The 70,337-nt window shown below is 49.5% G+C and overlaps 3 protein-coding genes across 5 annotated transcripts in view; all 3 read left to right on the top strand.

Moving 5' to 3' along the window:
- The window catches only part of F11R (F11 receptor), a 40,309-nt gene extending 28,919 nt beyond the window's left edge, over window positions 1-11,390 (top strand). The window contains exons 6-9 of one of the 2 annotated variants that reach the window (XM_083374273.1): window positions 2,518-2,620; window positions 6,637-6,744; window positions 7,745-8,596; window positions 10,593-11,390. In XM_083374273.1, the coding sequence (XP_083230399.1) occupies window positions 2,518-2,620; window positions 6,637-6,744; window positions 7,745-7,758 (225 nt within the window). In that variant the 3' untranslated portion in view covers window positions 7,759-8,596; window positions 10,593-11,390. Of the gene's footprint in view, window positions 1-2,517; window positions 2,621-4,880; window positions 5,316-6,636; window positions 6,745-7,744; window positions 8,597-10,592 lie in introns of those variants that run through there. The other variant, XM_083374274.1, reaches the window with a different exon arrangement.
- A 19,158-nt stretch (window positions 11,391-30,548) lies between these two features.
- On the top strand, window positions 30,549-31,800 carry LOC310647466 (interferon-inducible GTPase 5-like; the record flags this gene model as incomplete). Its single annotated transcript, XM_083374772.1, has 1 exon — window positions 30,549-31,800. One exon carries the CDS (start codon window positions 30,549-30,551, stop codon window positions 31,785-31,787), a length of 1,239 nt encoding a protein of 412 aa, XP_083230898.1. The 3' UTR covers window positions 31,788-31,800.
- A 2,980-nt stretch (window positions 31,801-34,780) lies between these two features.
- On the top strand, window positions 34,781-69,584 carry ITLN1 (intelectin 1). Of its 2 annotated transcripts, XM_083374262.1 has the most exons (8): window positions 34,781-34,876; window positions 38,716-38,789; window positions 40,297-40,452; window positions 42,843-43,090; window positions 44,287-44,445; window positions 45,479-45,599; window positions 48,974-49,077; window positions 69,263-69,584. In XM_083374262.1, the coding sequence occupies exons 2-8, from the start codon at window positions 38,729-38,731 to the stop codon at window positions 69,413-69,415; spliced, it is 1,002 nt and encodes a 333-aa protein (XP_083230388.1). In that variant the 5' UTR covers window positions 34,781-34,876; window positions 38,716-38,728; the 3' UTR covers window positions 69,416-69,584. The 2 variants fall into 2 exon arrangements, with proteins under 2 accessions (XP_083230388.1, XP_083230389.1); XM_083374263.1 differs by lacking the exon at window positions 34,781-34,876 and having other exon boundaries at window positions 38,100-38,789.
- Window positions 69,585-70,337: the final 753 nt, after the last annotated feature.

The raw sequence follows: 70,337 nt of genomic DNA, 5'->3' as shown, positions 1-70,337 counted from the left end.
CAGGTTTTTAAGTCCCGGCGAAAAGAGCGAAGGTCGGGGCCAGTCCGAAGCTCCATCGGCAGTTCGTTCCAAAGGGCGGGCGCACCCACTGAGAAGGCCCTCCCCCTGGGAATCACCCGCCGGCAATCTCTAACCGGCGGAACCCTGAGGAGGCCCTCCCTGTGGGAGCGCACAGGACGATGGGAAGCTGATGCTGGTAGCAGGTGCTCCCTTAGATAGTCCGGACCCAAGCCATTTAGGGCTTTATAGGTCATCACCAGCACCTTGAATCTCACCCGGAGGGCAACCGGGAGCCAATGCAGCTCGCGGAGAAGAGGTGTTACATGAGAGTATCGGGACACTCCCATTACTACTCGCGCAGCTGCATTCTGCACCAGTTGAAGCCTCCGAGTGGTCCTCAAGGGCAGCCCCATGTAGAGAGCATTGCAGTAGTCTAACCGGGAGGTCACGAGCGCATGAGTGACTGTGCGTAGGGCATCTCAGTCCAGATAGGGCCGTAACTGGTGCACCAGGCGAACCTGGGCAAAAGCCCTCCTGGTCACGGCTCCTATATGATCTTCAAAACTGAACCGTGAATCCAGGAGGACGCCCAAGTTACAAGCCCAGAACAGAGATTGCAGGGAGGGCGGAGGACTTCTGCATGTCTCCGGAGGTTGGATCCAGCCCTCGGAGGGGTCCTCCAAGCCTTTTGTGCCCAGAACAGAGATTGCGGGGGGGGGGGACTTTTGCATGTCTCCGGAGGTTGGATCCAGCCCTTGGAGGACTGCTCCAAGCTGCTGCCGCCCAGAACAGAGCTTCCAAGGCCTGGATCCAACCGCCGGAGGCATGTAGAAGCCCCCCCCCCATTTCCATTCTGGGTGCAAATGGCTTGGAGTGCCCCTCCAACTTCCGGGAGCTCTTTTCCAGGAGGCAGCAACTTGGAGCAGTCCTCCAAGGGCTGGATCCAACCTCCAGAGGCATGCAGAAGCCTCTCCCGACCTCCGTTCCGGATGGCTTGGAGGAGGCCTCCAAGGCTCCGGGGACAACGGGGTCATTTTCTCCCCCAGTGCGGCGAGCTCTGGCGAGGTAGATGTGGGTGCGAGGGGCCTGGCCTTCTCCCTCAGTTGAAGGCTTCCGGTCTGCCCTCAGGCAGAAAGGAGTTGTGGGGCAGGAGCAGGAGACAGGCACCTTTCGCATGGAGAAGGGAAGTTTCTGGGGTCTGTGATTTGGCGCAACACTTACGCGAGATCACGGACTCCAGAAACTTCCATTCTCGGCGCGAAAAGCATTTCCAAGTCGGCTCTCCTCTCGCTCAAAGGCAGAGAGGATTTTTGCAAGATAAGTGGGTTCAGCGCGGCAGGAAGGGAGGGGGAAGCAGTTGTGAGGAGTGTGTGGCGGGGGAAATAGGGTGAACGTTGCAGTTGCCTCCCACTCAAGTCACTCTCGTAAGGGCGAACGACTGCTGTGGTGCTGCAATAGTTGTAATTTTGGGACTTGCTCGTAAACACCAGGGGGCGCTGATCACGTAATTTCGAATGGGCGTTAAGTTGGACACTCGTAACTCGGGGATTACCTGTGATGGAGAGTTTGCCGATTTCCTGGCTGCAACAAATGAAGTAAAAAAAAAATTATATTTGCAACTGAGATGCGTTTGTAATCATCCTGTAAGATTTCAGATTTTACATTCTGTGTTTTGTATTTTACTCCTGCATTGCTGAAGTTTGATGTGATTGTGCCATACGACAAATCAATAAATATCCAAGGGGGACGGGTTTTTTCCCCTTGTGCCCTCACTCTGCTGAACACCTAATCATCAAAGTATTCTCTTAGGTCCAAGGACATTTACCCAAGTGGTAGGGCTGTAGTATTATTGTCCTTCCCATCTTCTTTACTTCCCCCTCTTATTGGTATCATTATGAAGATGATGATGATGATGATTAATCTGTTGCTTTGCATGTACACTGAGAGCTTCTGCGCCAGAGAAAATTTCCTTGTGTGTCCAATCACACTTGGTCAATAAAGTGTTCTATTCTATTCAATTCGATTTGATTTAATTTAATTCTTAATTTCATTATTCTATTCCATTCCATTCTATTCTGTTTTTTCTATTCTATTCTTCTATTCTACAGTCTATTCTATTCTACTCCTTATTTCTATTCTATTCCTTATTTCTATTCTATTCTGATTTCTATTCTATTCTAATTTCTATTCTATTCTACATTCTATTCTATTCTATTCTTCATTCCATTATTCTATTCTATTCTATTCTATTCTATTCTATTCTATTCTATTCTATTCTATTCTATTCTATTCTATTCTATTCTATTCTATTCTATTCTATTCTATTCTGATGGTCTTAACCCGAGGACTGCTTGTATTCGAGCAGTGCCATTGTGGTTTTTCTTCCACACACCCTTTGCAGAATAGGAATGTTTGCAGAATAGGAATCCCAGAGAGATTTTGGATGACTACTGGCTCAACCTGTTGAGACTGATGTGTTCTTGGTCGAGAATTGAGGTCCTTTTCTCTTTCCTCCAGGCGTTTGAGCCCGCCACGGCCCTGGACGCAGGCGACTATTCCTGTGAAGCCGAGAACAAGGTGGGCCCGCCCCAGAGATCGGAGGTGATTCACATGGAAACCAGTAAGTACGCTGCTTGGCATCTGTCCTGTGGGCACCAGCTCTTTGGGGTGGCATGCTCTGCCATCTCTTTGACCCTTGGTGTCCAATTGTGTTTTGCAATGCAATGCAAAGGGGTTGGTGGAAATTCCTAATTTTACAGAGTAGTAATATGGTCCAAAGTGAACCAGTTGAATTTGAATTCCATTGTTGTTGTGCAACAGATGTGAAATTCCAACAGAACAAATGCGTAACGTGTGGTGTTTGTGAACTTTAGCAGCTTTTAAATGTCAGAACTCCAACTCCCAGAATTCCCCAATCAGCAGAGCTGGCTAGGGAATTCTAGGAGTTGGGCATCCAGACATCTTAAACTTGCTAAGGGTGAGAAACATTGCGTGAATGCTGCTAACATCGGATGTTCTTGCTTGACGACATAGGGAGATGTAGCCTTCCTTTAGCTCATATATTATTTTTAGAGCTAGAATTAGTGGACGCTGGCAGGAGTAGGGAGAATGTATCTCAAGACTGTTTCTAATAGGAGAAGATAAGAATTTGGCCTGTTGTTAAAAAGGCAGTGAAACTTGCATGTTAAACTAATTGGAGGATGTGATTTATGACGTGCAATTAAGGGAGGGAATTGTGTTTGATAGCATGTGTTCAGGGGAGGAGAATTCAGTTCTTGGCTTCTAATATGTATGTATATAAATCAAATAAATAAATAAATAAATATAAATATAATAAAAGATTCTTTAAGGTAAACAATGCCTTGAAGTTCTTTGAAGCTCTGCATTTAAAGCAGAGGTTCCCAACATGTTGGGTGCCAGGGACCGGTTCTGCGGAAAAAGGTTATTTTGCGGATCGGAGAGTGCATGGTTTTGTGTGCTGCCTCCATCCCACAGATGTGCGGACCGGTTGCGGGCATGCCGTGGTCCAGTACTGGTCCACGGACCGGGGGTTGGGGACCCCTGCTTTAAAGTATCTCTGAATAAACAGGTTTTATTTATTTTATTTTTAAATTCCATTTATATCCCGCCCTTCTCCGAAGACTCAGGGCGGCTTACAAGCTTAGCAATAGCCTTCATTCTATGTATATGCCTGCTTATTAGGGCTTTTGCCCCCCCCCCAAGTGGCATTATTACAAAGTCAGCTTAATTGCCCCCAACAATCTGGGTCCTCATTTTACCTACCTCAGAAGGATGGAAGGCTGAGTCAACCTTGAGCCTGGTGGGACTCAAACCTGCACTAATTGCAGGCAGCTGGTGTTACTTAAGGAGGCATTAGCCCACTGCGCCACCAAGGCTCCTTATTAGTTGATAGATTTTTATTGATATATACTGGTAGTCCTCAGCTTAACAGCAGTTCATGTAATGACTGCTCGAAGTTACAGCGGCACTGAAAAAAAAGTGACCTCTGACCATTTTTCACCCTTACGGCTGTTGCAGCATCCCTAGAGTCACATGATCAAAATTCAAGCCAGACTCTTCTCCAAAATGGCTGCTGAAAAGGCGAGAGGCTTTTTTCCTCTTACGATCTCTTTCTCTTGCTGCCAGACTTGGTTCTTTTGCAGTTTTGCCCCCCTGGATTTGAATGAATGGGGGGGGCAGTTAGGAGTGACCCAGGACAACTTTTGGATGGTTGCAGACCCACCTGGGAGGGGGAATTTTGAAGATTGCAGCTCCCGAGGGGAGCAGCTGGAAAATCAAAGGGTGTTTACATCTTTTCCTACCGGCGGAACATTTTTTGTAAGCATGCCTGCGTGTTTTTTTTAAGTTCACTTTTTGTTTTTGTTTTTATCTTTAAAGGTTAATTGGCTGGCTGAAAGCTGATTTATTTCAACCCCTGATGGATTCTTTCTGTTTTCTGTTTTTGCTTTTTTTGCTTTTTTTTTTTATTTTATTTGACTGCTCTTATGGAAGCACATAGGGACACAGTGGCTCAGTGGGTTAGGACGCTGAGCTTGTCGATCAGAAGGTCAGCAGTTTGGCGGGTCGAATCCCGAGTGCCGCGTAGCAGAGTGAGTGCCTGTTACTCGTCCCAGCTTCTGCCAACCTAGCAGTTCGAAAGCACGTAAAAATGCAAGTAGAAAAATAGGGACCGCTACGGTGGGAAGGTAACAGCGTTCCGTGCGCCTTTGGCGTCTAGTCATGCCAGCCACATGACCACGGAGACGTCCTCGGACAAGCGCTGGCTCTTCGGCTTTGAAACAGAGATGAGCCCCTAGAGTTGGAAACGACTAGCACGCACGTGCGGGGGAACCTTTACCTTTACTTTACCTTTATGGAAGCAAAGCACATGCCTCTGGATTTGTATTTGATTAACCTGCAAAAGCTTTTTGGATCAAAATAGTCAGAAAATATCTTCTTTTTTTCTTTGCTTGCTCCCTGATTTGAGCAACCACATATTGGATTACATGGAAAGAAGTAGGAGCCTGACTTCATGCGGGAAAGCAAAGCCTGGCTAGCTACATGCAATCTTTAGCCGAATTTTTTTCTAAAAGATTTGATGAACTAATAAAGGCCGTGGAAAACATTGTGAAGAATCAGACACTAAATACTTTAAACCCACAAGAAGAGCTTGTTCTCAGAGTAGCAGATTCATTGGGAAGAAACATAGTCATAAAGCAACATTGTGGAAAATATTGAGAAGAAATGTGATTTCCCAGCTGTAAATTGGCCGGAAAGAAATATAGACTCAGAAATATTAGCATCGACTCAATAAACGCCTTGCCCCATTTATCACTTTTTTTTGCCACAGGGGTTAAGTGAAACACTACAGTTGTTTACTTAGTAAACAAAGGTTGTTATGTGAATCTGGCTTCCCCATTTGATTTTGCTTGTCAGAAGATCACAAAAGGGGATCACGTGATCCCGGGACACTTCAACCATCATAAATATGAGTCCAGTTGCTAAGCATCTGAATTTTATTGAAATTTTACTTTATTCGAAGGAGGTAAAAATACTAAATGCCACAATATTTACCAAAGGGCAAAAGAATTAAAAAAACAACAACAAAGATATGAAAAAAGTGTCTAAAAAAGAAAAGAAAAAGAAAAAAGACTAACAGATATGCAGCTAACATCCTCCATAGTTTAATGCTGATTAATATAGCACAGCAATGTTAGTTTCCCACTCCTTGAGAAATAGGCCCAAAGAATTTAAAACTATTAAACTACTAAACCTATTTGCAAATTGTTAGCCTGTCATCTATAAACTATATTAATAACAAAATAGTTAATAGGAAAAACAACAATAATAAACATATTATTTATTTATTTATTTTATTGGATTTATATACCGCCCTTTCCCGAAGTAATAAAAATTGTGAACAATAATAAGAGAAAGACAAGATTCCAAAACCCTGTTAAAACACATTTAAGAAAATTTACCACGGTTTCAATCCCAAATCATGCCTCCTTAAGTAACACCAGCTGCCTGCAATTAGTGCAGGTTCGAGTCCCACCAGGCTCAAGGTTGACTCAGCCTTCCATCCTTCCGAGGTAGGTAAAATGAGGACCCAGATTGTTGGGGGCAATAAGCTGACTTTGTAAAAATGCCGCTTGGGGGGGCCGAAAGCCCTAATAAGCAGGCATATACATAGAATGAAGGCTATTGCTAAGCACATTGGTTTGTGCTTCTTAGATTGTAAGCCGCCCTGAGTCTTCGGAGAAGGGCGGGATATAAATGGGATTTTAAAAAAAAAAACTTCACTGAACAACTGTCTTGCTTAGGGACAGAAATTGTGAACTCAATTGTGGTGGTAAGTCAAGGACCACCTGTGTTTCTTTTCTTTAAGTCTACTTCTGCTTTAAGTGGGATTCTATCTGGAATGCTCAAAGATAAACGCACAAAAGGGAGTGGGACATAAAAAGGATGCTCCTAAGGGTTAATTTTATTCAAGTTGATTGGCCATAGTTGGGCCAAGACTGGATGAACACTGATCAACAGCCTTGCTGGCGGTTTTCTGCTTTGTAAGTTCTGGCGGTCTTGAGAGTTGCGCCTTCGATCTTTCTAACGGTTGATCCATTTTTATTGCTCTTGCAGGTGAACTGAACGTGGGTGGGATCGTGGCGGCCGTGGTGGTTCTCCTCATCATTCTGGGACTGGTCATTTTTGGGATTTGGTTTGCTTACCATCGAGGCTATTTCAGCAGTAAGTGGCCAACGGCATCTTTCTTGTTTTCACAAAACAAGCAGGAAAAATGTAATTTTTTGTTGTGTTTTGTGGTCCTGTTTCTTTAACCCCAGCCCTCTGAGGCTGAGCGGGTGTCAGAGGAGAAAGAAGACCGGAAAGCAGATTTGCTAAGATTTGGGAACTTGACGGAGTTTAGTAGCCATCAAGATCATCTTAGCAAGCCTGCAGATAGCTCACAAAACCCGATATTGAGTCGTGCTGGTCGTCCTCGGCGTACGACCACATCTGGGAGCAGAATTTCCACTGCTAAGCAGGGCGGTTGTTAAGTAAGTGGCACCCAATTTTAGGACCTCTTTTGCCACGGTTGTTGAGTGTATCGCTGCAGTTGTTAAGTGCATCACACCGTCATTAAGCGAATCTGGCTTCCCTCATTCACTTTGCTTATCAGCAGAGAAAGTTGCTTAGCAACTGTGGCCAGAAAGGTCATAAAACGGGGCAAAATTCACCTAACAACCGTCTCACTTAGCAAAGGAAGTAGTCCTCAACTTATGACTTCATGGTCGTAAGTTGAGGACTACCTGTACTCCTTTGAAGCTATTCAGGCTGGGGAGTTCTGGGAGCTGAAGTCTACTCTTCATAAACATATCAAATTTGCTGGAAAATGTGGGGTCCCTGGAGGGCTGATCCAGTTTGAGAGAAAGCGAACAGAACTGAATTTTGGTGCTTGGATTCATGGACTTTGATCCTTTCTAACCCTGCAAGAGAGACGTGATCACCTCCTCTCTTAGCTTACGCAAGGGTCCCCAACCCCTGGTCCATGGACCAGTACCGGAATGCGGTGTGCCAGCAACCAGCCCACACAAACAAGCAAAGCCCCATCCGTGGGATGCAGGCAGTACACAAAACCACACACCCTCCGGTCCACGGAAAAACCTCTCTCCATGACGCCGGTCCCTGGTGCCCGAAAGGTCGGGGACCTCTGGGCTAACAGATTATTTGTCTTTTTCTTCTTTTTCAGAAAGAACAACGTGAGTAGCCATTTCTTCCTTCTTTGCCGCGTAACCGCCGGTCGTCCTGCTGTCCACTGGTGAAAAGTGGGAGACACAAATTCATAAGAAGAGCAAAGTACAGGGTAGTCCTCAAGTCACGACTGTTTGCTTAGTGACTGTTTGAAGCTGTGCCTGGTTCTCGCACTTAACAAGCGTCGTAGCCTCCCCACGGGCACTTGATCAACATTTGGGGGACTAGATTTATGACGGTCCTGTGATCACCATTTGCGACCTTCCCAGCCAGCTTGTGACCAGTGAAGTCAACGGAGAAGCGGGCACGGAAGGTCGCGCATTGGAGTACCTGATGTCTCGCTTAACGAGTCTCCTGCTTAGGGACCAATTTTCCAGGCCTTATTGTAGTTGTAACTCTAGGACTACCTGTAAGTGAAAAGTCGGGAAACAAAAATAATCAAAATCAATGTTCAAACAATAAGTCAGTGTTCCCCAGCTTTAAGCCCCCTGGGAATTATGGATGTAAATTCCCAGAATCCTCCAATCCTCCATTTCCAGCATGTCATTGAACTCCCAAGTTGGAGAAGACATTTGGGAGTTGATGTCCACCACCACCGCCTTAAAGCATGCTGGCCAGGGAATTCTGGGAGTTGCAGAACACCTATTTTAAAGCATGCTGGCTGGGGAACTGTGGGAGTTGAAGTCCACCCGTCTTAAAGCATACTGGCTGGGGAATTCTGGGGGTTGAAGTCCACTTGTCTTAAAGTTGCCAAGGTTGAGAAACTCGCTCCTAATCTTCCCCTTCTCTGACCTTTTCCAGCAGTGGCAGTAAGAAGGTCATTTACAGCCAGCCTTCCAATCGAAGCGATGTAAGTAGAAGCAAAAACTCACCAGGTCCCCTCTCCAGGAATCTGGGTCACCAAAGTCTGATTTTGGACTTCTGGTTTTAATGGGATGGTGATTTAACGGGTGGTGGAGAAAGCCTTTTGCAGCCTCAGAGGGCTTATAATAATATTTGGCTTTGCATTCCCAGTTTTTAGACAAATGAGAGTCAAACTCAGGGGGTTGGACTAGCTGACCTCCAAGGTCCCTTCCATCATCATCATCATCATCATCATCATTATTATTATTATTATTATTATTATCATCATCATCATCATCATATTTATTTATTTATTTATTTATTTATTTATTTATTTATTTATTTATTTATTTAAATTCCATTTATATCCCGCCCTTCTCCGAAGACTCAGGGCGGCTTACAAGCTTAGTTTTAGAACTTAGATAATTTGTGTTTTTAAAGTGTCTGTCGATATCTGAATTGGAGCCAGAAATTCTACTTAAGGCAGAATTTTAGAGAAATACTATTCTGGACAATGGAAATTCATGTGGTCCTCGATTTAACGACCACAAATTGGGATCAGGATTTCAGTCACCAAGTGATGCACGGTGGGCGGCCTATGAATTTAATAAATAAATAAACGTGATCCTGAAGCCAGCCATCTCATGACCATTTGCAATCATTTTGTCCTGCACTCATTAGGCAAATCACGTGGTTGTTAGTTGAATCATGTGGTCATTAAATGAATCCAGCTTCTTGAATTTAACTTTGTCTGTCAGAAGCCAGCTGGGAAGATGACAAGCCGTGATCACATGGCGCTGCCAGCTGCTTACCAAATGCCCAAATCATGATTTTATAATGTAGTGTGACAGTCGTAACTTCTAGAACAGGACATGAGTCATTTTTTTGACACCATCATAATTTTGAACTGCTGCTAAATGAATAGTCGTAAGCCGAGGACTGCCTGTAATGCTTTAGGCCTTGAACAAAATCATATAAAAGGTAGGCTTTGAACATCTGGGGAGAACCAAGCTATTTATTTTTAGAATTAAATATGACTCAGGCTGTGCAGTTGTGATCGTGGTAATTTGGTCATCTTTGAGAGATGCTATTTGGAGCGTAGACAAACATCTGAGATATATTTGTTTTCTTAGTATAAATTTTTATTTGTTTATAATATAGTCTACAAAGAAAATACAAAAATAAATATCACTGAGGCTGTGCAGTTGTGATCGTGGTAATTTGGTCATCTTTGACAGATGCCATTTGGAGCGTAGACAAACATCTGAGATATATTTGTTTTCTTAGTATAAATTTTTATTAGTTTATAATATAGCATACAAAGAAAAAAGAAAAATAAATAGTAGGGAAATTAGGAAAGAGAAAAGTAGGGAAAATCAAGGGGGGAAAGGAAAAATAAGGCATTGACTTCCAGTTAACTCCCTTTGGTGCAGTAGAATAAAACATTAACATCAAACCTCAAGTTTTCACTTTTGCATAATAGTATAAACTAGTCATTTCAATAACAACAGATCTCTCTCTAATCAGTAAAGCCCCAAATCAAAGTTTCATTTTTTTCCACTTCAAGCACGAAGTCCAGAAGCAGTTTCCACGTAGAAATAAAAGTATTTGTGTGTTTTTTCTTTAATCAAAATGGTCAATTTAGCCATCTCTGCCAACTCCATCAGCTTCTGGGAATCAAAACATCCTCCCATTTTTGTGCGTAAAGCAGTCTTGCTGCCGTCAACATATATAATATCAAATTTCCAATTTTTTTCCAGGTCTTTGTCCATTAACCTCAAGAGAAAAGTCTCTAGTTTTCTTTCTATGTTCACTTTAAGAATTTTCTGTATTGAGATCTGACTATATAAGATCTCCAATATTTCTTTGCTTTATCACATGTCCACCATAAATGATTTTAAAAAGTCCCTTCTTTGCTTTTACATTTACAACATTCATTTTCTATCTTTATTATTCTCTGGTATATCAAAGCATATTTTTTTCTCCTCTTGATTTTTTTTCAGGGTGACTTTAAACAGACATCTTCCTTCTTGGTCTGATCGTGGCTTACAGGATTCGTGTTTTAAAGTCTTCCCCGCTCAGGATTGCTGTAAATGTTCCAGATGGATCTTTGTAATTAAGTGTGATTTTTTTTTAATGGTTGTTTTTTTTTAAAAAAAATATAAATATATATATGTACAAAAAAATAGTTTGCCTTTACATATTTTTTTAAACAGGAGCTATTTAAAAATGCTGTGCTTCCAGCCTTCTTTCAAGTTATTCATTGTTTAGGAACTTGACCACTGTGTTCTTGTAAAAAAAACAACACCCAACTGAATTCCATAGTGTGCCTAATTATTATTTTTTAGCTAATATGTCACTCAAATTAAGTTTGAGTTAGTTATGAATTTAAGGCCAGAGATTAGGAAGTTGATCCAGTTGCATTTCTGTCCTCCAAAAACAATCATTTGCAACCTTGGCAACTTTAAGATGTGCAAGGCTGGCTGGGGAATTCTGGGGGTTGAAGTCCACACATCTTAAAGTTGCCAAGGTTGTAAAACACGGAATCTAGAATCCTTCACATGAGGCCGAATTTGAACAAGAAATCAAGTCCTGCATTTTGCATTTAATTGGGTAGCAAATAAAATAGCCACAATGCACTCCATCAAGGAAGCGTGCTGAAGGAGAGAGTTAGATGTGCTAAAGTTACTCAGCAAGGCCTTTACCTTACTAACATTTGACTTTATTAATGTTACGATATCCTTACACAGGTGTTTTTTTTAAAATGTTGGACACTGAACTGGAAATAAAACTTTTGATTCAATGAATTCGCTGTGTCAGAATTTATCTTAACCTTAGCTGTGTGCAAAGTACAGGTAATTCTCAAGTTGCAACAATTCCTTTAGTGACCATTGTTGAAAAAAGGTGACTTAGGACCATTTTTCACACTTCTGTTGCAGCACCCCCGTGGTCACGTGATTTACGTTCGGATGCTTGACCGCTGACTCACATTTATGACGGTACCAGTTTCCAGGGGTCACGTGATCCCCTTTTGCAACCATCTGGCAAGCAAAGTCAATGGAGAAACCAGATTCAATCAATTAATCGGAATGGAGCTGGAAGGGACCTCGGAGGTCTTCTAGTCTAACCCCCTGGACAAGTGGGAGACCTAGACTATTCCAGACAAGTGGCTGTCCAATCTTTTAAGAAGGCTCCAGTGATGGAGCGCCCACAACGTCTGGAGGCAACTTCCCTTCCACTGGTTCTGGTTCTGGTTAATTGTTCTCCGTTAGGAAACTTCTCCTTAGTTCTAGTCCCAAAAGGCAACGGGACTTTGTTTCCTGAAGGAATTTCTTGAAGGAGAAGTGAAATGTTCTCGTCAAGGAAAGCCAAAGAAAGTCCAGTTGGCTCCTGAAAAAGCAGCTTTGGGACAATCATGATCTGAATGACAGAACCTCCATGGATCCTTATCTCTAGGTTTATTTTATTTTTATTTTATTTTAATTCCATTTATATCCCGCCCTTCTCCGAAGACTCAGGGCGGCTTACAAGCTTAGCAGTAGCCTTCATTCTATGTATACGCCTGCTTATTAGGGCTTTCACACACACACCCCAAGCGGCATTATTACAAAGTCAGCTTAATTGCCCCCAACAATCTGGGTCCTCATTTTACCTACCTCGGAAGGATGGAAGGCTGAGTCAACCTTGAGCCTGGCGGGACTCGAACCTGCACTAATTGCAGGCAGCTGGTGTTACTTAAGGAGGCATCCGCCCACTGCTCCACCAAGGCTCTTGGTGGAGGTTGATTCTCACCTTGACTAGTTTCCATCCATTGGTATTTTTCCACCTTTTTTATTATAATAATCGTTATTAATTATCTATAGTAAGAATAACAACAGAATAATACATAGGGAAAAGGGACAAGGGGTTTAAAGACACAAACCATATACAATCACGTAACACAAACCGTGGAAAACAAACAAAACAGACCGAGAGTTATATCTACTTCCCTATTAACAAAAAATATATCATCCCAGCTAAACTTTCCAATACATAAAATATCCTTTTCCACCTTTTTGATGCTTTGGAGAATAGGTTGACCTCCATCTTCTTTATGGCAGCCCCTCAAATACTGGAAGACTGCTATCATGTCACTCCTAGTCTTTCTTTTCACTAGACTAGCCATGCCCAGTTCCTGCAACCATTCTTCATCTGTTTTAGCCTCCAGTCCTGTAATCATCCTCGTTGCCCTTCTTGAGGATTTTAAAAAGAGAGTGGGCAGCCACTTGTCTGAAGAGGGTCTGCTACTTGAGCGGGGGGGGGGGGGCTGGACTAGAAGACCTCCAAGGTCCCTTCCAGCTCGATTCTGATTCTGCACTCTTTCCAGTGGATCAGCACTCTCCATGCCCCTCCGTCTTGCACTGCCTCCTTCAGATCCGCCATAGTCATCCCAGTGTCATAGTGTCCAGCCAACAGATGCTAGAATGGCCCTTTCTCCATTTTCCACTGGTCACTCCTGGCGTGATTGACTTTTCAAGAGAGTTAGCTCGCATGACATGGCCAAAGTGTTGAGTTTCTGACGAACGGGCTTTTCAAGTGACTCTGTTTGCATTGTTTACCTTGAAAGGCCTTTATTCAGCCTAATGCTTGCTCGAAGGAAGCTGGAATCTGAAATCTCCGCCCTGTCAAAGCTCGTCCTGCAGCAAGCAGGGCAGAGTGCCGAACACAGGAACGAGAGACCTCCGCTGCGATCTGAAAGCACTTTATTCTCCAAGGCAACAGCCGCAACAAGAAACAAAGCCAGCGTTGGCCGCTACCTGCAGCCAACGCTGTTATATACACACCCAAAACACCCACCCATACTCCACCCAAACACGCCCACGCCCTCCCATTCCCTATAACTTTCCCACCCCGCCCCTACAAGCCCCTTCGCCCGTCGCCCAACCAGGTAAGCCTCCCCCCGCGCGCTGCCGCCACCGTGCTCCACCCCCTCACCCCCTCCCTGCCGCGCCCAACTCCGAAACCCCCTATGGTCGTTCACACCCGAGGCTCCCAGCCACCCAGGCACTGCGGCGGGAAGGGACCCGTCCCCCAACGGACCCGCCGGCTCCCAGGCCATACAACCCTGCACCCGACTGTCCAGTGCCTCGGCCTGCCTTGCCAAACGTAGTCCCGGTAGCCAAAGCCGGGGAAGGGCCGGCGTCGCGCTGCGGGCTCCCGAAACGGCGGTCCCGCTATCAGCCGTAGCTCGTGTACCCTTCCTGGCCGCCGTGAGTGGGACCGAGTCTCCACTGGTCAGCTGTGGCACGGAAGAAAACAACCGAAGCGGCGGCACGGCCTCCTGAGCCTTCCGGGCCGCCGACGCGCCGCCAGGCGAAACCAGCTGCTGCGCCGCGGGGGAAGACGGCCGAAGCGGCGGCGCGGCCTCCTGAGCCTTCCGGGCCACCGACGCGCCGCCAGGCAAAAACAGCTGCTGCGCCGCGGAGGAAGACGGCCGAAGCGGCGGCGCGGCCTCCTGAGCCTTCCGAGCTGCTGACGCGCCACCAGGCAAAAACAGCTGCTGCGCCGCGGAGGAAGACGGCCGAAGCGGCGGCATGGCCCCCGGAGCCTTCTGGGCCGCTATGGAGCCGGTCACGTCCGGCGCGACCTCAGGAGCCTCGCGGACCGCTGGGGAGGCAGGCAAGTCTGGCGGCCGGCAGGTGGGGGGTGCTGGGGAGGTGGAGGAGCCCCCCCGCGAGTGTCGGGCTCCCGAGGCCCGACATGCTGCCCCTCTACCAGGGGCCCACCTGGAATGCAAGGAGAGAAGGGTGAGTGCTCCGTTACGTGACCTGCAGTCTCCCCCTGGGTCCCTCCCGGCTTCTCTGGATGTTTTCGGTGGAATGCGCGGAGAAGGCATGGTGCGCACACATCCCCATCCCGCACCCAGGTGGCCTCCTCCATGGGGTATCCCTTCCAGAGCACCAAGTATTGCACCCGCCCCCTCCGTTTTCGGGAGTCCAGGATCTCCTGTACCTCATAGTGGTTACTGTGTACAGGCCCTGGGCCGCCCTCCCCCACTGCTGCAGAGGCAGTTGTAGCAGGCTTCAGCAGGCTACTGTGGAAGATGGGGTGTATCTTCCCAAGGAGGGGGGGTAGCCGAAGCCTGACGGCAACAGGGTTTACCACCTGTATAACCCGGAACGGCCCGAGATACTTGGGTCCTAACTTCTTACAGGGCACCTGAAGCCGCAGGTACTTCGTGGAGAGGTATACAAGATCACCTACTTTAGGAAGTGCAAATGGTCGTCTCTTTCTGTCTGCCTGTTCTTTGTATGTCCCTGCAGCCCGCTCTAACGCCTTCTTTACCATCCCCCATACTTCCTCCAACTGGTGCATCCACTCCCCAGGAGTGCAGGATGCAGGGGCACCCTGATCACAACCTGCGATGGGGACGAATTCATAACCTGAGACTACTTTAAAGGGGGAGAACCCAGTGCTGCTATGCACTGCGTTGTTGTAGGCTACTTCCGCAAAGGCTAGCAGATCCACCCATTCAGACTGCTGGTATGAGACGTAGCAACGCAGGTATCGCTCCACTGCCGCGTTTGCACGTTCCGCAGCCCCATTTGTGCTTGGGTGGTACGCCGAGCTCAGGCCCTGTGTTGCTCCGATGTAACGCACAAAGTCCTTCCAGAACCGGGCCGTGAACTGCACCCCTCGGTCCGAGATGATACGTCGTGGCACCCCGTGGAGACGGTAAATGTGTTGGACAAACAGCCAGGCTAACCGACGGGCCGAAGGCAACCCCTTGCAGGGAATAAAATGGGCCTGTTTTGAGAATAAGTCTACTACTGTCCACAAAACGTTGTACCCCTTGCTTTCCGGTAGTTCGACCACAAAGTCCATGGCAATGTCCTGCCAAGGCCGTATAGGGTCCGCCACCCGTTGCAGAAGGCCTGCCGGTTTGTTGGTGGAGGGCTTGGTGGTTGCACAAACGCGGCATCTCCGCACGTAGCTCTCGATGTCTCGCCTCATGGTTGGCCACCAGAACTGGCGGCGAGCCAAATGTAGGGTTTTTATGAATCCGTAATGGCCTGCCTGCCTAGCGTCATGGCACTGATAGAGCGCTCGATCCCGTACCGCCGCAGGCACATACAGTCTGACCCCGTGCCAAGCTAAGCCATCCCGCATCGTGAGTGTACCGGGGTGCGCCTGCATCCACTCATCAGTTGCCAGTGCCCCCTCGCAGGCCTGCAGGAAGTTGTCTGTTAAGGCGTTGGCCTTGTGCTCCGCCCCCTCCACCGGGCGGGGTGGTGGTACCAGTGCCTGCACCACCTTCTCTTTCCGGCAATCATATTGAGGTAGCCGTGACAAGGCGTCTGCCAGGAAGTTCCTACCCCCGGGCACATACTTGAGCCGGAACCAGAAGCGCCGAAAGTACTGGGCCCACCGCACGTGCTTCGGGGACAGTCGGCGAGGCGTTTGTAAGGCTTCCAGATTTTTATGGTCCGTCCATACCTCGAACTCTAGGCTAGCCCCTTCAAGCAGATGTCTCCACGTCCCCAAGGCCCAGCGGACCGCGAAAGCCTCTTTCTCCCAGATAGTCCAAGCCCTCTCCGCGGTGGTCAGTTTCTTGGAAGCAAAAGCACAGGGCCACAGCTCCCCCGTCGCATGCCGCTGCAGTAGGACAGCTCCAACAGCCACGTCACTCACATCGGCCTGCACTACGTAGGGCAGGTCAGGGTTCGGGTGTCGTAGGACGGGCTCCTTAGCAAATTGTGCCTTGAGCATCTCAAAAGCCTGCTGGCACGCAGTGGTCCACGCCAGCTTTTGCCCTGGCCGTGGCGGTGTTGCTGAGTGCTTTGTCCGCAGCAGATCTGTGAGCGGCAAGGCGATGGAAGCAAAGTTTGGGATGAGCTGGCGGTAAAAATTAGTGAAACCCAGGAAACTCTGCAACTGTTTCCGGGTTCGTGGGGCCTGCCATTGTTGGATGGCTTCCACCTTCCCTGGGTCCATCTCCACCCCGTTTGAGGACACCCGATATCCCAAATAGTCCAGCCGGGACTTGTGAAACTCACATTTAGAGAGTTTCACATATAATTGGGCGTCCCTCAGTTTGGTTAGTACACACCGAACCAGGGCAACATGCTCCTCCAGCGTTGACGTGTATATGAGGATGTCATCAAGGTAGACCAGGACCCCCCAGTACAAATGGTCATGCAGGACTTGGTTAATCAATTGCATGAAGACCGCGGGGGCTCCCTGCAGACCAAACGGCATTACCCTGAACTGGAAGCTCCCCAATGGGCAATTGAAAGCCGTCTTCCATTCGTCGCCGGCTTTGATCCGGACACGGTAGTACGCCTCCCTGAGGTCTAATTTGGTGAACACCCGGCCCGTAGCCAAATGGGCCAAAAGGTCCTTCACCAGAGGGAGGGGGTACAAGTGCTCCACACATACCGCGTTAACCCCCCGGTAATCCACGCACAGTCTTAGGGTCCCGTCCTTCTTCTCCCTGAATAGGACAGGGGCCACCATCTTGGACCGGGCAGGCTGGATGAACCCCCTCCGCAGGTTCTTATCTATGTATTGTCGAAGCTCCTGCATCTCCCGGGGTGCCATTGCGTACATGCGGGGTTTCGGCAGTTTCGCCCCTGGCTCCAGTTCAATGGCACAGTCCGTGGGGCGGTGGGGCGGCAGGGCATCACATTCTTTCTCGTCAAAGACATCTGCTAGATCGCTGTACTCCCGTGGCACCTGTATCTCACGCCCAGCTCCCACCCCCGCGGCCCTCTCAGGCCCACTGGCCCCCTCCGGACCCATGAAGGTATGCCTTGCAGGGGGCTGGGACCCCGTCCCTAGACGAAGGTGTCGGCACCCCCCCTCCCACCAGACCGTGGGACCCCATCTGTCCAACCATGTGAGCCCCAGGATGACCGCCTCCATCATGGACGGCACCACGACAAACCGTAGGGTCTCCCAGTGTGTACCTAACTCCATCCTCACCGGTGCTGTCACATGCGTGATGGGTGCCCCGCCCAGAAGGGACCCGTCCACCTGCTGGAACCGTAGAGGTTTGGGGAGCCGCTGAAGGGGAATGCCGGCCTCCCTTGCCGTTACCAGGCTGATAAGGCAGCGCGTGCTACCTGTATCAATCAAAGCTTTACATTCCCTCCTTTCGCCTGTTTGTGGGCTTATCAACGTCACAGGCAACACAAAAGGGCACACTGGAGCACTTACCATCGGGTCCTCCTCGTACTCATGGTCCTCAGACCCATCGGATGTATTGGTCCGCCCATCCGCCGGCCCCTCTGGGCACATCGGGGTTGACGTTCGGGGTGTCTTGTCGGCCACCTGGTACACCGTTCTGGAGCGCTCTGCGGTTCTCCCGGGAGTTGAGACCCGTGCCACCGGAGGGTTGGGCCCTGGCCGGGGTGGCGGTAACGGGCAGTCCACTGCCTGGTGGCCCGGTTGGTCACATCGGAAGCAGCGAAACGTTGGACGGGGCACCGGTAGGGGGGCAGGTTGTGACACCGCCGGCCCGGGCTTCCGGCTCTCAGCTTCCGGCTCTCCCGCGGCCCTCCATGCTCCAGGGCCCGCTTCAGGCCTGCCCCGGGTGTCCTGCAACCCAATATCTAGCTCCACCGCCACCCTGAACCAGTCCTGAAGCCGTGCCGGGACCCCCCGCACCACACATGCCCGCCGGAGAGCTCCATCAACGCCGGCCCGAAAATGGTGCACCAAGTGATCAGGCCACGAGCGCAACCTGCCCGCAACCCTGCGGAACTCGTGCACGTACTCCTCCGCTGGCCGTCCTCGCTGCCTGATGGTTAAGACCTCGGCCTCCGCACAGTGCATACGGGAAACATCTTTGAACCGGACGCGCAGGGCATCTAGGAATAGCCCTAGGTCGCTGAGTTCACGAGCGTGGTCACTGTAAAGATCCGCTGCCCAGGTCGCAGCCTCTCCCTGAAGGCATGAGGTGACCGCCACCACCATCGCCCACTGTGATGTGTAGGCCTGGGCATACCCATCCAGATGGTTAATCACCTGACCCAGGAACATAGCCAGGCGGTCGGGGTGGCCATCGTAGGTTGCGGTGAGCGGTGGGGGTCCCCATACCACACCTGGACCCCAATGCCCAACAGATGAAGGGGCTTGGGCCTGGGACGCCCCCGCCGACCTGGGTGCCGGACGACCAGGGGCCCGGTCAGGTGTTGGCCATGCTTCTCGCCCCCCTTGTGCTCGTGTGGATGAGGGCCGAACGCCACCCTCCCTGGGCACCTTGAACTTCGGGCTGGCCAGTCGGAAACGAGATGTCGCTGGCTGACTGGGTGCCCCCCCCAAGAGACCACTGGCCTGTGTCTCCTTTAGGGCCCATGGCCACCCAGGAACCGCTGTCACATGCCCCGACCTCTCCGAACCTATCCCGTAGTACGTCCATAGTCTGGCTACCCGGGGTGGTTGAATAGCTCCATTCCTCGCCGTTGTCATCGGTCAGCCGGCGCTCCCTCCAACCCAGTGGAGCCCCACTGGGCCGGCCCGTTCACCCTTGCTCGTGTCCCGTACGGCCCAGGACCGAGCTCAGCCACCACTCCCCCCCCAGGGTCTGGCTGCTAGCACCCTGGGACTCCGCCGCGGGGTCTGCTGGTGGTGCTTCCTGCACCTTAGGCCGCACGGTTGGCTGGGCGTCCTCCACTTCCCTTTCCTCGGGTGGTGTTGCCTCCGCCCCGGCCATGCCGGCCTCCTCCAATCCAGTCTCCAAGGCGGCTCCTTGCAAACCCTCTGCCATGGCACACAAAGCGAAACACAGCAGAAAGGCAGAAAGGCCGCAATGCTATGTTGAACGCTGGCTTTCTGTCAAAGCTCGTCCTGCAGCAAGCAGGGCAGAGTGCCGAACACAGGAACGAGAGACCTCCGCTGCGATCTGAAAGCACTTTATTCTCCAAGGCAACAGCCGCAACAAGAAACAAAGCCAGCGTTGGCCGCTACCTGCAGCCAACTCTGTTATATACACACCCAAAACACCCACCCATACTCCACCCAAACACGCCCACACCCTCCCATTCCCTATAACTTTCCCACCCCGCCCCTACAAGCCCCTTCGCCCGTCGCCCAACCAGGTAAGCCTCCCCCCGCACGCTGCCGCCACCGTGCTCCACCCCCTCACCACCTCCCTGCCGCGCCCAACTCCGAAACCCCCTGTGGTCGTTCACACCCGAGGCTCCCAGCCACCCAGGCACCGCGGCGGGAAGGGACCCGTCCCCCAATGGACCCGCCGGCTCCCAGGCCATACAACCCTGCGCCCGACTGTCCAGTGCCTCGGCCTGCCTTGCCAAACGTAGTCCCGGTAGCCAAAGCCGGGGAAGGGCCGGCGTTGCGCTGCGGGCTCCCGAAACGGTGGTCCCACTATCAGCCGTAGCTCGTGTACCCTTCCTGGCTGCCGTGAGTGGGCCCGAGTCTCCGCCAGTCAGCTGTGGCGCGGAAGAAAACAACCTAAGCGGCGGCGCGGCCTCCTGAGCCTTCCGGGCCACCGACGCGCCACCAGGCGAAACCAGCTGCTGCGCCACGGGGGAAGACGGCCGAAGCGGCGGCGCGGCCTCCTGAGCCTTCCGGGCTGCCGACGCGCCGCCAGGCGAAAACAGCTGCTGCACCGCGGAGGAAGACGGCCGAAGCGGCGGCGCAGCCCCCGGAGCCTTCCGGGCCGTTACGGAGCCAGTCACGTCCGGCGCGACCTCAGGAGCCTCACGGACCGCTGGGGAGGCAGGCAAGTCCGGCAGCCGGCAGGTGGGGGGTGCTGGGGAGGTGGAGGAGCCCCCCCGCGAGTGTCGGGCTCCCGAGGCCCGACACGCCCCTTGCACAATATATTAAAACACAATTCTCCACCTTTCTAATTTTTTCATTAATCATATTCTCCAATTAATTTAAAGAATCAGTTTCTCTTCCATTAGAAAAGGCCTTATCTTCTTTAGTGAGAGAGATGGCCTTGAAAGTGCATCCCTACTCATCCCTCCTCCCAATCTTAAACTAATCTTTTAAAGCAATACACAAGTTTAACATATGAAACGGCTACTTCTTCATCTCTTGTCAAGCAAGAACATTCGATGTTAGCAGCATTGACACAAAGTATGATAGCCTTTGTTTGGTGATCTTGTCTTCCAGGGACATTTTTGGTGAGGTTTGGTCTTTGTTTGGGATGTGTAAGAGCTGCCTCCAGCACCACAGTTCAAAGGCATCCATTCTTCTCCTATCGGCCTTTTTCAGAGTCCACCTTTCCCAGCCCTAAGTAACCATTGGAAAAATTATGGCAAAGGGGAACCAGAGGTCTGAAAAAGAGCTGATGTGGTTCTGATCTACAAAAAGGAGGGGAAAATGGATCCAGGATAATATAGATCAAGCAGCTTGACATGAAGATCTGGGAAAACCCTGGAAAAGATAAATAAGCAGAGGATTTATCAGCACCTCAGTGGGTTAGGATGCCAAGCTTGTCAATCAGAAGGTCGGCAGTTTGGCGGGTTGAATCCCGAGTGCCGCGTAGCAGAGTGAGCACCTGTTACTCGTCCCAGCTTCTGCCAACCTAGCAGTTCGAAACCACGTTAAAAAAAATGCAAGTAGAAAAATAGGGACCACTCCGGTGGGAAGGTAACAGCGTTCCGTGCGCCTTTGGCGTCTAGTCATGCCGGCCACATGACCACGGAGACGTCCTTGGACAAGCGCTGTGAAACAGAGATGAGCACCGGCCCCTAGAGTCGGAAATGACTAGCATGCATGTGCAGGTGAACCTTTACCTTTACCTTTAGAAACGCACAAAGGGATTAATAGAAGCCAGCATGGATTTGTTAAAAAGAGAACATGCCAGACAGAAATTATTGCCTTTTTTGATGAAGTGGGTAATTAGTGGACTAGGGATCATGCTGTGGACATAAGTAAGACATTTGGCAAAGTAGACCACAACCTCTTTCTTGATAAGATCAAGAGCCGGCATAGTCATACTCCACTTTGTATCAAGGCTGCAACCGTGGAGGTGGTCAAAAGTATTAAATACCTGGGTGGTGCAGATAACTAACAATCTGAATTAGTCTCTCCACACATCGTCCTTAGTGAAGCATGCAAACTAGCGTCTGATGACGTGAGCACATCTCTCTCCTTCTGTCCTAGCCACTTTTTACAGAGGCATGATGGAGAGCATCTTAACAAATTCCATCACTGTCTGGTTTGGTGGCAAGAATGCCTCAGGCAGAAGGTCCATGCAGAGATTGGTAAGAACAGCCGAGAAGATCATAGGAAGTTCGCTTCCTGTTATTCAGGATGCTGCTTATATTTGCTTAGAGCTCGGAGCCTTGTTAGCGATCCTACTTCAGAGTCTGTTTCTGTTGCTCCACTCTGGGAGGAGGTTTCGAAGTATTTATAGCAGGACTACCCGATTCTGTAATAGCTTTATTCCCTATGCCATCTGTCTGGGAAAGTTGCAAGATTCGTTTTTTTTTCACTGTGCACATGTATACATAATCCAAACTAGTCTGTTTTCTTTCTCTGTGTCATAGAATATATGTGGGTATATATGTAGTGTATATTGGAGGTGGTGACCTTTTGAGAGCTGAATGCAATGAAATTTCATTTTAATGTTTGCCGATTAGTGTACATGCAAAGTGATCATAAAGTTATTATTCCATTCTATTAAATACTGTGGGGCAGAGAGTATCCCCACCAGATGGATTCAGAGTTGGCTGACCTACCGCATCCAGCATGTAGTCCTTAGTGGAGCTACAGCCCCATGGAGAGATGGGGCACCTCAAGGTTTCTGTCATGGCCACGACATTTTTCAACATCTTCATAAATGATCTAGAGGAGGGGATAGAAGTGAACTCATCAGATTTGCACGTCAAGCTAGAGGGAACAGCCAACATTTTAGAAGATAGACGTAAGATCCAGAAGGATCTTGACAGACTTGAACATTGGGCCCTATCCAGCCAGATGCAATTCAGAGGTGAAAAAAAGGGAAGTCCGGCACTTAGGCAGGAAAAATCAAATCCGCAGGTCAGAGTAGGTGGCACCTGGTGCAGCAGGAGTAACTAGAAAGATCCAGCTAGTGGACAGCCCCTGAAGTATGAGCCAGCCATATGCTTGTTGTTAGTTGCGAAGTCGTGTCCGACCCATCGTGACCCCATGGACAATGTTCCTCCAGGCCTTCCTGTCCTCTACTATCTTCTGGAGTCCATTTAGGCTCACACCTCCCGCTTCAGTGACTCCATACAGCCACCTCATTCTCTGTCGTCCCTTTTTTCTCTTGCCCTCAATCTTTCCCAGCATGAGGCTCTTCTCCAGTGAGTCCTTCCTTCTCATTAGGTGGCCAAAGTCTTTCCACTTCAGGATCTGGCCTTCTAAAGAGCAGTCAGGGTTGATCTCCTCTAGGACTGACCGGTTTGATGGCCTTGCAGTCCAAGGGACTCGCAGGAGTCTTCTCCAGCACCAGAGTTCAAAGGCCACCATTCTTTGGCGCTCAGCCTTTCTTATGGTCCAACTTTCCCAGCCATACATTGCAACTGTGGAGACCATAGCCTTCACTATACATACTTTTGTTGACAGGGTGACATCTCTGCTTTTTAGTGTGCTGTCTAGATTTGCCATGGCTTTCCTCCCCAGCCGTATGGATCAGGCACCAAAAAAGCCAACGCAATCCTAGGCTGCCTCAATAGAGGGATAAAATCAAGATAGGGCTTCGATAGGGCTCGCAACTTGGGCGTCCTCCTGGATTCACGGCTCAATTTCGAAGACCATATAGGAGCCGTGACCAGGGGGGCTTTTGCTCAGGTTCGCCTGGTGCGCCAGTTGCGTCCCTATCTGGACCGAGACGCCCTACGCACAGTTACTCATGCGCTTGTGACCTCCCGTTTGGATTACTGTAACGCTCTCTACATGGGGCTGCCCTTGAAGACCACTCGGAGGCTTCAACTGGTGCAGAATGCGGCCGCGCGAGTTGTAATGGGGGTTTCCCGATACTCCCATGTAACACCTCTACTCTGTGAGCTGCATTGGCTTCCGGTTGCCCTCCGGGTGAAATTCAAGGTGCTGGTTATCACCTATAAAGCCCTACATGGCCTGGGTCCGGGATATCTGAGGGAACACCTGCTGCCAGCATCAAACGCCCTTCGCCCAGTGCGCTCCCACAGGGAGGGTCTGCTCAGGGTCCCGCCGGTAAGAGATTGCCGGCGGGTGACACCCAGGGATAGGGCCTTCTCGGTGGGAGCGCCTGCCCTCTGGAACCAGCTGCCGGTGGAGCTGAGAACTGCCCCCCGACCTCCGATCATTCCGCCGGAGCCTGAAGACCTGGCTCTTCGAGCTCTCGGGCCCAGACTGAGGAGAAATTTTTAATTTGGGGTTCTTTTTAATTGAGTACAGGGTCAACTTAATATTTTTTAATTTGGTTCTTAATTTTTGTATTTTGGATTTTTAATTCCCTGTAAACCGCCCTGAGTCCTCAGGGAATAGGGCGGTATATAAATAAAAATAATAAAATAAATAAATAAATAATAAATAAGATCACATGAAGAGTTAATACCACTTTATAGTGCCTCAATAAGGCCACACTTGGAATAATACATGCAGTTTTGGTCACCACAATGTAAAAAAGATGCTGAGACTCCAGAAAGAGTGCAGAGAAGAGCCACAAACATGATTAGCGGACTGGAGGTTAAAACATGAAGAACGGTTGCAGGAACTGGGTAGGTAGAGAAGGACCAGGGGTGACATGATAAAGTATTCCAGTGTTTGAGGGGCTGCTACAAAGAAAGGGCGGGGGTGTCAACTTATTTTCCAAAGCACCTGAAGGCAGGACAAGAAACAATGGATGGAAACTAATCAAGGAGAGAAGCAACCTGGAATTAAGGAGAAACTTCCTAACAGAACAATCAACCCATGGGACAATTTCCCTCCAGAAGTTGTAGGTGCTCCATCACTGGAGGTTTTCAAGAAGAGACTGGACAATCACCTACGTATAATATGAATTGGTATTTCCTGCTTGAGCATGGGGTTCGACTAGAAGACCTTTGAGGTCCCTTCCAGCCCCAGGACTCTATATTTTATCCTTATACTAGTCGGAAACGACTAGCACACATGTGCAGGGGAACCTTTACCTTTTTACTGTTGCATAGTTATCTTCCGAGAGCCTGTTTGGAAACAGCAATCAAATGGAAGTGCAATGCTGGGAACATGCCTTTCCCTCCAAGTATTCAGACATTGGGGGTTTGTTGTTGCTGTTGGGGGTTTGTTGTTGCTGCAGACAGTGCCACAAAGTGCACCGGGAGAGGTCACACTAAAGCACCCAAGTTCCCCAAGGTTGTGACTGCTGGTTAACCCTTCTCGTTTTTGTGTGCCTTGCTGCAGTCCTGAGCAGCTGCATAAACCAGATTGATCTGTGGTTTGTCGGTTTCTCAAGCAGAGGATGGGTGGAATGAAGGGTGGGGACCCCCAGAGGTTGCTCAGATTGTTAATAGAAATTGTGCAAAGGAACACACACACACTTCTCCTTTGCCCCAAAGGAGAAAGTCATTATTTTTTCATTGCTCTGAATAAGATCAGTGCAGACCATAAGAGAAAGTTGGACCATAAGAAAGGCCGCGCGCCAAAGAATCGAGGCCTTTGAACTATGGTGCTGGAGAAGACTTCTGCGAGTCCCTTGGACTGCAAGGCGATCCAACCGGTCAGTCCTAGAGGACATCAACCCTGACTGCTCTTTAGAAGGCCAGATCCTGAAGTGGAAACTCCAATACTTTGGCCACCTCAGGAGAAGGAAGGACTCACTGGAGAAGAGCCTCATGCTGGGAAAGGTTGAGGGCAAGAGAAGAAGAAGGGGACGACAGAGGAGGAGGTGGCTGGATGGAGTCACTAAAGCAGTAGGCGTGAGCTTAAATAGACTCCAGAAGATGGTAGAGGACAGGAAGGCCTGGAGGAACGTGGTCCATGGGGTCGTGATGGGTCGGACACTAACAACAACGGAACAAGGAAGTTATTCCAGTCTGATAGTAAGGAATTGGTAGGAGGCAAGGGCTACTCCCAAGAAAATAAGAAGATATGAATTTCTGAAGCAAAGCAAAACTGCAAGGCGATCAAACTGGTCAGTCCTAGAGGAGATCCACCCTGACTGCTCTTTAGAAGGCCAGATCCTGAAGCTAAAACTCAAATCCTTTGGCCACCTAATGAGAAGGAAGGACTCACTGGAGAAGAGCCTAATGCTGGGAAAGGTGGAGGGCAAGAGAAGAAGGGGACGACAGAGAATAAGGTGCCTGGATGGAGTCACTGAAGCAGGAGGCGTGAGCTTAAAGGGACTCCAGAAGATGGTAGAGGACAGGAAAGCCTGGAGGAACGTGGTCCATGGGGTCACAAGGGGTCGGACACGAATTCACAACTAACAACAACAAGACCATAAGAACTTCTTTGCTAGTTTTCTCCTGAACATGCTTTAACATAGAATAACAGAGATGGAAGAAACTTCAGAGGTCATCTAGTCCAACCCCCTGGGCGAGCAGGAGAAGCCTATAGAGGTAGTTCTCGAGTTACGAGGACTGCAATTGAGCCAAAAATTTCTGTTGCTAAGTGAAACATTTGTTAAGTGAGTTTTGCCCCATTTCACGACTTTTTCTTGCCAGTCGTTAAGTGAATCATTGCATTGGTCAAGTTAGTCACACGGTTGTTAAGTGAATTGTCTTTGCTGGTCAGAAGGTTGCAAAAGCAGATCACCTGACCCCAGGACGCTGCAACCGTCATAACTATGAACCACTTGCCAAGCGTCTGAATTTTGACCACGTGACCATGGAGAGGCTGAAATGGTCTTAAGTGTGAAAAACGGCCGTGTTCTTTTTTTTCCCCAGTGCCGTTGTAACTTTGAATGGTCACTTAATGAACTGTTGTAAGTTGAGGACTGCGTGCACGTTTTCAGACAAATGACTGTCTTTTGGGATCCTACTTCTTTGTTTGTTATTTAACTTTGGGCATGGTGAGAAACATTCCGTGCCCCTCTGTTCTTTTATTTATTTTTTATTTTTTTTCAAAATATGGTTTTATGATGTTACAACATGTCTCTGGAGGTTCTCAGCCATGCAGTTCCTGGTTGTCCCAAAGGTGCTTTTTTTCCCCACGAGGTAACTGGACTTTCTTGTTTTTCTTTGAAGACGTTTCTTTGAGACTAAAACATACAAAGAACGGCTGCAGCACTTGGGTTTGGCTAGTCTAAAGAAAAGAAGAAACAGGGGTGACAGGATAGCAAAGTTCCAGTATCTGAGGGGCTGCCACAAGGCAGAGGGGGCCAGGTTGTTCACCAAAGCACCGGAGGGAAGGACGAGAAACAACGGTTGGAAACTGACCAAAGAGAGAAGCAACCTGGAATTAAGGAGAAACTTCCTGACAGTGAGGACAATCAATCAGTGGAACAGCTTGCCACCAGAAATCCTGGGCGCTCCATCACTGGAGGTTTTTAAGAAGTGACTGGACAGCAATTTGTCTGAGATGGTATAGGTCCATCTCAGATGCCCAGTCCTAGGCCTTCAGCTGGGTTTTATAAAACTTTTTGGCTTTAGGCATCCACTGCCGTGTGCAAAAAAAAAAAGAAAGGGTTCAATCAATCAATTTCAACTTCTCGCAGGAAAAAAAAGATCTCGCAAAGTTGGAATTGATTGATTGAACTTTTTAGTCCCACCCAGTCTGCTGTTACCGCTGCAGCCACGCCCACCCAATGGGCCACACCCACCCAATGGGCCACGCCCACCCGGCACCCAACGATACCTAAGTGGCTTTTGGGTTGCAGTTTGGGCACTCGGTCTCTCAAAGGTTCGCCATCACTGGTCTAGGTTCTCCTGGACTAGAAGACCTCCAAGGTCCCTTCTACTGTAGCTCTATTCTATTCTAGTTCACCTTTGGCTTCACATCAGCTGAAGAAGCTTCTTGGATAAGAAGCGAAACGTCTTCAAAGAAAAGCAAGAAAGTCCAGTTGCCTCGTGGAAAAAAAACCAACCCCACCTTTGAGAGATAAGTAATACATAGAATTTGAACTCGGAGCACACCTATAAACAGGTGGCTTTGTTTTCCTTCCAGATGCCTGCTGTGCTTCTTGGTTGTAAAATGTTCTGTGCCAGCCTGCTACCGGCCCTGCAGCAAAAGCAGGGACGTCCCCTTTACAAACGGCAAGAGGCTGGAATAAAGCCTGCCAAATTTATTCACACAAAACAAGAGCAAGACAAGACACCAACCATAAAACACGAGCTAAGAAGCAGGAACAATCCAAGCGGTTGCCTTCAGCAAACCAGCCCTCCCACGCATTCCCCTTAAATACAGTTCAGGGCGTGGCCTCTCTCTGCCTCCTTCCGAGGTGCCCCATTGCCTTCCTCTGTTTACTCCTGATTGACTGCCTCCTGCGTCGGGCGTCCTTGAACAGGGCCAGCTGTGGGTCATCTTCATCCACGCTGTCAGGCTCACACCGCTGGGTCTGCATCGTGACCAGGTGGGAGGGGCCTGGCTGAGGGCTCTCATCAAGCTGTCCAATCCCCTCAGCAAGCTCTCCAACACCCCCCTCCTCCTCCTCTGAGTCGTCCGACCCAACTGCCGAACCCACAGGCTGACCCTGAATCCCAACAGTAAAATATGCAAATCTTTCCCATGACTTCAGCTGACTTTGTTTTTTTTCCTGCTTGGGATTCCATTGCTGACCTCACACTGGGATGGCCAGCCCGGCCAGCCGGCACTCGGTGTCTACAGCAGCTGCTTAGCTGCCACCAGCCAACACTCACTTGGGTCAAAGGAAATTGCTGAAGAGACAGTTGAACGTGGCAGGACTTCACAAGCACGGGGGCCACCTGGCACCCCACTCACCGACTCTTGGGGTCCCGGGCCAGGTGCCCTCCGGAAAGACTGTGAGAAAAGATGGGGGTCCCTGCAGCGAAAGGCGGGGGGAAAGGAAAGCAAATACAGGGGATCCTCAATTGACAACCACAGCTGAGCCCCCCAATTTTTTATTTTTTATTTTGGTAAGCGAGACAGTTGTTAAGGGGGTTTTGCCCCATTTTACGACTTTCCTTCCCACGTTTGTTAAGTGAAATCACTGCAGTTGTTAAATTTGTCACACGGTTGTTAAGTGAATCTGGCTTCTCCGCTGATTGCTTGCAAGAAGGTCGCAAAAGGGGGATCACGCGACCACCACCCCCCCGGGACGCTGCGACCGTCGTAAATACCAGTCAGTTGCCAAGCATCTCAATTTTAATCACGTGACCGTATGGATGCTGCAATGGTCATAAGTGTGAACAACGGTCGTGAGTCACTTTTTTTCAGCACCGTTGTAACTTTGGAGGGTCACTAAAGGAACTGTTGTAAGTCAAGGACGACCTGTATTCGTACCAGCCCAATTACAAGACTCACAACTGGCTTCCTTCTAGCTCCAGATGTTGGAATCAACCCAGGATTTTCCATCGGTTGCACCAATGCTGCCTGAAGTCAAGGAAGATCTATGTGGACCTGAGCAGAATGTAGACAGTCCTCGTCTTACGACTATTCGCTTAAAGACCATTCAAAGTCCCCATGGAGCAATCATTACACCTGCAACGGTTGCACCGTTCTCGTGTGCATCACAAATCAGGGGTTCGCAAGGATTTGGCATGAGGTTACGACGGTTCAAGTGTCCTGGGGTCAATATTTGCAAATTTTCTAGCCAGCTTCTGGCAAGCAAACTCAATGAGGGGAACCAGATTTGCTTAGCGACCGCATGATTCACTTAACAGTTGCAGTGATTTGTTTGTAGCTTTTGAAACCTGTAGTTCCAAAAGCCCTCAAGTTCTAGACTTGAGAACAATGGAGATCTAATGCTGAAATGACTTTCCTGCTGCAGAGTTGAGAACGATCCAACATAGCTTTGGATTGCAAGAGGTGACTTGGTTGTCTGCCGTTATAATCATTTGTGCAAGACTTTTCCCGAATCTGGTAACCATGCCTGGCCTTCCTTCAAAATCTGAGGGTTGCTATTCCAACATAATTGGGAAACTCCCCTTTGAGGAAAAAGAGATCCTCCCTTTTTTAGCTATAGGAATCTGTGTATGTGCGTGTGTGTGTCTGTGTTTCTCTCTCTCTCTCTTTATCTATCTATTTATCATCTATGTCTATCATCTATGTAAGGTAAAGGTAAAGGTTCCCCTGCACATGCGTGCTAGTCGTTTCCCACTCTAGGGGCCGGTGCTCATCTCCGTTTCAAAGCCGAAGAGCCAGCGCTTGTCCGAGGACGTCTCCGTGGTCATGTGGCCGGCATGACTAGACGCCAAAGGCGCACGGAACGCTGTCACCTTCCCACTGTAGTGGTCCCTATTTTTCTACTTGCATTTTTACGTGCTTTCGAACTGCTAGGTTGGCAGAAGCTGGGATGAGTAACAGGCGCTCACTCTGCTACGCGGCACTTGGGATTCGACCAGAGACAAGTTGGTCAACGTCTCATTGAATTTTGAGTGAAAATTGTATTTATTATTTATTTATTTATTTTTGGGACTTATATGCCGCCCTATCTATCTCCCAAAGGACTCAGGGCGGCTAACAACAATAAAAACAACAATACAAAAGTTAAAAGAAATTAAATAAACAGCCCCAAAATAAATTAACTAAACAATTTAAAAATTAAAACATTTTAAAAACCCGTCGTATAAGATTTTGAAGGTGACATTACTGAAATCTCGTGTGATAGTTTAACGTTACAAGCAGCTTTTTGCGAGGGTGCCTGAAACTTTTCTCAGCTCCTGCTCTGTGGAAGGGTTGATGGCTAGGAGGATCCCTGCCTTTTGAGAACTGGAGGCTAACATCTTGTGGCTGGTGGAAATCCAGGCTAGGTTACCCAACTGCAAGATGACATTTTATCAAGCCCTTGGTGGTGAAAAGAGATGTATGCAGGCACCTAACTTCCACTAACGCAATGTTCTTCACTTGGCCCTTTAGATCTTCCTCCCCAGGCTGACCAGAAAAGTGAAGCTGTTGACCCCATGGCACAAAAAGCGGACGACAAAATTGCTCTAACCGAAAAGCAAATTGAGGACCTCAAGGCTGCCTTTAAGACGGGGAGTTTTGATCAGCTGACCAAACGCCTCCAGGACGCTTTGTCCTCCCTGGAGAACATCAGCTTAAATGTGGCCGTCGTTGGCGAATCGGGAGAAGACAGGGCAGCCTTCATCAACACTTTTCGGGACCTGTGTGCGGAAGATGAAGGAGCAGCTTCTCCCGGAAAAGTGGAGGCCAATAAAACTCCTGTGGCTTATCCACACCCCAAGTACCCCAAAGTAATCCTGTGGGATCTGCCAGATATTGGGAATCCGGGTTTCAGTGCCAGACGTTATGTGGAGAAGGTGAATCTGGCCTCCTATGACTTCTTTTTAATTATTGCCTCTCAGCACTTCAGGTCCTTCCATGCTAAGCTGGCTTATTATGTCAAAAAAGCTGGCAAAGGATACTATTTTGTCCGCTCCAAAGTGGAGGCAGATCTAGAATCAATCCGTCAGAGCAACCCATCTAGCTTCAATGAGCTGGTCACCCTGCAGAAGATCCGGGAAGACTGCCTACAAGATCTTCAAGCTGAGAAAGTGAGATCTCCCAAGATCTTCCTTATTTCCAGCCATCTACTCAGCAAGTACGACTTCTATCTTCTGGAAGAGACTCTGCAGAAGAACCTGGATCTACCAAAGAGTCACTCGTTCCTCCTTGCCACCCCTAATATCTCCCATCGCATCTTGGAGAAGAAGAAGGACATGATGCTAGAACACTTGTGGTTGGTGGCCGTGGTGGCCTGTGGGGTCCAGACTGAAGCTATCTCAGATATTTCGGTGGCGTGCAATGTGGACCTGCTGGTCAGAACCATGCAAGGTTATTGCATCAGCTTTGGCTTGGAAGAGGACTCCCTAAGGAGGACTGCTGAACATGTAGACCAGCCCGTTGAGCAGCTGAAGGCCCTTATCAGGTCTCCACTGGCTCCTGCAGTCACCAAAGCAGTTGTGGTGGAATTGCTCATCCAAGCGGCCAGCAGAGCACCCAACCTGCCAAAACAGCTTGTGCCCATGGCCTCGGTAGGCTTGTCCTTCGCGGTGGTCTACAGCATGCTGAAAACATTTGTGGAGGATGTGGCAACCGATGCCCACAAGCTTCTGGTCAAGGTGTTTATGAGCCATAAGGGCACAAGTAAGCCTCAGACATCCGTGTCAAAAATCTTGGAGAACCAAGGCCATTCTTAAGGGGTTTCCACGAAGCTCCACACCCAAGGTGGACACCATGAAGTTCTAGAAAAGAAGCTACATGTCAAGTTTCCGACGGATGTTCTTGCTTTGACGCTACACTTTTATCTTTTCCCATGTTCTTTCAAACCAGGGTTGTTGCTTAAGAGAGTAAATCAGGAGTAACCCTCTCACAAACTGATTCAATCCTGGAGTGTGCCTTACTCTGTTGTCCGTTTCTCAACCTTGTCAACTTTATGACCGGTGGGCTTCGACTCCTAGAGTTCCCCAGCCAGCCATGCTTATGAAATGTCTTTGTGCAATATGCGACTTCCTCATTTCTGCTTGTAATTTTGCCTAAGAGACTGCAAATCATTAACTAGGGTGCAGTTTGTAAATTATTTCACAAACATTTCGTCCCCTTTAAGGTGACCTCCACAATACTGATCTTTACAGGGACAAACTCCCTAGAAACATTGGGAGAAGCGTGATTTTTATTTGTCACGATCACCCTTCTGCATATTCCTTCGGAAGAAAGCAAAATTAGGTTGGCATTCAGAGATAAACTAGAATACAGGTAGTCCTCAACTTACAACAATTCATTTTGTGACCGTTCAAAGTTACACCAGTACTGGGGAGGAAAAAAAAGAAGTTATAACCATTTTTCACACTTATGACCATTGTGGCATCCCCATGTGATCACAACTTGGATGCTTGGCAACTGTCTCCTATTTATGACGGTTGCAGTATCCCGGGTCATGTGATCCCCTTTTGGGACCTTCTGACAAGCAAAGTCAATGGGGAAGCCAGATTCCCTTAACGACCGTGTGACTAACTTAACAACTGCAGTGATTCAGCTTAACAACTATGGCGAGAAATGGGGGGGAACTCACTTAACATATGTCTCACTTAACAACAGAAATGTTGGACTCAGTTGTGGTTGTTACTCCAGGACTGCCTGTGATTCCTTTATCTTCTCTAGTTCGTCTGGCCCCAACGATATCTCAGGAATCTTGCATTTTTTTCAGCATCAATGACTGGAAGGGTGACAGAGGCAAAATCTCTACACTGAGAAGGTCCCCTTGGCTAATACGTTGGTCTCATCATTTCGATTCATGGACAGCCATTTGTCCAGAATGGTCTAGGACAGGGGTCGGCAACCTCGGCTCTTTTATGACTCGTGGACTTCAACTCCCAGAATTCCTAAGTCAGCTGACTCAGGAATTCTGCGAGTTGAAGTCCATGAGTCATAAAAGAGCCGAGGTTGCCTACCCCTGGTCTAGTGGTAAGTCTCTATGCTGGCTCAGGAATTCTGGGAGTTGAAGTCCACGAGTCATAAAAGAACCGAGGTTGCCGACCCCTGGTCTAGGATCTCCTGCTTGAGGAAGAGGTCGGACTAGACCAGGACTTTTCAACCTTTTCACCCATTGTACCACTTTTAGGATATGGCAACATCTGAGTACCACCAGTTGCCTAGTAAGGGGCCAAAAACTTGATGACCAAAAAAAAAAGAAAAGGAAAGGAAAGCACAGGTGGTCCTCAACTTACAACAGTTCGCTTAGTGACTGAGTTTACAATGGCACTGAAAAAAGTGCCCCCCAGAGCCACAGCCGAGCAAGACACCTGCCTGCCCGCCCGGCGGCGCACTTCCTCCTGTCCGAGGTTTTCATGGTTGTGAGCATTTCTGTTGAGGATTGGCAGTGGGGGTGGGGTGGGGGGTGTTTGGTTTTTATTCCCCCCCCCCTCTGCTGGGTGGTTGCAGCAGGTTTGGGTCACTTCACATGACCCTGGGACACTGTGACCGTTGTAAATATGAATCAGTTGCCAAGCATCTGAATGTAAATCCCAAGACCCTGGAGATGCTGCCACATTCCAACTGATCAGCGCTTCTTCTGGGCTCAGAAGCGCCAGGATCAGCGCTGAGCTCCAGCTGGATCCTGGCACTGATCCTGGCGCTTCCGCTGAGCCCTGACAGCCCTGCAGCTCCAGCCGTCTCTCGCTCAGGCTTCTGCGGTACTGCCACCGGTTCAGCTCATTCCCCTCCCCCACTACTTTTCTAGGATGGCCGCGTACCACCTGCCAGGTGCCAATGTACCACAGGTGGTACCCGTACCACTGGTTGAAAAGCCTTGGACTAGATGACCTCCCAAGGTCCCTTCTAACTCTAATATTCTTTATATGAAAGAAAGAACAACCTGCCACCATTCTCCTTTCTGTGACTGGACCAGCCTGCCATCTCCCCCACCATCAATCAATCAATCAATCAATCAATCAATCGGGGCAGGCTCTGTAAGAACCACAAACAATTCCAAGGAATGGCAAAGAGAAAATGCCTCTTTTTTTCTTTTTCTTTTTTGCCGAATTGAAAACTGTGAGCATCCTAGCTAAAACTTAAGTCCAAAAATGCAAGAGAATCCTAACATTCGGACAAATCAGCCATCGACGGGCACATCGAGATAAACAATATTTCCACACCATTTAGTCTCATTCTTCTACCACCGATGATATTATCTAGTTGGGTCAATGACCCAGGTCATTGTCCTCCTCCTCCTCCTCCTCCTCCTCCTCTTCTTCATAAACCCACTCTCTTCTAGCACTGACAATGTTACCTAGCTGGGTCATGAAACGTCTGCAAGAAAATCACAAAAGCTCGGAGAGCATCCCGGACCAAAGACCCCACAGTCATTGTCTTCTTCTTCTTCTTCCTCCTCCTCCTCCTCCTCCTCCTCTCAGCAGCCCCCTCCCTTCTATCACTGGAGATGTTACCTAATCAGGTAATGCAACATCTGCAAGGAAAACACCAAGCTCAGAGACAGCTAAGATTATCACATTTATTGACTTTTATATTGGCCAGCCCCATTCCCGAAACTCTCTCACCTTCTTTGTGCAAACAGCAGCCCCTCCTCATTTCAGGATTTCCTGCTTTTCACTTCCTTGTGTGGTGGGGAGGTGGAATTTTGAAACTGAACCACTTAATAAAGTTGAGCAAGAAAGCCAGGCTGATTGGAGCTTCCTGCTTTCTTCAGACAACGCAGTCCTCCTCATCCAGACAAGACAAACCTGTGCTCAGTGCATTATCAGACGTCAAAGAAACGCCTGAGATCAGTTAGGTAAGTCATAATAACAATAATAATAATAATAATAATAATAATAATAATAATAATAATAATAATAATTTGGAAGGGACCTTGGAGGTCATCTAGTCCAACCCCCTGCTCAGGCAGGAAACCCTATACCATTCCAGACAAATGGCTGTCCAGTCTCTTCTTAAAAACTTCCAGTGTTGGAGCATTCACCACTTCTGGAGGCAGGTTGTTCCACTGGTTAATTGTTCTCACTGTCAGGAAGTTTCTTAATAATAATAATAATAATAATAATAATAATAATAATAATAATAATAATGATAATAATAATAATAATAATAATAATAATAATAATAAATGATGATGGTGATGATGATGATGATGATGATGTTGGAAGGGACCTCGGAGGTCATCTAGTCCAACCCCCTGCTCAAGCAGGAAACCCTATACCATTTCAGACAAATGGCTGTAAAGTCTCTTCTTAAAAACCTCCAGTGTTTGAGCATTCACCACCTCTGGAGGCAGGTTGTTCCACTGGTTAACTGTTCTCATTGCCGGGAAATCCCTCCTCAGTTCCAGGTTGCTTCTCTCCTTGACTAGTTTCCATCCGTTGCTTCTTGTCCTGCTTTCAGGTGCCTTGTAATAAATTTATAAAGTAATAAATTTAGCCAGGAAGCAGAAGGGGGGGGGTCCAATGTTGGGGTGCAGATGGAGAAGCATGGATTCTGCAACACAAAGTACTAGACTGAAGTGGCTTTTTTATTTAGTAGAACAATTGAGAGGTTTGTTAAATGGGGGTTATAGCCGATGTTCCCACAGCAAGCTCAACCCAACAGCCAAAGACCAGTTTACGCCCAGCATTCATAGGTTTCTTAATATTAACCATCATTAAGGGTTGGTTGTTGTTTTTTTTCTGATTTAACACACGGTGAGATTTGGTTAGTGTGTTGCTCATTGCACTGTACCATCCCAGAACTGAGTTGATTTCAGTCATCAGATTAAGCAAGTGGTAAGAATGCAGCCGTGGAATGACAGTGTTGGAAAGATCCTTGAGGTCACCTAGACCAACCCTTTTGCCTCTGATTCCCATCCAAGGAAGGGGACTCCGTGTCACTGGACCTGCTGTCAAAATATCTAGGAAACTCTTGCTTTCGTTTCTGCTTTTTAAAGTTCTCTAGTATGTCATATAAAATTAACCTCTAATAAAGAACATAGAGAGGGATGCGGTGGCTCAGTGGGTTAGGACGCTGAGCTTGTCGATCAGAAGATCGGCAGTTTGGTGGGTTGAATCCCGAGTGCCGCGTAGCAGAGTGAGCGCCTGTTACTCGTTCCCGCTTCTGCCAACCTAGCAGTTCGAAAGCACGTAAAAATGCAAGTAGAAAAACAGGGACCACTCCGGTGGGAAGGGAACGGCGTTCCGTGCGCCTTTGGTGTCTAGTCATGCCGGCCACATGACCACGGAGACGTCCTCGGACAAGCGCTGGCTGTTCGGCTTTGAAACGGAGATGAGCACCGGCCCCTAGAGTCGGAAACGACTAGCACGCATGTGCGGGGGAACCTTTACCTTTACCTTGAAGAACATAGAATAACAGGGTTGGAAAAAACCTTGGAAGTCTTTTAGTCCACCCCACACCCACACCCACCACCTGCTCAAGCAGAAGACCCTACAACATTCTGGATTTACTTTAAGGCTTTGCTTGCTTCCCAAACCCGTCTTAAAACAGTGCCTTACCTAAATTATATCCCTTTTTTTAAAAAAAAATAATTGCCTTTTACAATCCTCTGCTGTTGCTTCTTTCTGTGGCAACATTTCCCACAGTCTCCATCTAAAAGAGGAATCTCCAAATGGGCTTTCTTGTTTTTCTTTGAAGACATTTCACTTCTCATCCAAGAAGCTTCTTCTGCTCTGACTGGAGGGTAGAAAATGGAAAGATTTATACTCCTTGCAGACTGCTGGTCATTTGCATTCTTTTAGCGAGTCGTTAATGCTACCTGGAGGTTTAGCTGTGCCCTCAGGGTCACCTGAGTGGTTCAAATGGGTGTGGAACATTTTTGGAACGGTGGTGTAGACTGGAGATAGATGATGTCGTATCGCCACCCCCACCCCCAGTTGAGGGAGGGCTGTTCAGTTTTGACACAGATGGCCTCTTTGACCCCTCTTTCAAACCACTGGTCCTCTCTGTCCAGAATATGGACTGAAAGACTGGCCTTTCAGCAGATGGATGGCTGAATGGGTTTGTTCTCCTATATCAGCTCAGTGGTGTAGGGAAGGGGTCCCCAACCCCCAGTCCGTGGACCAGTACCGGGCCACAGCATGGCAACAAACAGGCTGCACAAACAAGCAGCCCTCTCCAGTCCATGGGAAAAACTCTCTCCACGGTGCCCAAATGTTTGGGGACCTCTGTGTTAGGGTTCTGATAACCTTTGTGCTCCAATGGGTGGTGAGAATCAAAATGTAAATATTGGTCTGTGTGCTAAGGTTTTTTGTAAATTTCAATGTTAAGGCTTCTGTCTTCCTTAATGTGTAAAAAGGTAAAGGTAAAGCTTCCCCCGCACATGCGTGCTAGTCGTTTCCGACTCTAGGGGCCGGTGCTCATCTCCGTTTCAAAGCCGAAGAGCCAGCGCTTGTCCGAGGACGTCTCCGTGGTCATGTGGCCGGCATGACTAGACGCCAAAGGCACACAGAACGCTGTTACCTTCCCACCGTAGTGGTCCCTATTTTTCTACTTGCATTTTTACATGCTTTCGAACTGCTAGGTTGGCAGAAGCTGGGATGAGTAACAGGCGCTCACTCTGCTACGCGGCACTCGGGATTCGACCCACCAAACTGCCGACCTTCTGATCGACAAGCTCAGCACTGCCAGACTATTTTCCTTAACATCTTTCCCCATGAATTTGATGTATTTGTCCACAGGGTTGAAGTGTTTGGTGAAGGCTTCCAGTCCCTGTGTTTTGATCTCGACCCAAGTATTGTTCACACACCTTACCAGGAAGTGGGTGGAATTCCTGTGAAGGAGTTTAGGGTTTCTACCATGTAGAGATTGGCCACAAAGGGGGGACAATGGGCAGCCGTGTATTTGTCTGTAGAAACCGTCGTTATATTTAAAATAGGTAGTGGTCAGGCAGAGGGCCAGCATGGCGAAAAAAGCACTTTGGGACAACCTTGATCTGGATGACTGAGAATCTCCAGACAGGAGTCTCCAAACTTGGCAACTGTAAGACTTGTGGACTTCAACTCCCAGAATTCCCCAGCCAAAATGCACAAGTCTTTCAAAGTTGCCAAGTTTGGAGACTCCGGATCTAAAAGAATACAATTTCCTCTTATAAGCGAAGCTCACAAGATTATGATCCCAAAAAATCTTGGGGAGAACATCTATCTTAAAAAGCTGAGTGGCCAAGTACTTTGAGATCTAAATCCTGTTTATTCTTTTTTTTTAAAAAAAGGCTCTGTTCTTCAGAAAAGTAGGTAAGAGCTGCAATTTTTCTGATTCCATGTTTCAACCAGCCCTAAAATTGCCCATCAAATCAAAGAAGAGTCTTGGTAATTTGCCAGAAATGATTTTAATATTTTTTTTCTCAGAACTCCTGCGGCAAAATCATTCAACCCCGATAAAATCTGAAGGATGTATTTCAAAACCATTTAAAAACAAATGCTGCTGTCTTGGCAGCTGGGCAGAATTTGAAAACAACAGGGCTCTGTTCCTGGAAGTTGGCAAGAAGAGCGATTAGTCACAAAGTCTGTTTCACCACGACAATCAAACAGTGCCAGTAGCATCTACATTTGCAGTTTTACCTCTGCACAGATTCTTAAAGAGCCCCATCTCGGCTATTAATTCACAGACAGATTAATTCTCATTTTTCTCTAGAGGCTGATCCACAATGAGGTTGTTGGCGCTTCTGTTGCTGGCCTGGGCTGCCTTCGCAAAAGCACAAACTGCATGTGAGTGAGTAACTGGTGGATCTGTGGGAAAGCGGGTTCTCAAAGGATCACTGAATTCTGGGACCGGAAGGTACCCTGGAGGTCTTCTAGTCCAGCCCCCTTGCTCAAGCATACCATTTCAGACAAGTGGCTTAAAAACCTCCAGCGATGGAGCACCCACAACTTCTGGTGGCAAGCTGTTCCACTGGTTAATTGTTAGGAAGTTTCTCCTTAGTTCTAGGTTGCTTCTCTCATAGAATAGAATAGAATAGAATAGAATAGAATAGAATAGAATAGAATAGAATAGAATAGAATAGAATAGAATAGAATAGAATAGAATAGAATAGAATAGAATAGAATAGAATAGAATAGAATAGAAAATATAGAATAGAATAGAATAGAATAGAATAGAATAGAATAGAATAGAATAGAATAGAATAGAATAGAATAGAATATATGGAATAGAATAGAATAGAATAGAATAGAATAGAATAGAATAGAATAGAATAGAATAGAATAGAATAGAATAGAATGGAATGGAATGGAATGGAATGGAATGGAATGGAATGGAATGGAATAGAATAGAATAGAATAGAATAGAATAGAAAATATGGAATAGAATAGAATAGAATGGAATGGAATGGAATGGAATGGAATGGAATGGAATGGAGTGGAGTGGAGTGGAGCTAGAAGGGACCTTGAAGGTCTTCTAGTCCAGCCCCCTGCTCAAGCAGAAGAACCTAGACCATTTCAGACAAGGGACTGTCTGATCTCTTCTTAAAGATCTCCAGTGATGGAGCTCCCACAATTTCTGGTGGCCAGCTGTTCCACTGTTAGGAAGTTTCTCCTTAGTTCTAGGTTGCTTCTCTCCTTGATCAGTTTCCAACCATTGTTTCTCGTCCTTCTCTCTGGTGCTCTGGTGAACAACCTGATTAGTTTCCATCTGTTGCTTCTTGTTGTGCCTTCAGGTGCTTTGGAGGATAGGCTTTCCCCCCCCCCCACTTCTTTGTGGCAGCCCCTCAAATCCTGGAATACGGTTATCATGTCACTCCGTATTCTTCTTTTCATCAAAAGAGACATATCCAATTCCTGCAATCATTCATCCTACATTTTAGCCTCCAGTTCCCTAATCATCATTGTGGCTATTCTCTGCACACTTTTTAGAAATTCTTTCATCAATATGAAAACAATAAATAATGAAAAAAATGCTTCTTTCATTAAGACAGCATTGGTTTATATATCATAGGGCAAATTCAGCACCGGAAGCGTGAATTTTGTACTAGGCAAGCAACAGAAATGTTGGGCTCCATTGGGGTCGTAAATTGAGGACTACCTGTAGTTTTATCTTTTTTAAAATATTGTAAAGCCACTCAGCGTTACCCTGTGGTAAGATGGGCGGCCAATCCATTTTAAAAAATCAACCAATAAATTAAAATAATAAAGCCAAGGGGGCAATGGGTAGCGAAGGTACAGAACATCCTTGGGGCTTTGTGGTTCAGTTACGTTTTGTTGTGTTTTGTGTCGACAGGTGGCAACAGCTACATCAGCACAGCCAAGGAAGACCTCCTGGACGTCCTGAAGAAATGGGAAGCGGGGTCATCCTGCCACCCCACCCAGACAGGCCAGCCCCAGAAGCTGTACCGGAGCTGCCAGGAAATCAAGGCGGCAATACCAGAGGCCGCAGGTGGGCAAACGGGCCGCTGAAAGTTCTTCTCAGCCTGCTCCAATCACTCCACTTCTGAACAATAACAATAACAACAACAATAACAAAGTTGGAAGGGACTTTGGAGGTGTTCTAGTCCAGCTCCCTGCTCAGGCAGCAGACCCTATACCAGGGGTAGGCAACCTTGGCTCTTTTATGACTTATGGCCTTCAACTCCCAGAATTCCTCAGCCAGCCACGCTGAGGGGAAAGGGAGAGGTTTCCCAGCTGAGCCAGGCTGGCTCAGGAATTCTGGGAGTTGAAGTCCACGAGTCATGAAGGAGCCATAGTTCCCCCATGCTGGCTCAGGAATTCTGGGAGTTGAAGTCCACGAGTCATAAAAGAGCCAAGGTTGCCTATCCCTGGCCTAGGCCTAGGCTGCTTTGTGACTTGTGGACTTCAACTCCCAGAATTCCTGAGCCAGCCATGCTGAGGGGAAAGGGAGAGGTTTCCAAGCTGAGCCAGGCTGGCTCAGGAATTCTGGGAATTGAAGTCCACAAGTCATAAAAGAGCCAAGGTTGCCTACCCCTGCCCTATACCATTTCAGACAAATGGCTGTCCAGTCTCTTCTTAAAAACTTCCAGTGTTGGAGCACCCACCGCTTCCCTTCTTCATCATAAGTTCCTTTGCGACAAATCAGTCTCTCCCTCCGGTTTCCACCCCCATGCCCCACAGTCCAGGGGGCAAAAGAGTCAAAATGGTGGCCACATACATGGGATGGAAGGCCAACCCTGTGCATTGGGAGGCATGGAAAAGAGAGGAAGGGGCTTTCACTTCACAGTTGTGCCTGCACTTTGATTTTATGACACCTCCTCCGGCTACTGGTCAATCTGATCTTTTATTACAGGAGTCTCTCCAACCTTGGCAACTTTAAGACTTGTGGACTTCAACTCCCAGAATTCCCCGGCCAGCCATCAATTCTGGGAGTTGAAGTCCACAAGTCTTAAAGTTTGCCAAGGTTGGCGAGACCTGCTTTATAAAAAGAAAAGGTCTGCTCAAAGCCTTGGGTCATTTTTTTCTAAATACCAGAGGCCGTCCTTTTTTCGGCCCCGTTTATCATGTCAACAATGAGAATCTAAGCAGCCTCTCTCAACCTGGGCAGCTTGAAAATAGGTGGACTTCAACTCCCAGAATTCCCCGGCCAGCCATAGTTAATTTCTGTTAACCTGATATGTATAGTTCTTGATTACATAGCTTGGAATCATTACAACTCTTTTTATCATTATAATTCAAAACCGACATTATCTTCTACCATTTATGTAAATTGGTTATTTTGAAATGGTGTTCGTGGTCATGAAAAGCAGACAGGAGGAGGAAGTAAGGAGGAGAAAGGTAGGAGAAGGAGGAGGATGTGAGGAAGAGGAGGAGGAGGAGTAAAAATGGAGGAGAAAGGAGAGGAGGAGGAGGAGGATGGGAGGAGGAGGAAGAAGTAGGATAAATGGAGGAGGAAGGAGAGAAGGAGGAGGAGAGAAGGAGGAGGAGGAGAAGGAACAGGAGGACAAATGGAGGAGGAGGGTGGAAGGAGAGGGGGAGAAGGAAGAAAGGAGGAAGAGGAGGACAAATGGAGGAGGAAGGAGGAGGAGGAGGAAAGAAGGAGGAAGAGAAGGAGGAAGAGGAGAGGAGAAAGAAAGAAGAAGGGCAAATGAGGAGGAAGGAGAGAATGAGGAGGAGGAGGAACAGAAGGAGGAAGAGGAGGAGGAGAAGGAGGAAGAAAGAAGGAGGAGGACAAATGGAGAAGAAAAGTAGTAGGAGGGGGGAGGAGGAAAGGAGGAGGAGAAAGGAAGGAGAGGAGGAAGAGGAAGACTGTGGGGTCCTTAGTGCTCTCTGAGCTTGTTTTCTTGCAGACGTTTCATTATCCAACGAGGTAACATCATCAGTGCTAGAGGGGAAGGGGGTTTGAGGAGAGGAGGAGGAGGACGAGGTCATTTTGAAATATCAATAATTGAGCATAAATGTGTGTGTGTGTGTATATACACATATATATTGAGGGACACGGTGGCTCAGTGGGTTAGGACACTGAGCTTGTCGATCAGAAGGTCGGCAGTTTGGCGGGTCGAATCCCGAGTGCCGCGTAGCAGAGTGAGCGCCTGTTACTCGTCCCAGCTTCTGCCAACCTAGCAGTTCGAAAGCACGTAAAAATGCAAGTAGAAAAATAGGGACCACTCCGGTGGGAAGGTAACAGTGTTCCGTGCGCCTTTGGCATCTAGTCATGCCGGCCACGTGACCACGGAGACATCCTCGGATAAGTGCTGGCTCTTCGGCTTTGAAACGGAGACGAGCACCGGCCCCTAGAGTCAGAAACGACTAGCACGCACGTGCGGGGGAACCTTTACCTTTACCTTACACATATATATTCTATTTGCTGTTTGGCAGATGGACTGTATAGCCTGACCACCAAAGATGGTGAGGTCTACCAGACCTTCTGTGACATGTCCACCAACAGAGGCGGCTGGACGCTGGTGGCCAGTGTCCACGAGAACAACATCTTTGGGAAATGCACCGTTGGCGATCGCTGGTCCAGTCAGCAAGGTAGCAATGCCAACTACCCCGACGGAGACGGAAATTGGTCCAACAATAACATCTTTGGATCAGCCGTCGGAGCCACAAGTGATGACTACAAGGTAAGAATAACTCATTTGAGGGGAAGGAAAAAAAGCAAACTTTTTTTTAAAGAGCCTTTTTTAGCCACAGGTCAAAATCAGTCTAAAAGAGTTGGTAGTAACAGGCAGTGCTGGCTGATGTTTAATATTTGGTGCAAAAAAAATAGCAGATGTTGTTTGTCCACTGTCATTGACCTTGAACCTAAATGTGGTAGGTCCGAAGATGACCGGACAGGCCAGTTTGGGCATAAAATGTCCTGACTCATGCTGGGTTGAGCACACATGGCTGCAGAATTGCGCAACAACAATCATGTTGTATTACTGGAGTATCCCTTACTTCGTAAGTTTAACAGAATAACATAGTTGGAAGGGACCTTGGAGATCTTCTAGTCCAACCCGCTGCTCAAGCAGCAGACCCTAGACTAGGGGTGTCAAACTCAATTTCATTGAGGGCCGCATCAGCATTGCAGTTGCCCTCAAGGGGCTGGGTGGGCGTGGCCTACTGGGTGGGCGTGGCCAGCTCTACATCGTTTGCATCAAGGGTGCCTATGGGGGCCTGGGCAGGAGTGGGACAGATCTGAGGGTCTCTGGCAGAAGGAGGGTCTCTGGGCCAGGGCCAAGGCAGTGGGGGGCCGTTCCCTCACTGTTTCCAGGATGGGTTTGCGGACCGCATGAAACCACTTCATGGGCCGGATCCGGCCCCCGGGCCTTGTGTTTGACATGTCTGCCCTAGACCATTTCAGACAAGTGACTGTCCAGTCTCTTCTTAAAAACTTCCAGTGTTGGAGCACCCACAACCTCTGGAGGCAAGTCGTTCCATTGATTAATTGTCCTCACTGTCAGGAAGTGTCTCCTTAGTTCCAGGTTGCTTCTCTCCTTGGTTAGTTTCCATCTGTTGGTTCTTGTCCTGCCTTCAGGCATTTTGGAGAATAACTTGACACACACACACCTCTTCCTTGTGGCAGCCCAGTAATTTTGCTCCTTCTTCAAGAGGTACTTCCAGTCAATGGGGGAAGGGAAGAGGTCCCCCCGTGGCCCTTGTGCAGTGCTGCTAGGGTCAACCCTCTCGCTGGTAATTTTTCATGACGGTTCTTCTCCAGGCATCTGGAGAACGTATCATTCTGCAGAATCTCAAGTTTTAGAGCTTCTCAAAGCATCTTAGAAAGGAACTCTCGAACTGTCCTCCAGTGTCCTCCATGGTCTCTCTTCTTTTCCAGAACCCAGGCTACTACGATCTTTCAGCCCGAGATGTCTCCATATGGCATGTTCCCAACAACACCCCGATCAAGAAATGGCGGGACCTTTCCTTCTTGAGATACCACACCGAGACAGGCTTCTTGGCGGGTGAAGGGGGCAACCTTCTCCACCTCTATGAAGTGAGCCCCACCAACCTGACTTCTCTGCCTTTCTGCTTGACGACTCACCAAATATGGGATACCTAGAACCACCCATCTCTTGGGCCTGATCCCGGCTGATCCTAAAACACGAAATAAGCGTCTAACTGTCTATTGTCTGTCTGTCTATCATCTACATCTATACTTTATCTAAATCTATCATCTATCTATCTTCTTTCTATCTATCTATTTATCTATCTACTATCTATCATTTTTCTAACTCTTCTTTCTTTCTTTCTATATCTATCTACTATCTATGTATCATCTATTTATCTATCATCTATCATGTATCTATGTATATGTATCATCTATCTGCCATCTATCTATCTATCTATCTATCTATCTATCTATCTATCTATCTATCTATCTATCTATCTATCTATCACCTATCATCTATGTATCATCTATCAATCAATCTATCATCTATCTATCCATCTATCTACCATCTATCTATCTATATCTATTATCTATCTATTTATCATCTATCACCTATGTGTCATCTGTGTATCTATGTATCATCTATGCATGTATCATGTATCATCTACCATCTATCTATCTACCACCTATCATCCATCTATCTATCTATCTATCTATCTATCTGTCTGTCTGTCTGTCTGTCTGTCTGTCTGTCTGTCTATCTATCTATCTATCTATCTATCTATCTATCTATCTATCTATCTATCTATCTATCTATCTATCTCTTTAGTGGTTGTTTGAGAGTCCACCAGAATCCCAGAACTAGTCTTAAAACTTGGGAGGTGAAGAAAACCTCTCAAAAGAGGATCAAAGCAACCATCTTGGTGCCCACAAAACCTCTAGTTGGACCTTGACTGGGTGGTCATGGTCCAAGAAGTCAGCGTGAGTCAAACTCTGTTTTGATGACTGGGCCTCGGTTCATCTCAGAGTGCTACAACTGGGTTGAAGAGGACACGGTAAAACATCTTCCTCTTCTGCCTGTGCTTTGCTGATGGAGCAGTCATGCATGGAAATAATCCAGCTGTGGTTTGCTTTCCAGAAATACCCGGTGAGATATGGTGCTGGCAGCTGTCCAACCAACAACGGCCCGGCTATCCCTATTGTTTACGATGTTGGTAATGCCCAGACGACTTCAGAATTGTACTCTCCCAATGGACGGGGTAAGCATGAGTTGGAAGGGACCTTGTAGGTCATCTAGTCTAGTCCAACCCCCCCACACCCCAGCAGGAGACCCTGAAACATCATTTCTGACAGATGGCAATCCAGTCTCTTCTTGAAAGCTTCCAGCGATGAAGCTCCCACAACTTCTGAAGGCAACTTCTGTTCCATTGGTCGATAGTTCTCACGGTCACAATGCAGTTCCTCAGCTGGGACTTCATCTGCCGAAGCTAAGATTGAGGAGGAAGGCAAAGGAAGGGCTCCTTCCCAAAACTGGTGCCGCAGTTAAGGTGGTTTAGAAAACAGATTGGGAAAGTTAGGCTAACGATGTGTCTTGGGGGGCATTTGGTATGCCCCAAAAGTCTAGACTCCAGCTGCTAGGAAAAAGGAATAGGAATGGGAAGAGTCTGGCACAGTGAGAATGTGGCCATTTTTAGGCGGGTGCACTTCAGCTCCCAGAATTCCCCAGCCAGATTGCTTTAAGAGGGGTGGAGTTCAGCTACCAGAATTCCCCAGCCAGAGTGCTTTAAGAGGGGTGGAGTTCAATTCAAGGTGTTAGTAATGACTTATAAAGCCCTACATGGCATGGGTCCGGATTACCTACGGCAACACCTGCGGCCGGCGTCATCTTCCCTCCGTCCAGTGCCCTCCCACAGAGAGGGCCTCCTCAGGGTGCCCCCGATCAAAGAATGTCGACTGGTGGCCCCCAGGGGGAGGGCGTTCTCTGTGGGCGCGCCAGACCTGTGGAACCGCTTGCCGGTTGAGCTCCGGACGGCCCCCGACCTTCGCTCCTTCCGGCGCGATCTAAAAACGTATCTATTTGAGCAGTCTGACCTGGTATGATGGGTTAGGGTTGGGGTTTTAATACATCTTAATTATTGTTTTAACCTTGGGCATTTATTTAATCGCTTTTAACTTTTGTATCCTGTTTTTGTATTTATTGCCCTGTGCACCGCCCTGAGTCCTTCAGGAGAAGGGCGGTATAAAAATTTAATAATAAATACCGTATATACTTGAGTATAAGCCGAATTTTTCAGCCCACTTTTTGGGCTGAAAAATTCCACTTCGGCTTATACTCCAGTCAACAAAAAAACTTACCGAGGACTTGTGCGCGGCCGAGGCTTTGGTGCTTCCGGGATCGCGCGCACCTCTCCCAAGCCACCGCCGTCCGAGACCTGCCGAAGTTTGGGGAGGTTTGGGGAGGTGCGCGCGCACCTCCCCAAACCTCCCCAAACGTCGGCAGGTCTCCGTTCCTCCGCGCCCTGCCTGCCTGCTTCAGGGCGCGGAGGAACGGAGACCTGCTGACGTTTGGGGAGGTTTGGGCACCTCCCCAAACCTCCCCAGGTCTCCGTTCCTCCGCGCAGACCTGCCGACGTTTGGGGAGGTTTGGGCGCCTCCCCAAACCTCCCCAGGTCTCCGTTCCTCCGCGCAGACCTGCCGACGTTTGGGGAGGTTTGGGCGCCTCCCCAAACCTCCCCAAACGTCGGCAGGTCTCCGTTCCTCCTGCCGACGTTTGGGGAGGTTTGGGCACCTCCCCAAACCTCCCCAGGTCTCCGTTCCTCCGCGCAGACCTGCCGACGTTTGGGGAGGTTTGGGCGCCTCCCCAAACCTCGGCAGGTCTCCGTTCCTCCGCGCAGACCTGCCGACGTTTGGGCCCCTCCCCAAACCTCCCCAAACCTCGCGCAGACCTGCCGACGTTTGGGGAGGCGCCCAAACCTCCCCAAACGTCGGCAGGTCTGCGCGGAGGAACGGAGACCTGGGGAGGCGCCCAAACCTCCCCAAACGTCGGCAGGTCTGCGCGGAGGAACGGAGACCTGGGGAGGTTTGGGGAGGCGCCCAAACCTCCCCAAACTTCGGCAGGAGGAACGGAGACCTGGGGAGGTTTGGGGAGGCGCCCAAACCTCCCCAAACGTCGGCAGGAGGAACGGAGACCTGCCGACGTTTGGGGAGGTTTGGGGAGGCGCCCAAACCTCCCCAAACGTCGGCAGGTCTGCGCGGAGGAACGGAGACCTGGGGAGGTTTGGGGAGGCGCCCAAACCTCCCCAAACGTCGGCAGGTCTGCGCGGAGGAACGGAGACCTGGGGAGGTTTGGGGAGGCGCCCAAACCTCCCCAAACTTCGGCAGGAGGAACGGAGACCTGGGGAGGTTTGGGGAGGCGCCCAAACCTCCCCAAACGTCAGCAGGAGGAACGGAGACCTGCCAACGTTTGGAGAGGTTTGGGGAGGCGCCCAAACCTCCCCAAACGTCGGCAGGTCTGTGCGGAGGAACGGAGACCTGGGGAGGCGCCCAAACCTCCCCAAACTTCGGCAGGAGGAACGGAGACCTGGGGAGGTTTGGGGAGGCGCCCAAACCTCCCCAAACGTCGGCAGGTCTGCGCAGAGGAACGGAGACCTGCCGACGTTTGGGGAGGTTTGGGGAGGCGCCCAAACCTCCCCAAACGTCGGCAGGTCTGCGCGGAGGAACGGAGACCTGCCGATGTTTGGGGAGGTTTGGGGAGGCGCCCAAACCTCCCCAAACGTCGGCAGGTCTGCGCGGAGGAACGGAGACCTGCCGACGTTTGGGGAGGTTTGGGGAGGTGCACGCGCACCTCCCCAAACCTCCCCAAACTTCGGCAGGTCTCCGGACGGCGGCGGCTTGGGAGAGGTGCGCGTGATCCTGGAAGCACCGAAGCCTCGGCCGCGCGCAAGTCCTCGGTAAGCTCCGGGCGGTCACTTGCTTCGCGTCTCCTGAGGGAAGGGGGGGCGACTGGAACGGGCGTGTTTCCTCGCCTGCTGGGCGCCGCGATTTGCCCGGGGAACGCGCGGGCCCCGAATGGCAGCGTGGAGTGAGGAAGCGGACAGCCAGGGCTTCCCCGAGAGCCGCGGCCACACAGGGTATTCCTGTGTATTCAGGCTTGCAAAATGGCGGATCGAGCCTCTGCTGGCGGCAGAGGCTTGCAGAGCGCGGATCCAGCCTCCGCCGGCGGCGGAGGCTTGCAGAACGGCGGATCGGCTTATACTCGAGTCAACAACTTTTCCCAGTTTTTGGGGGTGAAATTGGGGGTCGCGGCTTATACTCGAGTCGGCTTATACTCAAGTATATACGGTAAATAAAATATAATAATAAATAAACTGCCAGAATTCCCCAGCCAGAGTGCTTTAAGAGGGGTGGAGTTCAGCTCCCAGAATTCCCCAGCCAGCCTGCTTTAAGAGGGGCGAACTTCCATTCCCAGAATTCCCCAGCCAGAGTGCTTTAAGAGGGGTGGGCTTCAGCTCAATAACATGCTGGGGGGAATGCTGGGAGTTGAAGTCCCAGATTGTCAATTGTCTTCCACCAAGATTGTGAAAATAATCAAAACCCTCCCAACTGCATTTAGTATTTCTCTTCTGTGTCCCAGGTGAATTTCTCTCTGGCTTTGTCCAGTTCCGGGTGTTCAATCACGAAAAGGCAGCAATGGCGCTCTGCTCTGGCATTAAACTCACCAAGTGCAACTCAGAACACGTGAGTATCCTGGCCGTCAGGAACGCCGCCTCGGCATAGAAGCTGAGTAATGAAAAATAAAATAAATATATGCATACCGGTTGCCGAACCAGCCAAATGAGATCATGTGATCGCAGGGGCGACGGGGGGGGGGGGGGCGGGGGGTAGACAGCCATCAGGACTTTGAATCCAGGTCCTAAATATCTTTTTTTTTTGAGGGGGGGTTGTCCATGGTAACTTTGAGGAGTTGCTAAGCAGTGGTCGTAAGTAGAGGTCTACCTATACATCCCCTTGAACTGTGCTTTTCATTCCTTGGATTCAGTTTGGCCTTTGCTGGTTTTTGGTCTGTGTGTATGTCTGTCTCTGTGTGTGTGTGTGTGTGTGTGTGTGTGTGTGTGTGTGTGTGTGTGTGTGTCTGTCTGTGTCTGTCTGTGTGTGTGTGTGTGTGTGTGTGTGTGTCTGTGTCTGTGTCTGTGTCTGTGTCTGTGTCTGTCTGTGTCTGTCTGTGTGTGTCTGTGTCTGTGTCTGTCTGTGTCTGTCTGTCTGTCTGTGTCTCTGTGTGTGTGTGTGTCTGTGTGTGTCTGTGTGTGTCTGTGTCTTTGTCTGTCTGTGTCTGTCTGTCTGTGTCTGTGTGTGTGTGTGTGTGTCTGTGTCTGTGTCTGTGTCTGTGTCTGTGTCTGTGTGTGTGTGTGTGTGTGTGTGTGTGTGTCTGTGTCTGTCTGTGTCTGTCTGTTTTTGTCTGTGTGTGTGTGTGTCTGTGTCTGTGTGTGTCTGTGTGTGTGTGTGTGTGTGTGTGTCTGTGTCTGTGTCTGTCTGTGTGTGTGTGTGTCTGTGTCTGTGTGTGTCTGTGTCTGTGTGTGTCTGTGTCTGTGTCTGTGTGTGTATGTGTGTGTGCTATAGTTTTGTATCCCACCGCCCATGTACACAGCACACTATGGAATTCTATTGGCATTTTAGAACATACGGTAGAATCCTAGGGCTGGAAGGGACCTTGGAGGTCATCTAGTCCAACCCCCTGCACAACCAGGAGACCTTATAAAGGTAGTCCTCGACTTATATACCATTCATTTACTGACCATTCAAAGTTACAACGGCACTGAAAAAAGTGAGTGACGACCATTTTTCACGCTTACGACCATTGCAGCCTCCCCCCCCCCAGGGTCACATGATCAAAATTCAGACGCTTGGCCACTGACTCGTATTTATGACGGTCGCAGTGTCCCGGGGTCACATGGCCCTCCTTGACGACCTTCTGACACGCAAAGTCTATGGGGAATCCAGATTCGTTTAACAACCAAGTTACTAACTGTGATTCATTTAACAACTGTTTCCAGAAAGGTCGTAAAATGGGAGCAAAAGTCTCTTAACAAATTTCTCACTTAGCAACAGAAATTTTGGGCTCGGTTGGGATTTGATTTGATTTGATTTGATTAAATTTATATGCCGCCCTTCTCCCCGAGGACTCAGGGCGGCTCACAACCATAAAAATTTAAAAAACATAAAGTAAAAAATTTAAAAAAGAATTAAACAGTAAATGCAATAAATACAATTTAACCCAGTAAAAGCCTAATTAAAAAACGTAGTCAGTCCAGGCCCGCTTGTTGGAACAACCAGGTCTTCAGGTCACGGTGGAAGGACCGAAGGTCAGGGTCCGTCCGCAGCTCCGGGGGCAGTTCATTCCAGAGGGTCGGCGCGCCCACAGAGAAGGCTCTCCCCCTGGGGGTCGCCAGCCGGCATTCCCTGGCCGACGGCACCCTGAGGAGGCCGACTCTGTGGGAACGGACCGGGTGATGGGAGGTTGACAATGGCAGCAGCTGGTCTCGCAAGTACCCCGGGCCTAAGCCATGTAGGGCTTTAAAGGTAATTACCAGCACCTTGAATCGCACTCGGAGGGCAACCGGAAGCCAATGCAGCTCACGCAGGAGTGGTGTAACATGGGAGTACTGAGATACTCCCATAAGCACCCGCGCGGCCGCATTTTGCACCAGTTGAAGCCTCCGGGTGCTCTTCAAGGGCAGCCCCATGTAAAGAGCATTGCAGTAATCCAGGCAGGAAGTGACGAGGGCGTGGGTAACTGTGAATCTCGGTCCAAAAAGGGGCGCAACTGGCGCACTAGGCGAACCTGTGCGAAGGCCCCCCTGGTCACGGCCGTTAGATGATCTTCCAAATTAAGCCGTGAATCCAGGAGGACACCCAAGTTGCGGGCCCTTTCTGAGGGGGGCAATACCTCCCCCCCATCAAAAGAGATGGAGCTTGTTGGACAATGCGAGATGCCGGTATCCACTCGGTCTTGGAGGGGTTAAGCCTGAGCCTGTTCCTTCCCATCCAGACCCGCACCACCTCCAGGCACCAGGACATCACGTCAAGGGCATCACTGGGTTGGCTCGGGGTGGAGATAAACAACTGGGTATCATCCACATATTGGTGATACTTCACCCCAAAACCACGAATGATCTCACCCAGCGGCTTCATATAGATGTTAAACAGGAGGGGGGAGAGAACCGACCCCTGAGGCACCCCACAAGTGAGGGGCCTCGGGGTAGATCTCTGTCCCCCTGCCAATACAAACTGCGAGCGGCCCGAGAGGTAGGAGGAGAACCAGCGTAAAACGGTGCCTCCCACTCCCAACCCCTCGAGCCATCGCAGCAGGATACCATGGTCGATGGTATCAAAAGCCGCTGAGAGGTCAAGAAGGACCAGGACAGAAGAACAACCCCTGTCCCGGGCCCGCCAGAGATCATCCACCAGTGCGACCAATGCCGTTTCCGTGCTGTAACCGGGTCTGAAACCAGACTGGTACGGGTCCAGATAGTCTGCTTCATGCAGGAATTGCGGGAGCTGATCATCACTCAAGGACTGCCTGTAAGGTGACCACATGGGTGAGGAAACCCATGTCTTACGTATCTTTCGGAGAGTCTGTTGTAACTTTGAACAGTTGCTAAGCGACCAGTCATAAATGGAGGACTTTGGGGCTGTCCTTTTCAATCCTAGAATCCAGGTTTGCCTTTGCTAGATTTGTGTGTGTGTGTGTGTGTGTTATAGTTTTGCATCCTGTCCTCCATGCACACAGCATACTGTGGCATTTTATGTGAGGTGATCTCACGAGGACGATGGATCGTTAAAGGTGCTTCCAAGTAAAAGCATACGCAGAGATGCAATCATATTAGCTTTATTCAATGATAGATCAAAGAGAAAGAAATACTTGGCATGAAAGCATTCATGCCTGTGCTTTAGCGAAGAAGCAGGCGAGACAGCAAAGTTAAGCAACTTAACTTTATTTACAAACCAGGCAAACAACAGAAGAACATTGCTCCTATTTATACTAGCAGCTGTCAACGGTTTGGCCAATCAGGGCTGAGCCAGTTTCCCACGCCGCCCACTTCGCCAATCGGAGTCGGCTGGTTTTGACAGCTCGGAGCTGTCATCGGTAGCGCGTGCTGTTGCCAGGTGATTTTGACAGCCGAGAGCTGTCAGTCGGTTGGCGCCTGCGTAGTTCTGTCCGGCAGCTTTTGACAGCTGTCAAAAGCTGCCGCGGCTTTACCTCAGCCCTGTTTATATATATACAAACATTATTAACATGTGAATACATAACACCCCTTACCCCTCCCTCTGATTGAGTTGATGTTTCTCCAACTGTTTCTTTTTTGGGTTTCCCCATTCGAAGTCTTCCAAATAGGCGGGGGGTCTTTTTATTCTTTCGGAGCGCCGGGGGGTTGTCTCTGCTGGTCGTTCCCTTTCCCCAGGCGTGTCGGGATCTGGCTCAGGGGGCAGGGGACTTGGCTCCGTCGTTTCAGAGTCGTTTTGTGCGGGGTCTTGTTGTGGTGCAATTTGATCGGGGGGGGGTTTGGTGTGATAATGTTTGCGGCAGGGGTTCTGCCTGCATTTCGTCGTTCCCCCTTTCCCCCATATTTTGTGGGCTGCGACGTCGTAGTTGGTCGATGTGTCTGTGGATGTGGGAATTGTTCCCAGTGTCTATGACGTATGATAGGGGACCTGTTTGTTCAATGACAACCCCCTGTGTCCATTTGTTGCCCCCTCCGTAGTTCCTTGCCCAGACAGCTTGTCCTGTGCTGAGAGTTCTGTACTGGAGGGGAAGCTCTGGGTCTGGAGGGGATCTGTCGGGATGTAAACGGTCCAATCTGGTAGTTAGTCTCTTGCCCCAGCGGAGTTCTGCTGGAGACTTTCCTGTAGTTGTGCAGGGGGTGGTGTGTTGTGCCAAAAGGAATTGAGCAAGTCTGCGGTGCCAGTTGCCGGTGATGATTTTCCGCAGTGCCTCTTTGGTCGACTTCACCATCACCTCTGCCAAGCCGTTAGTGGATGGGTGAAACGGAGCCGTGGTGGTGTGCCTAATAGAGTTCGCCGTTGTGAAACTCTGGAATTCGTAGGAAGTAAATTGGGGGCCGTTATCGGAGACTATTACATCCGGAAGCCCATGTGTTGCAAACAACCCCCTTAAAACCTGTATTGTGGCTGCAGAAGTTGTGCTTGTCACTGGGGCCACCTCAAGCCATCTTGAATAGCTATCCACGACTATTAGGAATGTTTGTCCCTGGAATGGACCTGCAAAGTCTATGTGGATGCGTGACCAGGGTGTCTTTGTAGTTTCCCATCTGTGTATGGGAGCTTGGGGCTGGGCTGCTCTGACAAGTTGACAGGGATAGCAGCCGGCTACATGTGCTTCTATCTGCTTGTCTAATCCTGGCCACCAGACGTAGCTTCTGGCCAGAGCCTTCATTTTGACGGTTCCTGGGTGACCTTCATGGAGGCTTTCTAACACCTTTAGTCTGTGCTCCTCAGGTATGATTACCCTGCTGCCCCATAATAAACATCCTTGATGGGTGGATAATTCTTTTTGCTTCAAAATATAAGGTTGGAATTCTGGGTCTGGGGGTGTGGATTGCCAGCCAGACGTGACATAGCCTAAGACTCTGCCCAGTGTTTTGTCTGCAGCAGTGGCTGCAGAAATGTCCTTAACAGATAATGGGCATTCAGGAAGTTCTGAGATAGCCAGTATCTTTCCAGCTGGTGCTGGGTCTGGGTCGATTATTGGTTGGGGCAGTCTGCTAAGCCCGTCAGCATGGCCCATGCTTTTCCCTGGTTTATATTCTAAGGTGAATGAATAGGCTGACAAAAAGGTAGACCATCTCAGGATGCGGGGAGATAATATTTGGGGCGTTAGTTTGTTTACTGTAAAGATTCCTAATAGGGGCTTATGGTCCGTAAAAATGGTAAATGGACGGCCATATAGGTAGTCATGAAACTTTTTTACGCTAGCAACTATAGCTAAAGCCTCTTTATCAATTTGAGCGTAATTGCGCTCAGGTTTTGACAGCGTTCTAGAATAGAACGCTACAGGGTTTTGCGTACCTTCCTTAGTTAAGTGGCTTAAGACTGCTCCAATGCCGTAGGGAGAGGCATCGCAAGCCAGACATAAGGGTAGCTGTTCGTTGAACAGTGCCACCGTAGCATTGCTAGTCAGTAAATTTTTTAGTAGGTTAAAACTTTTATCGTGTTGAGGTGACCAATTCCAGGGTTTGCCTTTATCTAATAGCCTGTGGAGGGGTTCAGCGATGGAGGCTTTATGAGGCAGGAAGGTATGGTAAAAATTAACTAAACCTAGGAAGGCTTGTAGTTCCTGTTTATTTTTAGGGGTTGGTGCTGTTTTAATGGCTTTAATTTTTGTTTCAGTGGGGTGAATTCCCTTTGCGTCAATTTTAAATCCTAAAAACTCTGTTGAGGGCACCCCAATGGAGCATTTGTCTCGTCTTAATTTAAGGCCAGCCTCCCTGAATCTAAGGAGCACCTTTGTTAATTTGTCAGCTAAGTCGTTTTCTGATTTCCCTGCAATTAGGATGTCATCGAAATATGGACAGACCCCAGGGATCCCTTTAAGTGTTTTTTCCATGATTTCTTGGAAGATCCCTGGGGCTGCAGAGATGCCGAATTGAAGGCGGTTAATTTTAAATGCTCCTTTGTGGGTGACGATTGTCTGTGCTAAGGCGGTGTCAGGGGTGACAGGCAGCTGTAAATACGCCTGCGCCAAGTCTAACTTAGCGAAAATGGCACCTGACTTAATGGCCGCGAGGATGTCTTTGACAGCCGGGACCGGGTAGGCATGGGCGTTTAAAGCGCGGTTTAGGGTCGCTTTATAGTCAGCACATAATCTGATTTGGCCATTTGGCTTAATTGGGGTCACTATGGGTGTCTCCCATTCTGCCCCTTCTACTGGTTCTAGGACCCCTAAGTTAGTTAATCGGTCTAGTTCAGTTTCAATTTTTTCTCTTAAGGCGAAGGGAACTCTTCTCGCCTTGATTCTGACAGGCATTACATTCGGGTTTAGTTTTAATGATACAGGCGGCCCTGTGTATTTCCCAAGTGAGCTGTCAAAGACGTTCGCGAATTGAAGGCAGACGGATTCTAAGTTTGACAGCTGAGTGGCGTTGACGCCTGTCAACGCTATCCCTAGCGCCTCAAACCAGTCCAGTCCTAGCAGGCTGGTCCTGTTTTCCTGGGTCACTAGTATAGTAAGGGGTCCTTTAAATTGCTTAAACTCCGTTGGAACGGAAGCCTTTCCCCGGAGTTTAATGGGCGTCTTTTGAAAATCCGCTAGGCGGAGTTTGGTGGGGCGTAGGGCGGGCCGTTTTCTGCTGCGGTTACAAATGTCCCTGTAAGTTTGCCAAGAAATGAGTGAGACGGAGGACCCAGAGTCCACTTCCATCTCACAGGGAATTCCGTGAATCAGGACGTCCACCTTGACTTTGGGCTTAAGGGTGCTGTGGACTGTGTGTTCCCTCGCCTTTCCCTTCACGTTTAGTACTAGGGGTTTGAATTTGTGCCTGACCCTGGGTGTGTGCTGGTTCATACCTGCGGACGTCACCTCCAGTTCATGCAGATTTTCTCGGCTCCGGCTGTGCCACACGGCTTTGAGGTGACCTGTCTTCCCGCATCCATGGCACTTGGCACTGCGGAACCGGCACGCTGCTCTCGGGTGGCTTCCGCCGCAGCTGGCACATTTAGCCCTGTTTGGCTGGTAGTTAGCGCCCCTTTGGTTGTTGGCAGGGCCCCCTCTGTTCTTGCGTTGCAGCCTGAGCCTTTCGAATCGCCGCTGCACAGCATCGATGTCCATGGAGACGTCGTCATCTTCTGGACTGCTGAAACCGCCGTCCTCCTGGTGCACGGACCCACTGGGCCCGCTGTCAGGGGAACGTTGGTTGTCACCGTGGCTGTCCTCGTAGGCGATGACTTCCCTAGCCACTTCAGCCAGTGTCAGTGCGGGCTTGGCGATCAGCTTCCTCCTCAGCCGCTCATCTTTAAGCCCTATGACAATTTGGTCCCGGATTCGGTCCTCTAAATCCGGGAACCGACATCGCCGTGCTGCGTGTCTGACCCGGGTTATAAAGTCATTGGCGGGCTCATCAGGGAGCTGTATTCTTCGGGCGAAATTTACCCTCCAGAAGAGCTCTGACTTCGTGGGCATGAAGTGTTTACTCAGCCCCTCGGTGAGATCAGCATAGGAGATTGTGGCGATTGGTTCTGGACTGAAGAGTCCCACAGCGGCAACGTAGACAGCGGGCCCGCTGAGCCAGAGGAGGGCGGCTGCCTTCGCCCGGTCGTCCGTAATCTTCTTCACCACCAGGTATCCTTCTACCTGGCCTAGATGAGATTCCCAGCATTCTGGGTGGCGAGTGTTGAACTCTCGAATGTGGCCGTGGTTCGTCATGCTGTCTGTCTAGTCGTGGGTGCAGCTGCTTGCGTTGTGTGGGAGTTAGGCTCCCAAGTGACTTCAGCGAGTGACTAGCTCAGGCTAAGGGGAAAAATCTCTTCTCCCCTTAGGCGGTGACTTCAGCTATGCAAGCAAGCATCCCACCTTCATTGCCAGTGCTTTAGCGAAGAAGCAGGCGAGACAGCAAAGTTAAGCAACTTAACTTTATTTACGAACCAGGCAAACAACATGTTCTGAACCAGCCCTCTTCTGGCCTTGTAGTAAGGCAAACCCCTTTTCAGAAAGAAGAGACTGGAGAGCGTCCAAGGCTAAAAGGCATCTGCCAAGATTTAATTACGCAGTTAACAAAAACACTAGAGCTTGTCTTCTCAAGTGGAAAAGTTGCTTTCAGCAACCAGCCCCTCCCCAAACACTCCTTTTATAGAGAGCTCAGGGCGTGGTCTCCCTGTGCCTCCTCCCGAGGAGTCCCACAGCCTTTCTTTGTTTGTTCCTGCTCGACTGCCTCCTGCGTCGGGCGTCCTTGAACAGGGCCAGCTGTGGGTCATCTTCCTCCGCACTCTCGGGCTCACGCAGCTGAGAAGAGGTCCCCGGCTAAGGGCTCTGCAAAGCCTCCAAACCATCATCAGCCGGTTCGTTTCCCTCCCCCTCATCTGAGTCATCCGATACATCGGAGCCGGCTGTCGGACCCACAGGCTGGCCCTGAGTCACAACACTATCCCGCACCGCAGGGCCCTTCCCCCGGGTCTGCCGATCCGGATGCGGTCGGGATGGGAACTGTTCGTGAAAAGCAGTCACCAACGCAGGGGCATGAACGGTGGTCGCGTCTTCCCATGTGAAGTCCTCCGGCCCGTACCCTTTCCACTCGATCAGGTACTGGAAGCGACCTTTCAGCCAGCGGGAATCCCTGATGCTGGCGACCTCGTACTCGGGGGTGCTGTCGCCATCACGAGGTCCTGATGGGGGAGGTTCCGCTTGGCGAAGTGGACAAGCCGGTTGTTCGGGGACCAACAAGGACCGATGGAAGACGGGGTGCACGCGCAAGGAACGTGGCAGAGTTAAACGATAGGCGACCGGGTTGATGACGGCCTCGACTGGGAACGGTCCAAGGTAACGGTGGTCCAGCTTCCTCGCCGGCCGAGTGGATGGTAGGTTCCTGGTGGACAGCCAGACCCGATCCCCCACCGATAATGGAGGCGTATCCCTTCTCGACCGATCGGCGAACCTCTTGTAGTCGGCCTTGGCCTTCTCCAGCTGCCGTCGTACCAACCGATGGATCGCCTGTAACTCCGCCATGAATTCGTTCGCTGCCGGCTCCGGTGAGTCCACGGGAGAAAGGGGGAAAAACCTGGGGTGATAACCCACGTTGGCCAAGAACGGTGTCATCTGCGTGGAGGTGTGCTGCGAGTTGTTAAAGGCAAACTCGGCTATGGCCAAATAGTCCACCCAATTGTCCTGCTGCAGGTTAACATAGCAGCGCAGATACTGCTCTAAGATGCCGATGACCTTCTCGGTACCCCCGTCGGTCTGAGGATGATGCGCGGACGAGAGGCAAACCTTAATGTCCAACGCCCGCATCAACTCCTGCCAGAAGCGGGCTGTAAACTGGGCCCCCCTATCGGAGACGACCCTATCGGGAAGGCCGTGCAGCCGGAACACCTGTTGGATGAACATGCGACTAGTGGTGCGAGCTGACGGTAAGCCGCGACAGGGGATGAAGTGCGCCATCTTGGTCAACATGTCCACCACCACAAACACTGTCGTGAAGCCGGAGGATGGGGGTAGATCCGTCAGAAAGTCCATGGACACAGCCCCCCAGGGTCTCTTGGGCGTTGGCAAAGGCTGCAGTAAACCAGGCGGGGCCCCTGTCGCTGACTTGGCCTGCCTGCATGGGACGCAGGAGGTGACATAAGACTGGACATCGTGTCGGACTCGGGGCCACCAGAAGGTACGGGAGACCAGGTTCAGAATCTTGAACAGGCCAAAATGCCCCGCAGCCGGGTTATCATGACATTGGCTGAGGACGAGTCCCCTGAGTGGCCCTCCTGGAACATAGAGCCAGTCACGATAATACAGGAGTCCGTCCGTGACCGACCAAGGCGAATCTGGCCCCACCTCTTCCTTCCGCTGAGCCACCCACGCCTCCTGCTGCTGCGCCTCCCGGATCCGAGCCCGTATATCCACCGGCTCCCGCACCGCAGCAAAAGACTCGACGGGGATCACTGTCCTGGGCGGAAGCTTGTCTTCCACTCGGGTGTACTCGGGCTTCCTGGACAGAGCATCCGCTCTCTGGTTGTGCCCGCTTGGTATGTACCGCACCCGGAAGTCAAACCTCGCAAAGAAGAGGGACCACCGGATCTGGCGTTGGTTCAAATTCCGAGCGGTCTGCAGGCTTTCCAGATTCTTGTGGTCCGTCCGGACCTCGATTTGATGCCGCGCCCCCTCCAGATGATGCCTCCAAGCCTCGAACGCCGCCTTGATGGCCAGCAGCTCCTTCTCCCAGATGGTATAGTTGCGCTCCGAGGGATTCAATTTCCGAGAGTGATACGCGCAAGGGAAAAGGGTACCGTTGGGCGTCGCTGCCTGGAGTAACACGGCCCCAATGGCAATGTCGGAGGCGTCCGCCTCCACGACAAACGGCCGTTGCGGGTCAGGATGCTTCAAGATGGGCTCCTTCATGAAGGCATCCTTCAAAGCTTGGAACGCCTGTTGTTCGGGGGCGTTCCACTGGAACCGAGTCTTCTTCTGCAGGAGCCGGGTGAGGGGGGCTGTCAAGGCGGCAAAGCCAGGGATGAATGTCCGATAGTAGTTGGCAAATCCAAGAAGTCGCTGAACGTCCTTCACTCGACGCGGGGGTTGCCAACTCTGCAACGACTCAACTTTACTCGGTTCCATGGCGATGCCCTCAGGAGAAATGCGATGACCCAGGAAATCGATGGTCACCTGGTAGAACTGGCACTTCTCCAACTTGGCAAACAGCCGATGTTTCCGGAGGCGCTGCAGGACCTGACGGAGATGCTGATGATGCGCTTCACGCGACGGGGAGTAAATCAGGATGTCGTCCAGGTAAATCACAACAAACTGGTCCAACAGATCCCGAAAGATGTCGTTCATAAAATGCTGAAACACAGCGGGGGCGTTGGTCAGGCCAAACGGCATCACCGTGTACTCGAAATGTCCATAGCGAGTACCAAACGCCGTCTTCCACTCATCACCCGGCCGAACCCTGACGAGGTTGTAAGCTCCACGCAGGTCCAGTTTCGTGAAGATCTTAGCCTCCCGGAGTCGGTCCAAGAGCTCGGGGTTGAGGGGCAGCGGGTAGCGGTTACGCACCGTGATGGCGTTGAGTTTCCGGTAGTCACAGCAAAGCCGTAACTCGCCCGACTTCTTTCGCTGCTGCAGCCGGGCATCGATCCGCAGACAAAGATGGATCAGCCCATTCAGGTCTGAGGGAATGTCCACGCGGGCCAGCTCATCCAACACCTCCTCCGACAAGCCATCCTGGAAGGCATCCACGAGCGCAGCCTCATTCCAGGCGGAATCCTGGCTAAGCAGCCGGAAATCACTGATATAGGCCTGTAGGGGGCGCTGACCCTGCCTCAAAGCTTTCAGGCGTCGGGTGGCGGTCTGCGCCTTAATTGGGTCCTCGTACATGAGGCGCATATGGTCACAAAACCCCCCAAAGTTATCCAACAAAGGGCTAGGCTGTGCCAGCAAAGGCGTGCCCCAACGAGCTGCATCCCCCGACAGAAGACTCAACACGAACCCCACCTTATCCCGGTCAGTGGGGAAATCAGCTGCTCTCACGCTGATAAAAAGCTGGCATTGTCCCAGGAAGGCAGGAAACAGTTCTGGATTACCAGCAAATTTATCCGGCATAGCTATCTGACATTTCCTCCTGGGTGGGGGTGCAACATGTACCTGAGCTTGCAGTTGAGCCACCTGAGCTGCCAGCAAAGTGAGTTGCTGGGTGAGCTGGGCATTCTCGGCAAGAAGCTGCTCCATCGTAGTAATAAGGGGTGGGTGGCTGAAAGCAAACTGTTCTGAACCAGCCCTCTTCTGGCCTTGTAGTAAGGCAAACCCCTTTTCAGAAAGAAGAGACTGGAGAGCGTCCAAGGCTAAAAGGCATCTGCCAAGATTTAATTACGCAGTTAACAAAAACACTAGAGCTTGTCTTCTCAAGCGGAAAAGTTGCTTTCAGCAACCAGCCCCTCCCCAAACACTCCTTTTATAGAGAGCTCAGGGCGTGGTCTCCCTGTGCCTCCTCCCGAGGAGTCCCACAGCCTTTCTTTGTTCCTGCTCGACTGCCTCCTGCGTCGGGCGTCCTTGAACAGGGCCAGCTGTGGGTCATCTTCCTCCGCACTCTCGGGCTCACGCAGCTGAGAAGAGGTCCCCGGCTGAGGGCTCTGCAAAGCCTCCAAACCATCATCAGCCGGTTCGTTTCCCTCCCCCTCATCTGAGTCATCCGATACATTGGAGCCGGCTGTCGGACCCACAGGCTGGCCCTGAGTCACAACACAACAGAAGAACATTGCTCCTATTTATACTAGCAGCTGTCAACGGTTTGGCCAATCAGGGCTGAGCCGGTTTCCCGCGCCGCCCGCTTCGCCAATCGGAGTCGGCTGGTTTTGACAGCTCGGAGCTGTCATCGGTAGCGCGTGCTGTTGCCAGGTGATTTTGACAGCCGAGAGCTGTCAGTCGGTTGGCGCCTGCGTAGTTCTGTCCGGCAGCTTTTGACAGCTGTCAAAAGCTGCCGCGGCTTTACCTCAGCCCTGTTTATATATATACAAACGTTATTAACATGTGAATACATAACAGCCTGCATGTGAGAGAGAAACAAAATAAAAGCAAGCTAGCATTACATAACTAAAACAGAAGAAGAACTAGAAGCTAGGAGTAGAATCTTAAGAGGCTAGAACAAGAAGAACAAGAAATAGAGCAGCCCCTCGTGCAGAGGTACTTATGGGGGGTCTTGGTCCCTCCCTGACCATAAAACTCTCTCGCCAATGGGGCTGTCGGGTCTGAGACCCTTGGCTCATCAGTGGAAGCAAAGAAGCCTCTTTGCTCCCATCTGATGACCTTTTTGGGGAACTGCCATGTCTGGCACTAATCATCTAACAATTCCCCTTCTTGCCAGCCAATGACAGGGACCAGTGAATGTATGTGAGGGGTGAGCAGGCATCATAGACATGCATAAAAACATTCAGAAGACCAAACACAAACGCTTACACAGAAGGTTGTGCCAGTCAATGGGAACAGGTTTGGTGAACAGATCAGCTATCTGGTCAGTTGTGTTACAGTGTTCAACATGAATGAAACCCTTTTTGGTAAGCTGCCTGACATTTTTATGGCGTATGTCTATGTGCTGAGACCTAGATCCTACTGCATAAGTGCCCGAGATTGCAATTGCGGCCGTGTTGTCCTCTAGAATTTGGACGGGCAGAGGAGGAGATGCCCAGATGCTTGTTATCAGCTCATTGAACCAAGTCAAATCATTGGCTGTGTCTGACAGGCTGGCATATTCAGCCTCGGCCGTGGAGCAAGAAATAAATTTTTGCTGCCTAACATGCCAATGTATTGGACAGCCATTTAGCAATATGAGGAAAACAGAGGTGCTCCGTCTACTTTTGGTGTCGCCAGCCCAGTCTGCGTCTGAGTAAGCGGAGAGCTGGGCTGTCTTCCCCTTCTCTGGTTCTAGCATAAGGAGGGCATCAGCTGTGCCCTTAAGGTATCTAAGCACCCTTTTAACAGCAGTCCAGTGGAATTCCTTTGGGTGTTCCACGTGCCTGGACAATAGATTCACAGCTAAAGCTATGTCAGGTCTGCTCCAATTGCTGATGTATAGCAAGGAGCCAATCACAGATCTGTAAAGCGTGTTATCTGTGAACTCAGGACCGTCCTTATGGGTGTGGTTGTAAAAGTCGCTTTGCATTGGGCTATGCATAGGATTAGATTCTGTCATTTTGCATTTGGCCAGTAATTCCTCTATCTTTTCTTTTTGAGATAGAGCGAACCCCTCCTTAGTGGCCAAAATATGCACACCCAAGTACTTGTCAACCCGCCACAAAGACTTCAGAGTAAACGTTTCTTCCAGGGCCTTGGCAAATTCATCACACCCTTCCTTGTCAGGCCCTACATATAATAGGTCGTCCACATAAACTAACACCCGTTCTGTGGTACCCTTGGAGTTGCGTGTGAAGACACATTCATCTGCATGGGATGTGGTGAAACCAACTCATTCTAAACTCTTTCTAAGACAGTCATACCATAATTTCCCTGACTGCTTGAGACCATATAACCCTTTGTGGAGCAACCATGTATTTCCCCCTTCTTGCTGGTAGCCAGGAGGAGCCCTCACGTAGATCTGCCGGTCCAGGTTGGCGTGGAGGTAAGCCGTCTGGATGTTGAATTGGAAGACTTCTTCTCCCAGAGCGGCTGCAGTCACGAGGGCGGCCTTGACGCTCTCTGCCCGGACGGTTGGAGAGTAGGTCTCGGCGTAGTCTTCCATATAGCGCTGAGCGAAGCCCTGGGCTACCAAACGGGCCTTATATAGGTAGAGGCCATTGGCAAGTGGTTTGGCTTTGTAAACCCACCTTGTGCCAATGACTTTCCTCTCCTTTGGTGGTTGCTGGGGGGTGAAGACTTTGAGTTTCTTTAAGCTCTGCATCTCCTTCTCCATCGCGAGCTGCCATTTCTCCTGCTCTTCGATGGGCAGCTCCTGGATGTCAGAGAAGGATTTTGGGGTGACCACAACGCTGTTGACAGACGCGATGTGGCCAATGTCAATTCTCTTTGGCGGGACCCCTTTGTTGGATCGCTTTGACCTCCTTACCTTCTGCCACTCACCGCTCTTTTCTTCCGTGGGTCTCTGAGGCATCGCTGGGGGTGAAGACGGCGTGTCTTCCTCCGTGGGACTGGACGCATCTTCGTCTTGTTCCTCACTTTCGTCGGTGGCAGGGTATGTGGTCGTCTCAGGTGATGTCGTAGTCGGTGTGTCCTTGCTGGGTCGGTTGGCATATGGGCTCAGATCATTTTGGTTATCACCTATAAAGCCCTACATGGCCTGGGTCTGGGATATCTGAGGGAACACCTGCTGCCGGCATCAAACGCCCTTCGCCCAGTGCGCTCCCACAGGGAGGGTCTGCTCAGGGTCCCGCCGGTAAGAGATTGCCGGCGGGTGACACCCAGGGATAGGGCCTTCTCGGTGGGAGTGCCTGCCCTCTGGAACCAGCTGCCGGTGGAACTGAGAACTGCCCCCGACCTCCGATCATTCCGCCAGGGCCTGAAGACCTGGCTCTTCGAGCTCTCGGGCCCAGACTGAGGAGAAATTTTTAATTGGGGTTCTTTTTAATTGAGTACAGGGTCAATTTAATATTTTTTAATTTGTTTCTTAACTTTTGTATGTTGGATTTTTAATTCCCTGTAAACCGCCCTGAGTCCTCAGGGAATAGGGCGGTATATAAATGTAACTAAATAAATAAATAAATAAATAAATAAATTTGAGTGGATCTGAGTCCAATTGGAGTCCTCTTCGAAAGAGGCAGATTGGGAAGTCACAGGCCTGCCCCCTTCTCCCAGGAAACGATAGGCCTTGGAGCCAGGAGCATAGCCCAAGAACCTTAGTCTCTGGGAAACAGATCTCCCCTTCTTCCGCAGCTGCTTGGGGATGTGCACCCATGCGTAGGAACCAAACACACACAAATGTGCCAGATTTGGTTTCCTACCGTGAACCAGGAAATATGGGGTCTGGTTCACAACACTGCTCCAGGTGCGGTTTAAGGTGTAATTGGCGTAGTGGATTGCTTCCCCCCAGTATGATTCTGCGACTTTAGCGTCTGCAATCAGACTACGCATCATGGTTTGCAGAATTCCATTTCTTTTCTCAGCTACACCATTTTGCGAGGGGGTGAATGGTGCAGTAAGAAAATGACGGATGCCCTTACGCCTTACCCAGTCCTGGAACTTTTGAGACATGAACTCAGCCCCGCGATCGCTCTGCAATTGTGCGATCTTGGTCTTGTACTGGGTCTCTACGAAGTTGTACAGTGACTTTATGGCGTCAAAGGCTTCAGATTTTTCTGTGAGGGTATACACGTGGCCGTATCGTGAAAAATCATCAACGGCAGTGAGAAAATACTTTTTCTTTCCTAGGGATGGTGTGAAAGGCCCAACCAGATCAACATGTACTAGTTGGTATGGGTACTGAGCCTTACGCAGTGACACCTTTGGGGTAGGGGCAGCCTTCCTCTTTGTTTTCTTGCAAATGGCACAGTCCAGAAACACGTCACAATCCTTGAGCTGGACTCCCTCAGCAAATTTTCCCATCTTTTTAACTACAGGGAAGCTCGCATGGCCTAATCTTCTGTGTAATATGTGGGCACACTTATCGTGGAGCGGCTTCCCCACTGACACCCTCTTGGCTCTAATTGCTTTGAGTGGTGCTGTAGGTGCCTGCTGAGATTCAGGTTCCTTGCCCACACTGCCCTTGGAAAGCCTTGGGGCAGGCTGTGGGCTCTTAGGAGAAAAATATGGTAAGCCATTTATGATGGCAATATTTCCAATGACCCTCTGGTTCCGGGTGACATGACCTCCCCCCTTGCGAAATAAAACTTCCACTTTGTCATCGTCACATAATTTGATAATGCTTAATAGGTTGTTGGCAATGGAGGGAGCATGCAAAACACCTTTAACTTTTCCAAGTCCAGGTACAGAAACAAAGCCCTCACCAACAATTAAAGCCTTATCACCATTTGCAACTTTGACAGATGAGTTAATTTTCTTTAACCTTTTAAAACCTTGACTCATATTAGTAATGTGAGAAGAAGCTCCAGAGTCCAGTAACCATAAGTCAGTGGAGCTATCAGCCTTTGTTGTGGGGGTGAGGGAACAAGTATGCAGAAAATTTCCTTTGCCCCTGCCACGTCCCCTTCCTTGCCCCTTGCCCCTTACTTGATTGGGACCACATTTAGGGGCTTGATGTTGATGGGGGCAGTCTTTCTTGAGGTGCTCCTCAGAGCCACAGATGAAACACTTAAGTAGAGCATTAATTTGCTCTGAGTTGTGGCGCCCCCTTCTGGCTTGCTGAGTGGTGACTCTGGCGTATTCTCCGGCATCTCGTCTCCTTCTATCCTCCTCGATGAGTCTCCCTGTGAGGTAGGACAGATTTATGTCTTCCCTCCTGACCGCTTCGAGTGAAACAATGAAATTGCTCCAACTCCTGTCCAGGGAAGCAAAAATGACCGCGACTATGTTCGCATCAGTTACTGGGAAATTTCTGGACATCAATTCTGCCCTGAGTGCCTTTAATTTTGCAAGATGTTCAGGCATGCTGGCACCAAACCTCAGTCTGGTTGTATAAAGCTCAGTTGTATGTCTGGTGATGGAGCCAATGGTATCGCTGTTGAATAAATTGTATAATAGCTGCCAAACTTCACCAGCTTTGAGTCCTGCTGGAATGCTGGAGAACAAGTTGTTATCCAGCGAACTGAGCAGAGTCGAGTAAGCCTGGAGATGTCGCCACTCTTCTCGTGGTCCCCATGGGAGAGAAGGAGGTTTCTGCACCATTTCTAGAGTCCCATTCTTTAAGAGATATACCTGTATATCTCTACTCCAACTGTTGTAATTCTCCCCCCCAAGTTGCAGCTTTTTAAAGTCGCTCGGAAGATTTGTTGTTGGAAAGAAGTCCCTCTCAGATCCATTAGCATACATCTGAGAAGTGTCCATAGACATAAAAGGCAAAGGGAAAGGGATCCCTCTAGTGGTCGAGGAGGGAATTTTTTCTTGATTATTTAGTAACTCCAAATGGGCGTGCCCGGAAACCATGTGATCCGGGGGAGGGCGTTGTTCAGGATTTTTCCCTTCTTCCCATGAGGCATTGGGGGGGCGGAGCCCAGATTTGCCGGTTTGCATTTGCTGCAATGATTCCTCCTGAGAATTGCAAGCACATGGATTGCCTGAATTGCCTGATCGCTGGTCCTGAAGACCTGAAGAGAAGGTGGGAGGCCACGGGGGTTGATTGTTGGGAGGCTCCAGGCTGGATCCCCCCCGGCAGTGGGGCCCTGGGGAGAGGGTAGGAGGCTTTGGAGGGTGGCTGGGCACCTCCAATGTCTGTTTGGCCCCCAGGGCTGTAGTTAGGACTTGGATGGCCATTTTAATTGCTTCTGTATTTGTATTAGTATCAGCTGGGCAGATCTCATTGTCATCATTGGACTTTAGGCTTTGTGGTGGGGAGAACCCAGGAATTTGCATGCTACTTTGGCCGGATGCCAGGGATTGCATGCTATTTCGGCTGGATGCCAGGGATTGCATGCTATTTCGGCTGGATGCCAGGGATTGCTGGCTTTCCAGGCTTAATTGAGGCTTGTCTTTGTTAGACCATGTGGGGTTACTGGGGGCCGCCATCTTGTTTCCTGTGCCAGACCATGTGGGCGGAGCCATCTTGTTTCCACTTGCCCCAGGAAGCTGTAGCTCACAGCTGGGCGGGGGGGTTCGCGCCAAAAGCCCTGGGGTCCCGGGGTCACTAAGGGCGGCGGGCGCCAAATTTGGAGGCCTCGTGGTCACTAGGGAAAGACTCACCAGGTGTCCAGAGGCTCCCTGCGCGGCTTCCTGGGCTGCGGTCCCCCTCTTTTTCGTTGCAAGTAGCTTTACAAGCAGCTCTTCACGTTCTTGTTGTGTCATCTTGCTCACACGGCTTTTGGCTTCAGCCAGGTCCGTCTCTGCAGCATCTGAGCAATCTTGGGCAGTCTGCAAGCCTTCTATGCTCTCTTCTGTGGCGTTCAGGGGGAGAGAGGCATGCATTGGACTCCCAGATGCTCTGCTGGATGCTCTGACGGGATGGAGGTCATCTGTGCTCTCACCTGCAGCGGAGATTGCTTCAGGGGCTGAAGGCTTGGATGTAGGCAGGGACGCCGTCTTTGATCGATGACTTCTGGTCACGATGGGAGAGGTCCTGCCATCTGTTATAAATGGATTTGAGCTGGATCTTCCAGACATCTTGTTGGACTTGGAACCATCCTTTGAACCATCCTCTGCTACCAACTTGTGAGGTGATCTCACAAGGACGATGGATCGTTAAAGGTGCTTCCAAGTAAAAGCATCACGCAGAGATGCAATCATATTAGCTTTATTCAATGATAGATCAAAGAGAAAGAAATACTTGGCATGAAAGCATTCATGCCTGCATGTGAGAGAGAAACAAAATAAAAGCAAGCTAGCATTACATAACTAAAACAGAAGAAGAACTAGAAGCTAGGAGTAGAATCTTAAGAGGCTAGAACAAGAAGAACAAGAAATAGAGCAGCCCCTCGTGCAGAGGTATTTATGGGGGGTCTTGGTCCCTCCCTGACCATAAAACTCTCTCGCCAATGGGGCTGTCGGGTCTGAGACCCTTGGCTCATCAGTGGAAGCAAAGAAGCCTCTTTGCTCCCATCTGATGACCTTTTTGGGGAACTGCCATGGCTGGCACTAATCATCTAACATTTTAGACCACAAAACATCAACTCCTAAGGGCTGAGGGACCTTGGAGGTCATCGTCCAGGGCTTTTCACCCTTTTCACCCACCGTACCACTTTTAGGATAGGGCAACATCCGAGCACCACCAGTCGCCTAGCAAGGTGTCAAAAACTTGATGACCAAAAAAAAAAAAGGAAAAAAGTGATGAAGTACAGGCAGTCCTCGACTTACATCAGTTCGCTTAGTGACTGTTCAAAGTTACAATGGCCCTGAAAAAAGCCCCCCCCCCAAGCCACAGCTGAGCAGGTCACCTGCCTACCTGCCCGGTGGCGCTTTTCCTCCTGTCCAAGGTTTTCATTTCTGTTGAGGATTGGCAGTGGGGGTGGGGTGGGGTGGGTTGTTTGGTTTTTATTTCCCGCCCCTCTGCTGGGTGGTTGCAGCAGGTTTGGGTTACTTCACATGACCCTGGGACACTGCGACCGTCATAACTATGAATCCGTTGCTAAGCATCTGAATGTAAATCACAAGACCCTGGAGATGCTGCCACATTCCAGCTGATCGGCGCTTCTTCTGGGCTCAGAAGCGCCAGGATCAGCGCCGAGCTCCAGCTGGATCCTGGCGCTGATCCTGGCCCTTCCGCTGAGCCCTGACAGCCCCGCAGCTCCAGCCATCTCTCGCTCAGGCTTGTGCGGTGGTGCCAATGGTTCAGCTCATTCCCCTCCCCCGCTGCCACTTCTCTAGGATGGTCATGTACCACCTGCCAGGTGCCAAGGTACCACGGGTGGTACCCGTACCGCTGATTGAAAAGCCCTGTTCTAGTCCAACCCACTGCTCAGGCAGGAGACCCTACACAAATTCCAGACAAACAGCTGTCCAATTTCTTCTTAGAAGCCTCCAGTGAGGGGGCACCCACAACGTCTGGAGGGAACCCCTTCCACTGCCTTGTTGTTTTCACTGTCAGGAAATTCCTCTCTAGTTTAAGTTGGTTCTCTCTCCCAATACATAAGATGTTTAACTCCCTTTTTCCGTCCTTAGAACTGCATCGGAGGAGGGGGCTTTTTCCAAGAAGCAACCCCCCGTCAATGTGGGGATTTTACAGGCTTTGACTGGGACGGCTACGGGGTTCACCGTGGATGGAGCGTTTCCAAAACCCTTGTGGATGCCGCTGTGCTGATCTTCTACCGCTGAGCAACTGAATCAGAAAACGGGAGACAGAGAAATTTAACTCCCGGAGCAAGAGAAATTTATGATTACAGCACGCCATATGACGATGCTATGCAACAAAAATTAAAGCAGCAGATTAAAGTCTGGCCTCCGTTTTGTCTTTCTTTTTTCACGATAATCCTTTGCATTAAAGTTTACAGATGTGGACATAAGGAAATAACACAAAGTAAGAAACATAAGTAAGGGACGCGGTGGCTCAGTGGGTTAGGATGTTGAGCTTGTCGATCAGAAGGTCGGCAGTTTGGCAGGCCGAATCCCGAGTGCCACGTAGCAGAGTGAGCGCCTGTTACTCGTCTGAGCTTCTGCCAACCTAGCAGTTCGAAAGCACGTAAATATGCAAGTAGAAAAATAGGGACCACTCCGGTGGGAAGGTAACAGCGTTCCGTGCGCCTTTGGCATCTAGTCATGCCGGCCACATGACCACGGAGACGTCCTCGGACAAGCGCTGGCTCTTCGGCTTTGAAACGGAGATGAGCACCGGCCCCTAGAGTCGGAAACGACTAGCACGCATGTGCGGGGGAACCTTTACCTTTACGAAAAGTATAAAAAGAAAAAGAAAAAGAATAGTAAGGTAAAATAGAAAAGAGATACTGTATATAAAGAAATAATAGCGTCAAAATCACCAAAGCGATAGTACCGCTATCTTAAAAACCTCTATAATAATACAATAAAAAAACTAACATCAAAACAGTAAAAGAAAGCAGAAAAAAATGTATTTTATCCTTTGTACTATCTATGAAGTCAGCCAGACACTTTCTGATTAGCATTTTTTTTATTAAATGAGCTGCATCTGAAAGTCAGAAAAATCAAGAAATACATACTTTCTTTTACAAATTTTTCTCCCTTCCCCTTTTTTCCCCTCTTTGTTCCTTTTTTCTTTTTTTCT

The sequence above is a fragment of the Vipera ursinii genome, assembly GCF_947247035.1.
Source record: "Vipera ursinii genome assembly, chromosome: 15".
Classification (NCBI taxonomy): Eukaryota; Metazoa; Chordata; class Lepidosauria; order Squamata; family Viperidae; genus Vipera; species Vipera ursinii.
This window is presented reverse-complemented; position numbering and strand designations above follow the sequence as displayed.

Bases quoted from the DNA above. Each gene is read 5' to 3' on its own strand.
- ITLN1 (XM_083374262.1), top strand. From the start codon at position 38,729: ATGAGGTTGTTGGCGCTTCTGTTGCTGGCCTGGGCTGCCTTCGCAAAA. The intron at 43,091-44,286 runs GTAAGAATAACT...CTTCTTTTCCAG, and splicing joins CCACAAGTGATGACTACAAG to AACCCAGGCTACTACGATCT. The intron at 44,446-45,478 runs GTGAGCCCCACC...TTTGCTTTCCAG, and splicing joins ACCTTCTCCACCTCTATGAA to AAATACCCGGTGAGATATGG.